We start from the raw sequence: 66,861 nt of genomic DNA on the forward strand, positions 1-66,861 counted from the left end.
ACAAAAAGAAAACAAAAAAAGTGGGCTAGGAGATTCATGGTGATAAAACATGTCTAGTGGGTTTTTATTTTGGGTTGGGTTTTTTCGTTTGTTTGTTTTAGTTATTTGGAGCCGTAGCAAAAGGACACACAAATATGACCAAATCATCCTTAGACACATTAGAGTCTAGAGCTTAAAGGAGAGCTTGCCTCTGCTCAGTTTCTCCAAGGCCACCTGTTTCATGTGTGCCCCGGAATCATTTCCCTTTGTCTGAAATACAAAGGTCAAGTGACCAAGCAGATTAAGTAGGAGACCATCAGATATTTCCCCTTCTATCACTTCATCACTGGGCTGAAATAAGTGATGATTTTTCTAAATCTGGATCAAGATCTAATGTGTTTGAAAAGCAAGCTGGGTATGGTAGCTCACACTTAGAGTCCCAGTACTTGGGAGGCTGAGATAAGAGGATTGCCATGAATTTGAGTCCAGCTGGGTAACATAATGAGACCCTGCCTCAAAAAAAAAAGGTGGGGGTAGGAGCACTGGAGAGATGGCCCAGCAGTTAAGAGCACGTACTGCTCTTGCAGAGGACTGGAGTCAAGTTCTTGGCATCCTCATTGGGGAGCTCCAAGACACCTGTAACTTTAGCTCCAGGGAATCTCATGCCTTTGGCCTGCTCTGCCAGCACTGGCATGTGTGTGTACATACCCACATGCACACACACATACACATGATTTTAAGATAAATAAAATTTCAATGTTGATATACCCTAGTTTAGTGAACAGATGTAATACCCTTTTACAGAGCCTGTCTGCAAAATATTTAGACCAGAAGACATACCTATTTTTCTTGATTTGAAATCATTATTAAGCCAGAACAAGGAAAGTAAAGAAAAGTTGATTCTCCCAAGAAATTATAGAAGCTGGGCATGGTGGTGCATACCTTTAATCCCAGCACTCAGGAGGCAGAGGCAAGTGGATTTCTGTGAGTTCAAGGCCAGCCTGGTGTACTAACCAAGTTCAAGGGCAGCCAGAGCTACACAGAGAAACTGTCTCAAAAACCAACAAAACAAAAGAAAGTCAATTCAAGTGTGTTTATATCAAGTCTTTTAGATTTTGATTTTAGTTTTTAAAACAGAGTTTAAGGGCTGAAGGGTGTAGGTCTGTTGGTAGACTGCTTGAGGGTTAGCATTTGTGAGGCTTGGAGTCACATAAATTGGCCACAATAAGCAGCAAGTGGAAGGTGCCTCGGTGGTTAGAGTGCTTGTGCAAGCTTCATAGCCTGAGTTTGAATCCCTAGAACCCATGTGAAAAGCTGGATGCAGTGGTGTGCATGTCTGCAATCTGCACTCCTATAGGAAGATGGAAGACAGAGACCAAGGAAGCCTGGACATAGGGCAGCTAGCATGAAGCTGGCAGAAGGAGAGAAGCTCTGACTCAAGATACCCAAGGTTGTCTTCTGATTTCCTTCTGAGCCAGCAGATGTAGGCCTGCACACACATGAACGTGCATACACACACAGAAAGAGACTGGCTGTGGTGGCACATGCCTGTAGTCCTGGCACCCTAGTAGATACTGCAAGATCAGGAGTTGAAGGTTTAAGGACAGCCTGAGTTATAGGAGGAAACCTTGCCTCAAATATTTAGGCAATAACCCATAATTCACCAGTAGATGTACCTGCCACAAGTCAGTTCCTGAAGACCCAGAAATACTTTAATTCAAAACCCCTTAGGTTTTTAATTGTCGGTTGAACACATAAAAGAGCCAGGCACTCGTTTCTGAAATTGAAACAAAACACTGAGACAGATGTTACAGAGCTATAAATATTAAACATACAGAACAAACCATAGTTATTTGCTTGCACCTGCTCAAGGCATTGACCGGTTATCCATGAAGTACACAGTAATCATCTTTTGTCGGGAAGTGTCCTTAAGTAAGCCAGAAGTCTTGGGATATTACTTCTGTATTCGGTGAGGGCCACCTTAGTGGATAATGAATCCTTGACCCACAGAAGGGTTTAAAAAAAAAAAAAAAAGTCCCTATGATAAAACAAGACACCTGTGAAGAAATCACTTGGAAATTAAAAAACAAGTATGTGCATAACTCCCAAGTGATTTTTTTTTTGTCAGTTACACTTTTTGTTTTGTTTGTTTGTTTGGTTTTGTTGTTGTTGTTGTTTTTGGAGACAGGGTTTCTCTGTGTAGCTTTGTGCCTTTCCTAGAACTCACTCTGTAGTCCAGGCTGGCCTCGAACTCACAGAGATCCACCTGGCTCTGCCTCCCGAGTGCTGGGATTAAAGGCGTGCGCCACCACCGCCCGGCTGTCAGTTACACTCTTAAGACCTGAACAATAACTTAAAAATACTCCTAGCACAGTGTTCAGTTGAAAATAAAGAACAATGTGTGAACAGTAGCCAATTATTTTTCAAGCTAGGATTTTAAGCTAGGATTTCTGTCGCTGGAGGGAAAAAGTAACTTGGATGTTGGAAGAGAAGAAGTGTGTCAGCCTCAGGGAGGCTCATTCCTGCTCCTGCTCTTGCTCCTGCTCCTCCTGCTCCTCCTCCTCCTCCTGCTCCTCCTCCTCCTGCTCCTGCTCCTCCTCCTCCTCCTGCTCCTGCTCCTCCTGCTCCTGCTCCTCCTCCTGCTCCTCCTCCTGCTCCTGCTCCTGCTCCTGCTCCTCCTGCTCCTGCTCAGTGTGAACTGCATCAGTGGACTCAGCAGGGACCTTCCTAACCCCAGGGGAGACTTGCTGGGAAGCCCTGACCACTGCTAGATTCCTTTGTGCAAACTAGAACCAGCCCCTCTTCCCTGGCTCCATAGGACACAGTGCTGGCAGATAGGTCCTGTCTCCTCCCATCTGCATCCCTGACTACTCATCCTGGGACTGAAGTCCCAGGTAAACCTGGCTAGTGAGGCACCCTGGCTGGCTACACCATTTATATCTTTGCAGACTCCTGTGTGCATCATTTTCTATACTGTATGTAGTAGGCTCCTTGGCAACTTCTAAGAATACCATGATGTAGTGAAATTCTGTGGCAGTAAAGTCACTTCCAAAAAGGAGTAGGATGTTTGGTCATCTCTCAGTTTGAATGGTCTGGAGCTAAAGCACAGTAAGACACCATCACACAAAGATGGCTTTTGCCTTGACTTGTTTGAGTGAGAATAACTTGGCATTTGTTGAGGGGCCCAACTCACAGGCCAGGGACCTCAACACATGTTCCTGCCAAGTAGATTGTAGCTGCAGCTCTGCCGTCAGCTGAGAAGATTGGAGAAAGGGCAAGAGGTACACAGATTGTCCAAGCCCTCTCTACACAGTCTTTCCCAGGGAAAAAAAGCTGGCCATGGTAGTGCACATCTGTATTTGAAGCATGCAGGAAAGTTGAAAGTTTGAGGCCAGCCTAGGCTGACCTTGTTTCCAAAAAAAAATAAAGTGCAGACAGAAGAACTGAAACATTATACCTTATTTCTAGACTTTCAGCTTCCTGAACCTTGTCCCAAAAGACATCAAAAAAGCTTGATGCAGATCCAAGGCTTCACTGCTCCTTGCGTCTTGCTGTGAGCCCCATTCCTCAGACTTCTATCCTGCAGCCAAGCTAATCCTATAAACTGACCCTGAACAGCAGTCCTATTTACATGTAGTCAGTGGTTAAGAAGAGAAAATATACTGGAAAGGAGTTTTTTTGTCTAGCATCTAAGAGCCTGTAGTAAAGATAAAACTCCCATTAATGACATGTCCATTTCAAACATAAGCCAGAGTTGGTAAAAAGTGACATGTCAATTAGAAATTTTTCTCTACTGTTTGAAACTACCTACCAGTATGCACAGTTTTCAACTCTGTTTACCAGAATGCCTACAGGAGAGATTACTGTCCTATTGTGGGACTGATGAGAAGAGGGAGGCTTCAACCTATGCAAGACAGCCTGGCTGAGCCTGCTGGGACCAGGAGAGGGTTTGTCACCCTGTGTATGCTCTTCACTGGCCACCAGGTGGGTGTTAGTTAGTCTTGGTCATGTACTAAGCTCTCTTCCCCAACACCCTGGGAACACCCCCAGCCTGCAGTGGACCAGTGATCTAGCTGACTAGGAACTGCAGAGGCTGAAGCGCAGAGGTTCTCTGGACAACTTAGCTGCTTCAAACAGAATCTGACGCACATGTCAAAGCCATCCTGTAGTGCAAGTCCAAAGAAGCCATCTGCAGCTGGCAGGGGCTGCATTCTTGGCTCCCTCAGGGGAGGAGACTGACTGCCAGACACCTCAGTTCAGCCCCAGCCCTTGAAACTTGGCAGTGTCTGCACAAACAAAGTAAGTCCGCAGCTCTCCTTTGCCTTTGACGTTGATCAGCCCTCGGCACTCACAGGAATAGCCTAGTCCCTGGAGGATGGTGCACGTCTCTTCTGTAACCTGACATGAAAAAGAGCAGGGGGTCTGTTGTCTGTTCCTCACAGTGATGGCCAAAGCCACACAGCCAGGTGAGAGAAGGGCCAGGTCCTAAAAGGATACCTCCTCGGGGCATGTCTTTTCCCCAAGTGGATGCTTCCCAGTGGACTTTACCTGGATTTTCCCAAGCTCCCCAGTGCTCTCCATTCGGCTGGCAACATTGACTGTGTTTCCCCAGATGTCATACTGAGGCTTGCGTGCTCCAATCACTCCAGCAATCACAGGCCCATGGTTTATGCCTTAAGATGGTTTACAGTTAGCCATTTATAGTAACACTGAGGGAGCCCATAGGGGGTTAACAGGGCAATGGGGGTGCAAGTTCCCTTGGAACTGTTCTCCTCGGCAAGTTGTGCCCCTGAGGTGTGAAAGGCCCCAGCTGTCTCTTGTCCGTACTCCTGGACTCATTAGCTCTTCTCTAGTATCTGCTAATTTCCTTTTTAAACCAAAGTAAATAGGCGTTAAGTGCCTACCTGTAAAGCGGACTATAACTGGTTAGTTTAATAAATCTGTTTTCTCTGCATTTTAAGATTATTTATGTGTAGCCATGATTCTGGCCCACATTTATATAGTTATATATTCTTAAATTTTTCAAAGGTATGGGTGGCAAGATGGCTTATCGGGTAAAGGTAAGTCTGGTGATCTGAGTTGAATTCCCAGAACCCACACAATGGAAAGAGAGCCAGCTCCTATTAAGTTGTCCTCTGACCTCCATACATGCACTGTGGTATGTTACACACCAAATAAATGTGACTTTAAATTTACTAATAAAAGGGGTTGAAGAGCTAGCTCAGTTCGTCACACACTCAGTTGGATCCCCAACACCCCGTGTAAAAAGTGTGATGAGACCTGCAGTCCTAGTACGGGGATGTGGGCACAGGCAGACCTCTTGGGCTCACTGACCAGCCAGCCTAACCTCATTAGCAAGCCCCAGGTCCCAGGGAGACAGTCAAGGAATAAGATAGGCAGCTCCCGAGGTTGACCTGGCCTCCATACATACATGCTCCCATAGACACATGCACATTTTCACCCAAAGGTAACTAACTAACTACATGAGCATATGCAAGGGAGGTCAGTGTTCATGATAACATCAGAGGGTCTGCTGAAACCTCGTAGCAGAGGGCCCAGGACACCCTCCAACCAAGAGAGAGTGCACAAGGCTGAGCTGCCCATGTGTGACCTCACCAACTCGGAGGCGGAAGGAATTGAAGGAGTGCCTGTTGATTCCATCCAGCTTGCTCATCAGGGCCATGCTGAACTCCACCAAGACACCAATATGCACATGCTGCCGCTCCAGGTCCTGCAGGACATGCATTGCATACCCACTCTATGCAGCCTTGACTGAGGGCACACACATCCCGCGGGGATAGGGTTCCTGTTCCCACCAGGGGTCTCCAGGCTGCCCCAAAAAAGGCCTCTGCTCCCTGACACGGAACCTTTAATATAAGGGTTAGGACTAGGGATAGCCTGGAGTACCTGGTTCTCGTGTCCTGAGGGGACACTGAGCCCTGCTGCGGCCATGTAGGTGCTGCCGATGGTTTTGATTTTCTCCACGCCACTGAACTTGGGCTTTAGCAGCAGCTGCAAAACAAAAAGAAGTCACTATAGCCTTGAGAAAAGGAAGAGAGGACCCACCCGCCTTCCCCTGATGGACAATGCAGATACATCTCATGCATAGCCTTGTCCATCTGAGCTCACGCCTGCAGATGGGGACTCCTGTCATCTCATCCCTTCCCTTCTATGTACTCGGATCCTTTTTCCTTTATGTTTTGTTTTTTGTTGTTTTTGTTTTCGAGATGGGGTTTCTCTGTGTAGTTTTGGAGCCTGTCCTCGATCTCGCTCTATAGACCAGGCTGGCCTCGAACTCACAGAGATCCGCCTGGCTCTGCCTCCCGAGTGCTGGGATTAAAGGTGTGCGCCACCACTGCCTGTTGCACTCTGATCCTTTTAAGAGCAACCTATCTAGCATTATTTACTTTGAGGTGGGTCAGTGTCTCCCACAACCAGCCCAAACTGACTTCCTGAAATGGTTGACAGCATGGGCTCAACCTGAGTCCAAGTTGTTCTGGAAGGACCTAAATCTGCCTGTTGGCACCTGTCCAATAGAGTTAATAAAAGTTCACTTACTCAATTTAGAGAGAGAGAGAGAGAAAGAGAGAGAGAGAGAGAGAAGAAAAGAAAGGAAGGAAGGAAGGAAGAAAACCTACCTGTGTCTTGGTGTTTAATGTAATACAGTTCCCGCTGGCCTCGTGTTTTGTTTAACTACTGTTTTACAGGACTAAGGATCGAGCCAGAGTCTCACTATACATAACTAAGCTTGCATTCTACCACTGAGCCCGCCCTGCCTTCCCTGCCACCACAGGTGACCGGCTGGCTGTACACCCCTTGCAGACTGGCCAGGCGTACCTCGTCAAAATCAGCGATGATCTCGTTCAGCAGGCGCAGGCACTCCAGCCCTTCTTTGTTGACATCGCACTCGGTGTAGAACACTTTGAAGTCCGGAACGGATGCGAACATGACGCACACACAGTCATAGGACTGATGGTACCAGTCCTGCAGCAGGGCAGGACAGAGGAGAAACGGACCCTAAGACCACTAACCCAGAGCTGCAGGTGCCGGTGGAGTGCCGCTCCAGGCCGGTTAGCTGGGTGAGCGTGACAGCGTGAGTGCAGCGAAGGTGGGAGGAGTCTGGTCAGGAGGGGTTTACCCTGAGCTATCTGTCACTGGGCCTGTTTGCCATGTCAGAACGGGTCTGCTGTATGCACCTTATAGGAGTACAGGAGTCTTCTCAATATAGAACATCCAGATGACAGACACCGCAGCATGTGTCATGATCTGTTTTCAGGGTAGAAGTCAAGGCCAGGGAGGCATCTTGCCCACAGCCCCTGGTAGACAGAGTCCTCTGACTTGACTGCAGGCCTGCCCTTGCGTCTAGCATACTCTGGGGGTACTGTGCTAGCACTGGGCAGCTCTGCCCACAGACTAGTACCCCACCTTCACATACCTCAGCTGCCTTGTCACCAATGAAGTGGGCAGCCACGTGTGCCGGCAACACGTTTTCTAGGAGGAGGCGGTTCACATTCTCCATTGTTTCAAACTCCTCATGCTCCTTCTTGAACTTTTTCTTCCACAGACAGTCCAAGCGGCAGTAGTAGTCAATCTGCAGACCAGGGAGCCAGTGTCATAGCTGTCACACCTGACCCACCAGCCAGGGGTGGGACCTAGGGTGCTGGACCAGCCCACCTACAGTGCTGCCCACCCTGCCCAGCCCTGGGCAGAATAAGACCAGTACCTCCATGGCAGGCCTCTGCCATGATGGTATCTCAACCCCAGCCCTCCGCACCGATGTCTGCTCAGCACAGGCTGGGCAAGGAGCCTACACACCTGTCTAGACAGCAAGATGAGGGTGGCATAGAACAGGACCAGGTAGAAGTTGATCATAGTCTTCAGGTCTCTCTCTAAACATCTGCTGGGGAAGGGGGCAGTCGCCTGGGCCCCCAGAGCAGGGGTGTGGCTGTGCGTGCCTTGTGCAGCAGGCTCTGTGTGGGGAAGTGTCCTAAGGGGTAGGAAGTGAACAGTTGCAGCCGTGCAGGGAAGCAGAGGGACTGAGGTGGCAGCCTCAGTGGAGGGATTTCTGGGTCACTCCAGAAGGCCCGTTTGCTGAGTGAGGAGCCACAACCGTGACTGTAGATTAGCATAAGGAAGGACCTGGCCAGAGGAAGGCAGATAATTTTTTTCTAGGTCCTCAAGCTTCTAACCACATGGACTGGAAGAGATCCAAGTCCTTGAGGGCTGCAGGCCCCTTTTCAACCCACAGGAGTGTGCACCTGCCCAGGAGGCAACAGGCATCTACGCTCCTGACACTCGTGATCCAGGCCACAGGTCAGACTTAGTTGGCTCAAGGCTTCCTTCTCAGGGGGTCTTCACCCCTTGACAGGCTCAGAAAGAGAAGGAGCCTGATTGCTAGGACCTCCCCAAGAACCCATCAGTAAGCCGTACACCCAACTCTCAGGGCTGGAGACCTGGAGCCTGGACCAGTCCCTGTGGCTCTGTAAAGCAGAACTCCATTTGTCCACAATGCCTGGTTCCGTGCGACCAGGGACAGAGATGCACCATGCTCTAGCCAGGCGCTAGGTCAAAACAAACCAGCTTGCAGAGACACCAGCAGGTAGGGCCCCACCTATCTGTACTGTTGGCTTCAGTGCCGTTGCCTGGGACGTGCCAGCATGGGGAGAGGTTGAAGAGCAGCAGGTAAGCCACCAAGGCCACTGTCAGCAGCATGGCTTTGAGTTCCAGACTCATCCGCAGGAAGACAGAGCACGAAATGAAGCCCAGGATGCAGCTGCAGGTGTAGTACTGTGGGGGGGGGGGGGGGGGCGGCCTGTGTCAGTCACCAGGAGGCATGCCTGGGGCAGGCTAGCATTACCAGCCTACTGCCAGCTCCCTCCTGCTGAGGGGCTCCAAGGCCGGGTGTCCGTACCATCCTCGGCCCACTGCCTCCCTTTCCAGCAGAGATCAGCAGGGGAACTGCGTGGCACTGGTGTGAGGGTCAGCCCTAGCCTCTCCACTTCTCATGGCCCCTGTTCTCGACTTGGGCCTCTCCAGGCACAGACCTTGGTTTATATCAGCTGCCCTGGGCCAGCCCTTCATTCCTTAGACCTCAACCTCCCTGAGTACAGAGAATCTGACTGCACAGGGCGAGTGACCCACAGACACCCTCTAGTGCAACGGATGCTGGTCTGCAGGCCCTGCCCACCCCAAGGCTTAGAGCAAGCAGCTGAGACCCAGTGTCCTGTTTCCCTGGCACGGGGGCAGGCAAGGAACGAGCTTGGCTGCCTGGCCCTCCTGGCCTTCTCCACTTAGGCTGGGAGACATCGGACTCATTCTTCCTCTCCAAGGCCTCAAGATTCAGGCCTTCGAACCATGCGTTGTACACTCTGGCCAGAGAGGCCCAGCCGCACCAGAGGACCGGCCAGGGGCTGGGTGGTGCTGAAAGCCAGGATGAGCATACTCACCGGGAGGAGCTCACAGCGGGTCCCAACTCCATTCCTGGAGTGGCTTGTTTCATTGCCTCTGGGCTGCTCTGGGCCTGGGTTAAGCATCAGTGGCTAGGGGAGACAGGTTGCCATTAGAGTGGATCCAGGGATGAAGACCTGCCAGGCCCAAGGCGGGTGACCCAAGACAACGGTGGGCACCAAAGGTGCCCTGAGGCTGGGTGCTAGGCTCTCAGGTGAGCCCAGCAAGTGGCTGTATCCACAGCAACCACCAGGTGTAGAGTACCTGGGGTGGGGAGAGATATAGAACAGAAATGTTGAGACAACAGTAGCCCAGGGCGGGCATGAGAGAAGGCTCGGATCGGCCCTCTCAAGAGCCCCTTTCTCCTGGACCCTGAGAGAAGGGCATGAGAGTACACTCCCAAAACTACAGCCCACAGTGTCGGGGACAGTGTGGAGGAGACCTGTTCTAAAGGAAGGCGTTAGCATAAGGCAGGGTTGGGAGTTCCTACAGGCTGCTCGGCATGTGGCTCGGACCAGAGGGCAAGTCTTATCCCTTACTGAGGAAAATGAGTTCCAAAGAGCATGGGAAGGAGGAACTGGCAGCCAGCATATATCTGTAGAGTTGCTGGGCACCTCAAGCCCTCCTTGAAGGGATGAAGAGCTCTAAGCCTGTGCTGGGGACTCCACAAACCACTGCAGAGCTGTGGAGGGGTCACACCAGATGGCACTGTTCAGGCAACAAGCTGCAATCCTAGGATCTGGCTTCCCCAGGTCTAAGATGGTTCCTTTCCCCGGGGATATACCCTTGGCGCGGCCTGCCGGGCCTTGCCGTCCTGACCCCCTAACTCACCATGTTGATGATGGCAACAGTGAGTAGGCTGCCAACGGTCAGCACAACCAGGGACAGCCTGAGCAGGGGCTGCGTCTCCACACTCTCCGAGATGGCCTGCAGTGTACCTCGGGCTGGAAAGCACCGCTGTGGAGAGGGACAAGTTATGCTAAACAGCAATGGGACGAAGACTAGCCTTCTGCGGAAGGACGGAAGGCACTAACCAGCCTGGGAGGCTGAGGACTTGGGAGCAGTCTGTAGAGACTCAGTTGTCCTGGAGGTAAGATGGGGCCCCCAACCGTTGCCCAGAGCAAGACTACTGGTGAGGGAGAGGCCATAGGGATCAGAAGGGATGCACTGAATTCAAGGATCCACTCACCGAGAACTCAGTAGCAAAGCAGAAACTTAGCGCCAGCACCAGCAGGCAGGCCACCAGTCCAAAGGACACACCCAGAGTGGCCACCCTGGAAAGGAGGGAAAACTTGAGTCCAGGTCCCCCCCCCCACCGCTCCCCATCCTCCAGTTCATGGCCACCTGTCCCTCCCCAGCAGATATTCTGCATCCAGCAAAGGAGACTTTGAAAAACGACTCCCAATGTCCCACAGACAATCATGAAGATCAAGGTTGTCATCAAGTACCCCAGAGGCCAAGTTTATAAGAAGTGAGTCACATCATGAGCTTCTGGAACCATGTCTGGCATGTAAGACACAAAAGCATCCGTACAGGGGCCTGGAAAGATGGCTCAGGTGTTAGGAGCACGTGTTGCTTTTGCAAAAGGATCCCAGTTCGGTTCCCAGCACCCACATGGTGGTTCCCAACCACCTATAACTCCAGTTCCAGGGGATCCGACAGCCTCCTCTAACAGCCTCAGGCACCAAGCACACGTGTGGTACAAATACACATTCGGAAGCAAAACACACAAATACAGTAACCAATTTTAAGCATCCATATATAATTTTGTTTAGTTTGGTTTGGTTGGTTTCAGTCTTGTTGTTTTGGTTTTTCAAGACAGGGTTTCTCTGTGTAGCCCTAGACCTCATTCTGTAGACTAGGCTGGCCTTGAACTCACAGAGATCCACCTGGCTCTGCCTCCCGAGTGCTGTGATTAAAGGCGTGCACCACCACCGTCCGGCTTTAGTTTGGTTTTGATACAGGGTCTTACAGCTCTGATTGACCTGGAACTTACTATGTAGACAAGTCTGCCTCAAACTTGCAGCAATCCTCATGTCTCTGTCACTGAGTGCTGTGGAATCACAGGCCTAGGTCACCATACCTGTTTTTAGCCTGTGTGTGTGTGTGTGTGTGTGTGTGTGTGTGTGTGTGTGTGTGTGTGTGTGTGTGTGTGTGTGTGAATGTAGGCACCTACATGTCATAGCATACATGTGGAGGTTAGAGAATAAGCCTGGAGTCAGTTCTCTCCTTTAACCATGTGGGTGGCAGGGATCGAACCCGAGTTCTCAGGCTTGTTGGCAGGCGCCTTAGCTGCTGAGCCATCTCACCAGCGCTATGTAGTCTATGAAGCACACCCGAGCCACAGTGCCGGCACAGCCAGGCTTTGTTTTAACTGCTTCTGGAAGCTATCTGTTCCTTCTGGCCCCTTGTCCCTGTCCACAGCAGCAGGACCCCAGAGCCTGAAGTAGGGATTGCAAGGCTCTTGGGTCCAGGCTGGGTGCCACTGTCCCTGTGAGTCTCACTGTCCCCATGTGAAAGGAAGAAATGACAGCGCCCACTGTTTCCAGAGGCTAAGACCACACAGATAACAGGACTGGGCAGCAGACAGGGAGCCTGGGACAGTTTCGCACCCAGTCACGAGGGGCCAGTAACTCCAGCTCTGGGGCTGTAACCCCTGCTCCAGTAGTGGGGGATCCAGAGCTGAAGTCACTGGTCCCTTCCAGCTAGCCATGAAGCACCTTGCCAGTTCCTGCTGGGTCCTGCCAAGGTCACCTCCCCTCCGGCTGCACCCCAGTGGGCTTGCCCATCCTCCCCACCACAGGCTGACCTGGGCATCACTAGAAGGTGGACAAACAGGATGCAGACGAAGACAAGGCTGGCACAGGCGAAGTCGTAGCGAGCCCGGGGGATGGGCACCAGGCGGTACTGGGTGGGGGGACATGACCGTGAGAGACAGCTACCCAGCAAGGTCCCTTTAATGCCCACCCCAAGTTCATAATCCTAAAATGAAATGCCTGGCACCACTCCTGGAGTTCGAGGGAGTGCTCCACGCAGTCACTCACCTGCCAACATTATACAGTTCCTCTCTGCATGGGCAACGCTCAGTGCCCAGCAATGTTCTTGTTCTCACTTCTCAGGCCCCGTGACGGGACCCAAGCTTGAGCTCCTGGGGCTGTCAGTGGGCATGATCTCACCCCTTACAAGGAGTATTATCTGGGCCTGGGGCCCTGGACAAACAGGTAGCCAGGACAAAGGCCATCCCTGGGGCTGCCCCTCCACATGGCACCACTCTGTTATCACATCATTATGCTCCGATGGTAGAGGAGCATCCAAGACTCAGGCCATGTGACCCACAGCCAGGGGAAGCCCCGTCCATTCTCTTCCCAGTAACTGCTCGGAGATCCCCAGGGAGAAGGTTCCTCCCCTCAACATTGGACACCAGGCCATGAAGGCCAGTACCCTCCTCAGATGGCCACAGTCTAAAGCTAAGGACAACCAGCTTCAGCACCTGTGGGCTGCTATCTAAACTGGACCTGCCTGGTTGCTCGGGGGAAAGGTAGATTCGATCCTGATACGGACCCAAGACTTGCAGGGAGCCATGGGTTGCTCTAGACCTATACAGTCGTTAGGGCACAGTAAGTGTGTCACAGCAGCCAGGCAGGAGGTCCCACAGTTATGCAACCAGGAGCCTGGATTTGGGGTATCTTCCTCCTGGAAGTCTGCAGCACTCACTCACCCCAAACCTCAGGGACAAATCTTTAGGGTGGTGTCAGGTAAAGGGGTGAGGAGAACAGAAAGAGCCACTGCACAGAACCCTGTCCACCCCAACAGCCAGTTCAGAGAGCCCCAGGGGCCTCCCCACCCTGTGGGATCTGCTGGACCCAGCAGGTCATGCCCCGCCCACCAGGCCTAGACCTGCGCCTCTGCGGTAGCCGCCCCAACCTCACCTCACGCTCGAAGCCCTTCTCCAGGAAGATGGGACCAAAGGTGTGGAAGTCATCAGACTTGGAGCAGCAGGGCCTGGGGAAAAGAGCAGCACCATGTGCCTGCCCACAGAGCAGGAGAGGGCCACACTCTTGGAAGCAGCCCCAGGGGAAGGGAGAGTACAGACTACAGCCAGGACTCAGTATCCAGCAGCAGGGGACCGGCCCTGCTGTGGGGGGAAGAAGTAGGTAGAGATCACAGGTCTCACCTGGTGGAGCTGAGCCCCTCAATGGCTGACAGCATCTCGTCATCACAGTCATCATCCAGGCGCCCCTTGGGGGATGCACTCCTGGAATTAGAGCCCCCAACTACATCACCCTGGGAACCTACTTGGCCGGAGGCTAGGCTATGGATGTTGGATGTACCAGGGGGATTAGTATCAGGTTGGGGGGGGGGGGCCCTGAGTTCATGAAAGGGGATAGGATTAAGTGAAGGGCCAGCAGCCCAGCAAGAAGCAGAGGTGACATCCCTAACCCCCAGACCAAGGCCACCTCAGCTAGGGGCAGGACCAGCACAGGAGCCAGAGAGACACCTTTCCTCAGCACCGACACACGGCAAGCTGCCACCCCAGCCCTAGGGTAGCATGCAGCAGGCATCCCATCCCAGCCATTCAAAGAGCCTGGGACCTGGGAGTCCTGCACCCAGAGAAGACACCCTGAGCCCTGGCAAACCCAGGGAGGCCTGGGCTGGGCCTGAGGGGCTGCCCCAGACAGAGACTGGTCAGAGCACCCGCCTGCAGGAGGAGACTGGCACAGTACCACCAGTGAGCAGTGTGCTGGGAGGCAGGGCACCTACCTACCTGTCAAGGGCACGGTGGCGGCGCAGAGAAGTGGCCTGCAAGGGGTGAGAAGGAGAAAATGACCACCCCCTGCACACTGACCCCCATTCACCATGGGTCTGTCTTTCTTTCCTCAGACTGGAAAAGGACCAGGAGATTCTAGGACATTCCAGACCCTACTGGAGCATTCTCCAAATATTCCAGAAGCGGGGTTTGGCAGAGACTACCCACAATGCAGCTAGAGGAGAAGGGCGGGGCAGAGCCTTTTGCTCCCTGTCCCTTCTCAGAGAGGTCCTGACCCAGATGGGAGGGGAACCTACCTTTGGCCTCCGTCCATTGGGAATGGGGGTCTCACTGCTGCTCACACTCTCCCGGTGGTTGAGGTGTGCAAAGGGCCGCGCTGCCCCCCAGGACTCGAGATAGCGGGTTACACGAACGGAAGCCCGCATCTTCAGGGCGGCATCCCCCTTGGGCTTGGGGAGGTGGTGGCTGGGTGGGGGCGGCTGTTGGCTCTGCAAACACAGACACGACCCATTCCACATGTTCCCCTCTCATGCATGCATGGGAGCGCGCCTGGAGCACCGGCTGCTCTGGTAAAGAGGGAAGTGGTAGGTTTCTGAGCCTCTTCTTGAAGCATGGGGTGCCCTGGGGACTGGCTGAAGCCCTCAGTTACCACCCCTGCCCCAGGTCAGGAAGACACTGGTGGCCACACAGCTCAAGCTCAGGCCCTCTCGAGGAAGGGGTAAGCAGGAGCCCTGCCCACCCACATGTGGCTCACACATGCTCCTTGTGGTGAAAGCAGTGGAAGAAAGATGGGTGCTGGCCTGAACCCAGAGTGCCAGCCCACTCCAGGACAGCCTTTGCAGGCGGGCCACACCCAGCCTCAAGTTCAGCTCCAGGCACCATGCTGGCATCTCAGTGGCTTGGCCAGACCCCGAGTGAGGGTCCAGCTCTGCCCCCTGTCCTAGTGCCACTGAGCCCCAAGTCCCCTTTAGCCTACGCCTGGGTCTTCTCCAGTCAGGGTGGCCAGGTATGGCTGGAAGCAAGAGAGGGAAAGGAGAGAGCCCCTAGGTCATCAGACACAAACATGGCCTACAAGCATGGTCTGCTGAGGCTCTTGTTCCCTCAGCCCCAGCATCTCAGACACTCCCTCCAGAACCACCTCCTCAGACTTGCCAACACCAACAGGCAGCGGCCCACCTACAGCCCCAGACCTGGCCAAAGAACAATGGCAAATTTACTGGAAACTTCCAGTGTCTCTGGGCATAGAAACCTCTTTAAACCCTCACTGCCCACCATCTACTCAGCCTAGGACCAAGATGTGGAGACCCCCGCAAAGTTCCGAGAGTCCATCCAGAGGACAGCCAAGCCACGCAGTGAGCCAGAGCTGCTGGGTCTGGGGGTGTCTGAGACTCCTCTCCTGCTGGTAACCCTGGTCACATGCTGGCCGGAGACGAGAATGAAGAGGAACTCCTACAGGCCCCTCTAAACTGCCAGCGACGTGAATGAACGGAGGAGCAGAGCTGGAGAGAGGGACCAGGCGGAACCACTGTTCCACACTGCCAGTGGCGCACACATGCCGCTGCTTCTCTGGAGCTTGGCTGGAGTCGGGCCAGCATCCTGCAATTCTGCTGGTTCAAGCTGGCAGCCCTGGGGGTGAGCTTTGGAACCATGCCTGCAGAGGCCTTGGAGGCTGGGGCTTCTCCATTTCAAAGCCACTGAGTGCACGCTTAGAGCGGAGCTGGCGATCTGCAGGCTGGAGGGCCAGTGGTCTTTGGCAGCGGGAACGACAATAAACAAGGACAAAGATAAATAAACAGGACCACACGGGGACAGTAAGGCCAGCAGCAGGCATTTTCCTGGATGTGGTGGCTGCCCTGCAGACGTTAGCAAGGTAAGGGGACAGAGTGAAGCCAAGGCATGCAGCGGAGCCTAGGTGGATTCGCAGGCTGCCCCCCGTCAGAGCCAAGGGCCAGGACCGAGGGAGCTGGAAAACGCTCCTGCCAGCGTTCTGGAGCAAACTCCAAGGATGGTTCAGGAGGTTAAGGCCACAGACAGCAGAAAGCAACAGACTGCCAGCCTGGAACAGTCAGCAGACAAACCCAGCTGCCTCTCCTGTTGGGCCACCAGGGCAAGCTGGGCTCCAGGAGAGGAAGCAACTTGAGTCACCTGAGAGCCCCAGACCCACAAGCTCCAGGAGCAGGCTGCCTGGCCGTTCCCTGCGTCCTCACAGGGGTGAAGAGACCTTCCTGCAATTAGCTTCACGGGACTGCACTAACACCACGCTCTGTGCCCGGAGTTGCTGACACAGCCCTTGCTCCCCACCTCACAGAAACACAACAGGTTGCTCCTTGGTGCCTAGAATGTGCCCAGTTCAAGGAAGTGCCCTCCTAGTCTCTGCTACCTCACCACAGTCTGGAGGGTCAGTTGCTAGTAGTTGAGACCCTGCTCCCAGGCTGCCCAGCCCCCACCCACCCCCAAGCCCTCGTACCCGAGGGTCGATCACCAGGTAGGTTCGGATGTTCATCTCTTTCAGATAGGGGTCACGCTGCTGCCCGTTCCCATCCTCCACCTCGTACGCCTTGTCCAGGTGGTTCAGTGTCGCCTCTGTGATGTGCACCCGGCTGGGGAGACCCAAGTCAGACAAAGCAGCATGGCCCAGGCGCCCACTTAGGGGTGCGCAGCAGCTAGGGCTGGCTCCATCCCCTGCCTCCACACCTGCTCCCACCCTGATCACCCTGGCCTCTGCCCCTGCCCTGCTGAAACTCACCCAGGGACTCCAGCTGCCTCCATCCTGTTGGCGAGGGACACATCATGGGACCACACATCATACTGCCATTTGCGGAGCCCGATGACCCCACACAGCACATTCCCAGAGTGGATACCCACACGCATGCTGATGTCTACTCCTGTGGCCTCACGCACCTGCCTGGAGCAAAGCAGTCTGTCACCTACAGCAGCTCAGGGACACACCGGAGGTCTTGGGCATGGCAGGGCTTCCTCTTCAGAGAGGCCAAGAACCCCATCCCTGGGAGTGTGCAAGCTCACACCCAGCTCAAGGGTGTGTAGGAAGAGAAAGGGACTTAGGATGCCATTTATGCTGATGGGCCACATTCTGTCCCTGGTATCTCTTGCCCAGCACCCTGGTTGGCTCTGATAAGGCTTCCAGGGTATTGAGGATGCTAAGCCCTACCTAACACCCAGCGTAGACAAGGACCCTGAGGGCTTCTCTACTCCAACTGCAGAAAGTGAGGGCCCTATTCAGAACAAGGAGCCTCCAGGGTGAGCCTCCCAGGATGTGGCACCCACCCCCATTCCCCAGGCCTGAGCAGAGCTCCACACTCCTCAGGCAAGCTGGTGGTTAGGGGCACAGGAGCCACCAGCACCTGTGTCCACCACTAGAACTGGGGGTGAGCTGGTCACCAAGGCTAGAGCCAGCGGGAGCAGAAGCTGCCGCTACACAATGCAGAATGGGGACCTGCTGGGTCCCATGGCAGGCGTCTTGGGAGTTCTGCACTGTGGACTACCTTCCCACCTGGGGGGAGTTCTGGAGGCACCGCAAAGTGGTACCAGGTGGAGGACCTCCTCTGCTGCCTAGAAAGGCCGCCTCCACCACCACCTCATGATTCTTCCTGCACACCCCTGAGCACCTCGCCAACAGGCATGCTAGCTAGCAGAAGGACCCAGAAGATCCAGGCCTCCCTGTCGCTAGAGAGTAAGTCCTCTGGCACCAGAAGCTTCCCAGAGGAATGGAAAGCTGATGGAGTCCTGGAGCTGGACCTTGCCTCTGGAAGGCCTTCCTGCTATCTGCCCCAAGCTCCTTCTACTATCTCAGTCCTTGGAAAGGTGGAGCCCAGTTGCCCAAGCTCAGGTTTTTAGTTATTTTGTTTTTTTTTTTTTTGAGACAGGGTCTCTCTATACAGTCCTGGAACTCACTCTGTAGACCAGGCTGGCCTTGAACTTGCACAGACCCACCTGCCTCTGCCTCCTCAGTACTGGGATTAAAGGCATGCACCACCATGCCTGGCCTAACAGCTTTTTAGATGCTCCTAGGGCTTGAAGCCACGGGTGGCCCAGAAGAAGGGAGGACAACAGGAGTTTGCATCCTCCACGTGGTGTGCTGAGAATCGGGCAAGCCTCACACCCCCCCACCTCAGCGTGTGGTTCGGCAGGGGACATGCTCCTGTGCCCTGGCCCACCCGCACCTACTTAATGGCCTCACATATGTCCAGCCCCATCTTCACGCAGTTGCGGGCGTGGGTGGGCAGCGACACAGGCAGGCCTGACACACAGTAGTAGCAGTCACCCAGGATCTTGATCCGCATGCACTCGTTGGCCTGCAGGGTAAGCAAGCAAGGGGTGTGCTCAGGGCAGGTCCAGGAACGGCCTTCAGTGCCGGCTCAGCAGCCGCTGCAGAGCCCGGCAAGAGGACCCGAGAGACTCAGCCGGGAATCCGGATGAGAGCAAGGCTTAGTAAGGGCTACGCAGGAGGGACTGTCTTTTTTATTTGTCTGTGTAATGTCTGCACCTACTGTATACCTGGCCAGGTAAAATGACACAGCAGCAAACTATGATATAAATCTCACAGCTGTGGAATGAGCATGCAAGTAGAGGGTTGGGACTAAATCCATATCACCCAGAGATACACCCAGAAGAGGATAAGGCACTGGAGAAAGAGCAAGGGCCCAGGAGACCAGAGCTATCACAGCCCTCGAAGAAGAGCACTCTAGGGGCTGGAGAGATGGCTCAGCGGTTAAGTACACTGGCTGCTCTTCCAGAAGTCCCAGGTTCAATTCCAAGCACCCACATGGCAGCTCACAACTGTCTGTAACTGTAGTTCCAAGGGGTCTGACACCCTCATACAGACAAATGTACACATAACATAAAAATAAGTAAGTAATTAATTTTTTTTTTTGGTTTTTCGAGACAGGGTTTCTCTGTTTAGCTTTGCACGCTTCTTGGAACTCACTCTGTAGCCCAGGCTGGCCTTGAACTCAGAGATTCGCCTGCCTCTGCCTCCTGAGTGCTGGGACTAAGCCTGGCAATAAAATATTTTTTTAAAAAGAAGAAGAGCATTCCAACATGTGCAAAGGCCCTGAGGCCAGGAAGCTACTTGAAATAAAAACTAGAGCAGTCAGTATAGCTGAAGCAGAGGAAGTCAGGCAGGGGTTGTAGCAGGCATCCTGAGCAGAGACCAGCAGCAGTTAAGTCCAGAGACGCTATGCTGCTAGATGGGGCAGGCGGGGGGGGGGGGGGGGGGGGGGGGGGGGGGGGGGCGGGGGCAGGAGGGAGTAAACAAGGGTGAGACTGGGTCCCCACAGGAAATGCTCAGGGAAGGAGGGTCCTGGATGGGAGTCTACAGTCCCACCAGAGACTGTGCTGAGGCCACCTGTAGGGGTCTGGTGTGAACACCAGCCTTTGCTTTGCAGCTTCTCAAACCCTGCTGTCACCCCTACCCCAGGTGCCCCAGCAGGCAGCTGTTCTCTGGCTCTCAAGGGGAGGAGCGCAGGGCTGGAACAAGGACAGCTAAGTGACTGTGCCCAGGCCAGCCCTGCCCTGTGTCCAGCCAGTGCTCAACTGGCTCCTGACGCCCTGTGCCTCTCTTGAATGCCCGTAACTCTTGGGTCATGAGTGCCCGAAGGGCAGCCCCCGTCACACAGTTCCGCACCAAGGCTCAGGAGCCACGGGGAGATTTGGTAAAGGATGAAAATCTGTTCCTGGGGGCTGGAGAGATGGCACAGAGGTTAAGGGCACTAGCTACTCTTCCAGAGGACCCAGGTTCAATTCCCAGCAACCACATGGCAGCTCACAAATGTCTGTAACTCCAGTTCCAGGAGATCCAGCCCCCCCACCCCCCCAACACAGACATACATATAGGCAAAACACCAATGCACATAAAATAAAAATAAATTAATTATTGAGAGAGAGGGGGAGGGAGGGAGGGAGGGAGGGAGGGAGGGAGGGAGGGAGGGAGGAAGGAAGGAAGGAAGGAAGGAAGGGAGAAAGGAAGGAAGGAAGGAAGGAAGGAAGGAAGGAAGGAAGGAAGGAAGGAAGGAAGGAAGGAAGGAAATCCTGTTTGGAACTTGCTAGGCTTCTCAGCGGCAGAAGGACAAATCCCACTCTTTGCCTAGGCCACCATGTCCTTGTCTGTCTCCCTGATACTCTGCTCCACACACACCAAGCTGTCCTCACGTCACATCTTTGTGTCTGCTCCGGGCCCTGCTCCCCTGCCCCACAGGCTTCTCTTCCCTCCCTGGGTCTGGGTCTGAGTCTGTGTCTGCTCCCCCCGCCCCCAACACACACACTGCTGGCCTCAAACTCACAGAGATCAGCCAGCTCTGCCTCCCAAGTGTTGGGTTAAAGGCGTGCGCCATCACACTGGCCATGAGTTTCTTTGGAAGGCTTCTCAAGCTTTCTTATATGCACAGTTCACCTGGGAATTTGTCAAGCTGAGACTCTGAGTGTGGCTGGACATTCTGGGCGCTCCCAGATCCCCAGGTAAGGCAAGGCTGCCAGACTGGAAGCCATGTGCTGGTTGCAAGTTTAAGCCCCCCACCTGAGCTGGACCCATAAACACCCCGGGCATGCACTCATAACTTTGTTCTCCTCCTGCTGAGGTGGGAGCCAGCTCCTGCCCCTTGGAATCCCACTCACATGGAGCACGCAGAAAGCACCTCCTACCCAGACACTAGCACTGAGCCCCAGCCTCCCACCCACTCCCAGCTCATGCAGCACGGGATGCCCTGTGGCGGCGGCAGCCGGCTGACAGCATGCCCAGGCTCACCTTGGCAATCTGGTCAAACTTCCCGAACAGTTCATTGAGCACCACCACCAGCTCCTTGGGGGAGCAGTCACTGGCCAGTCGTGTGAAGCCCACAATGTCTGCGTACAAGATGCTAGTCCAGGGGGACAAAGCTTGGATCAGATCCCTGGGAGGTGGCCCTGCCTCGGCCCCCATCAGCCCCAAAGGCCAGAAGATTGCTCCCAGCCAGCTTGACCCATCTTAGTTCCAAAGGCCTCTCACTACAGCAGGGCAGAGCACACTACCTACACTCAGCCTGTCACTGCTCAGCTCCCAGCACCCTCCCTGTCCCTGCATCTGCACCCAGAGAATCGAGAGACCTGAACTGCCAGAACACAACTTCCCTCCTTCCAGTCCTCCCCAGGCCCTGAAAGAACTGCATGTGAGCAAGCTGAGGTCCCAGGAGGTAGGCGGCGATGCCCTCAGGCCTCGCTGTGTAAGACCCCAGGCCAATAGATGGAGCCCTGACTTGTACTAATAGATGTCTGCTGGTACATAATGCTGGCCCTCGGGCAGACACCAGGTAGAGCTGAGAGTGACCACACTGCACATCACAAGAGATCCTGCACACTGTCACATCACTACGGCCAGGTAAGGCCAGGGGCACCGGGGCACCTCCTTTGGGGAGAATCATCGGAAAAACCCTTTCCCCCGCACCCGAGTGTCTGGCTAGTTCACATGGACTGCTTTGATTATGGAGGGACACTGGGTCTTCTTCCCCTAATACCACCCTAGCCCTTTAAGAGCCTTGACCTGATTCACCCCGTGAAGAAACAGGAGAGGGGTTAGGGATTTAGCAAGCGCAAGGCCCTGGGTTCAGTTCTCAGCTCCAGAAAAGAAGAGAAACTGAGGTCCAAAGAAGGGCCTGGCCGCCAATCCCTGTATGGACAGAGGCTCCCGACATAGCACTATGTGCCCAGGACCAGGGGAGTGGTGGCTGAATTCTCAAAGGATGCCATGCACCACGCATTTCCCGAGCCCTGCCCACCTGACATTCTGGTGCCGCTTGACATAGAGGCTGTGGAAGTTGTTGTCAGGCATGTGGCGGTTGTCGCCACCCTCCTTGAGGCGCTCAATGATGGCCAGCTTCATGCCCATGGATATGTGGGCTGGAAGCACCGAAAGCAGCAGGTTCTCCTGGGTACAGGAGGGCAGACCAATGGGAGGACCGGTGGAGACAGGCAGAGTATCAGCAGGCCCTAGGCTAGCTACCTGGACATCACTCTTCCCACTAATGCTGCCCATGATGCCATTGTTCCCTGCTGAGTTACATGTACACAGCATCACCCTGGTGGAGCACCTCCACCCTGTCACCCAAGCTCCCAGGAGTAAGGCCTGCAAGGGACCAGCCACATGGGCCACATGTGCAGCACTTGGCCCAGGGAAGGGAGGACAAGGTGGGGTACATGGCAGTCGGGGAGAAGGAAGGGGGGGATGCAGGTCCCTACCTGCTGCCGCTTCTCCACACGCAGCTTCCGGCGGATCTGGATGCACTTGACAGTGTAGGTGAAGAGGTCCCGGGAAGCATCCTGCAGTTGGTGCTTGTGAAAGGCCCCCGTGAAGTTCCCACCCAGGAAGATAATGGCGTTGGCCAGAAGCTGAGGGCAGCCAAGGGTAAGCAAGGCTCAGCGTGGGCCAGCCAGCATACTTGCTCAGCATGAACCCCACAGCAAACGTGGTGGCATTTGTCCCCATTGCCTGACCCAAATAACCTTCAAGTTGTTGTTTTCCTGGGTTAGGCAGAAAACTGAGGCTCAGGAGGCAGCTGACTCCCTAATGAGTTGCTATGACCACAGGGCCAGGGCTTGGGCCTTCTTTGCCCTACCAGACACCTGCCCTGTCTGTGAAGGCCAGGGTACCAGAGTCCAGGGATGCCAAGTACTTCCAAGGAGATGGTGGCTACCTCACTGAGCCCCAAACCCAGTCACCGAAGGTGCAGCACCCAGCTGGCTGCCCAGACCTCTGACCTCTCCCCCAGAAGTGGACATCTGGGCCAGACAGAAGGAAGACACATCCCTGCACCCCAGTGATGTGACTTAGGGGCACACTTACTCAACAGAGTTACACACACCAGTACTGGGGTGCTATCAAACTAGGTCAGAGCCCTGGGGAGAGATGCTCAGGGCAGGACTTTACCACAGCAGGGCCCTGAGCACAGTGAGGGCCCGAGTCCACAGAGTATCCTAGACCAGCACCAAGACAGACAGGCAGGGCCCTGCCTGCTACCACAGGTCTGCAAACACAGTTCCCGAGCTCAACCTCCACCAGGCCAGAGCCTGCCCCCACCCAGCCTCTGTCACCCTCACCTGCAGCCCCAGCTGTGCGCCGGACATGGTCATCTTGAAGGCTCCTGTCACGGCTCCGAACACCAGGAGGTGGGAGACAGTGGAGACCATGCCCACTGTGATGGCTGCCCGCGTGCTGAGGGGCAGCAGTGCGTACACCACAAAGACGATGAACAGGAAGAAAGGCACCTGGGGACAGTGGTGGACCAGGACCACGTAGAAGGAGAGGTCCTCAGCCTGTTGTCACCTGGGACATCCCAACCCTGGGACCTCTCGTCTCTCCCCTACATGGTGAGGCACAGGGACAGACACACAGCAGGACAGGAAGACCTAGAGCGCCTTGCTCATCATCTGAATACTGAGTTTCTGTCTGTGTCAGAGCTCTCAGCTCTTGGCCTGGTAACCACTGGAAGGCTGGGATGGGGCCAGATCACTTGTTGCCTCCTACAGGCTGAGGAGCCTCATTCCCCGTCTGCCCTTCAGTCTACGGTTTCATGAGCCCGACCACCCTACCGCAGCCCGAGCCCACCCTCCCGCAGCCCGAGCCCACCCTCCCGCAGCCCGAGCCCACCCTACCGCAGCCCGAGCCCACCCAATCACAGAAAAAGGCACACCAGCTGTGATCGGTGTATGCCACTTCCTGGCAACTGTGACTAACCAGGCCAGGCCGGTGCAATTCAGCCAAGGTCTCCAGCCGTCACCTGGGATGGCTAGTGAGTGAGCAGCCATCACAGGCTCCACCTGGGGACAGGCTGCTGAGGGACAAAGTAACACAGAAGAGACAGAGTCCAGAGTGGCCAGGCTGCTGGAGCGAGGGCCAGCCCTACTCAGTTCTTCCTGGCACTCAAACCCACTGGTGCCTTTTTGCCTCCTTGAGTTGGAATTCTGCCATCTCTAACCAAACAGGTTCTATCCAAAATGCCAGATACCCAAGGAGACACTCCGAGAAGAGAGTCAGCTTGGAGCCATCTTAAATCCAGTGTCATAGCCTGCAGGGAGGCCACAGCACAGGCCTGCGCTGGCCCACTCCCATAAGCCCCGAGGCCACAAGTGGGCAGAAGCTGCCGATTGCATATTCCAACTGCTCGCACCCAAGCCCAGGGCCATCGGTTCCCACCATTACCTGCTCCCACGCACAGGCTTCGTTCTTCCAGGAGTCCCACACCAGCACGGAGCCTAGCATCATGAGGCAGGCCCAGGTGAGGAGAGCCAAGGCACGCAGCCATCGCCGCACCAGACACTCAACATAGACCAGCGCGTAGAGAGCCAAAAACAGCGTCAGCATGAAGAACGCAGTGCCCAGGAGAGCCTGGTGTCTGGGGGGATCCTGGGTAGAGCAAACAGACAGAGTACCCTGACTTCCCTCTGTGGAGTACCCGTTCCTCCAGGAAGTCTACCCAGAATCACTTCTAGCATCTTCCACACAGCAGTGTTGGGCTCCCCATAACCTCAGGCCAGCGGGTTACGCCATCTCTGCTAGCACTGTGCTTCTCGGTCTCTGCAGCAGCCTGAACACCCCTCACCCTGCCCTAAGAGAGCATTACTCCCCTGTGGGGGACGGGGGGACCACTGGAGCCAGAACAGGGCTCTTCTCAGGCAAAGCCTTGCTTAAGTCCTGGAGGAGAGGAATTTGTGAACCGGCTTTGGAGGGACACAAAGAGCAGGCACCCCACACAGAGGTGCCTTGGAGTAGAGGAGCAGGTGGGGAGAAGGGTCCTGAAGACAGATGCACCCAGAAGATCCTGGGTCCCCCACAGACGCTAAGCGTCACGAGGGCTGAAGCACCGGCCACCTCTGGACAATGACAGGAAAGCGGTGCCTGTGTTGTAGCTGCAAGGTCTGGCTGTCCCTTTCCACTCCCTACAGGGCCCTGGCTACCGACACAGCACCCCTGCAGCCTCTGATATGACTTTGGGAACTCCTGATGACATTTACAACAGTCACCAAGAAAATGAAGAAGAACAAAAAGCTCTCGGCCACATGCTGAGTGACTGACAACTGCACATGGCCAGTGGCTGCTGCAAAGCAAGGACACAAGTCAGGAGTGATGCTGGCGATGTCTGCCCTGACAGTGGTAAGGATTCTGCACCAGCACTTAGGCTGTGAATTCAAGGCCAGCCTGAGCTACATAATGAGACCCTGTCTCAAAAAAAAAATAAATAAAAAGAAAAGAAAAGAAAAGAAAAAGGAGGAAGAGGATGACAAGGAGGAGGAAAAGGGGGAAGGAAAGAGGAAAAGGAGAAGGAAAAGTGAGGGAAGGAGAAAGAAGATGAGGAGAAAACAAATCTGAGATCACAACCAGATTCAGAAAGGAATACAGGGATCGATTGGTGATGTCTGCCATGGTCAGACAAGGGAAGGAAGTGATATACAAGCCTTGACTCAGAGCTTTAACAGATTGAATTTCATGGTGAAAAAAAAAAAATTGAGGGTGATTTCATACAATTGATATAATAGCTAAAACCAATCAGACTTGAAGATCAAATTCAAATTGACTTGTTTTCCACCTGCCTAGCAGTTCACAAAGGAAGAAAATGAAGCTTCAGGCAGGCAGGCACCACCGTGCTAAAGCTTTCCCATCAGAGCAGGAAGGCCAAAGTGCCCTAGCCCAGGGTCTTACCTCATGGCTGAAGGCGATGCTGATGAGCGCGATGCAGGTGGCCACAGCCACCAGGAGGAGCAAGAGCAGCAGTGGCCCATGCTGGCTGGTGAGGCGGTACTTCTCATAGAGCGCTGCCTGGTTGGGGCCTTCATCACCCTCATTTAGGAAGTAGCGCCCCTTGGCTGGCATCTTCTTCCCTGGTGGCCCAGTCCAGCAGCCTGCTCAGGAGCCCCACAGCCTGAGATGCATCTATCTGCTGACACTCTTGTATGTTGCCTATGTCTCTGGCTTCTCTGAGGCTAGCAGTCAGGACTGGACAGAGGCACCCAGAGCCTGTGACTCCATGGGCACATGGCACCGGCTCCAGCCACTGGGTCTTGGTCACTGGTGTCTTCAGGGTGTCTAGGATGGGCTGACAGGACCTTCCAGGTCCTCAGATCTGTGGAGACAAAGCAGATCAAAAACATTTGATATCCTCGGGCCAAATTAGGGAAGGGCAGGTGTGAGGAAAGGTGGGGCCAGTTCCATACAGTGTCTGAGCATGTGTGAATTCAAAGTCATTAGAAATGGAATTACGGAAGCTGAGGCAGGAGGATTGTGAGTTTGAGGACACCCTGGACCCCGTCTAAGTAAATTCCCAGCCCCCTCAGTCACACTAGTCACTTTCTAAGGGCCACAGGTGCACATAACTTGTGGGTGCTACAGTGGATGACACAGACCCACAGCACCTTTATTACCATGGAGACTGGCTCAGCACACTGCCACTCAAAGCCTGCCTAAGCCACTTCCTGTTTGGTGACTGACTTCCCAACATCATCTGTACGACGTGAGGCTAGGCCACAAACATTTCTTTTTCTAAGTAGATCCCTAGTGATCTCCACAGAGCTCGTAGCTCAACCTCCCTTTGTTCCCTGAGCTTCAACAGAGCCGCCACCTGCCAGATCAGATGAGCACGGTGTAGGATCTGGTCTGACCTGTGCTCTATTCCCAGGGTCCCCGTGTGAACAACATACTCTCCGGATGCCTGGAGGTCAGTCTGTGTCTTCAGGTCTACAGGGTCCCAAACTGAGATCCTGGCAGCCTGGGATTAAGGCAGTCTCAGGATCCAGGTGGTATGGGGAGGCCGAGGGGCCACAGGCTCAGCTTCCACACTGCTAGCTTTAATCGGGGCAACCCCCTGTACCTGGGCTCTGCTAAGTATCCACGTGAGACCGTGTTTTCTTTATTTTATTTTATTTTATTTTGAGACAGGGTTTTCCTGTGTATCCCTGGCTGTCCTGGAACTTGCTCTGTAGACCAGGCTGGCCTCAAACTCAGAGATCTTCCTGTTTCTGCCTCCTGAGTGCTGGGATTAAAAGCATATACCACCACCACCCAAGTTATTTTTATTTTTAATTATGTGAGTGTGCGTATGCCACATGTATGCAGTTGCCCACAGAGGCCAGAAGGCATGAGATGCCCTGGGGCTGGAGTCACAGGCAGTTGTGAGCCACCCACCGTGGGCAATGGGAACTGGACTCGGATCCTCTGTAAGAGTCCCAAGTACTCTCAACCACTAACCGTCTCTCCAGCCCCGGAGGTGTTTTTCTTGTAGGTTTGTTGTTATTTGTTTGTTTGCTTGTTTGCTTCTGTTTGAGAAAGGGTCTCACTATGTAGCTCTGGCTGGCCTGGAACTAACTTTGAGGACCAGGCTGGCCTCAAACTCAGAGATCCACCTGCCTCTGCCTCTCAAGTGCTAGGATTAAACACCACGCCTGGCTTGAGATGTGTTTTCCTAAAGGGATCCACAGACACACGAGTTTCTTCTGATACCAGGAGTTGAACCTGGAACCTCACATATGCTAGGCAGACACTTTTGTGGAACTGTAGCCCCAGGCCTCTCTTTTCATTTTGAGACAGGGTCTCACTAAGACACCCAAGTTGCCGGGCGGTGGTGGCGCACGCCTTTAATCCCAGCACTCGGGAGGCAGAGCCAGGCGGATCTCTGATCTCTGTGAGTTCGAGGCCAGTCTGGGCTACCTACCAAGTGAGTTCCAGGAAAGGCACAAAGCTACACAGAGAAACCCTGTCTCGAAAAACAAACAAACAAAAAAAAAAAGACACCCAAGTTGGCCTTGAACTCATTCTGTAGCCCAAGCTGGCCTTGAACCTGCCATCCTTCTGCCTCAGCCTCCTATCTAGCTGGGATTATAGGAATGTGCCAGCATGCCTGTCCCACTGACACAGATTTATGAAGTTTGCAAGCCCTACTCACAGGACAGAAAGCAGACAAGACAGCCTTCACCACGAAGCTACGGGTGGACTCCAGGCTGGCCGTGCTCACCACAGGCCCCTCTACACTTGGCGTCATCCACCCATCACCACAACTGTGTACTCCCAAAGGGCTTCTCAGCCACACTTCTGATGTGGCAGCTCAAGATACGTGTGGCTCAGGCTATGATGGTATGCTTGCTTGTCAACTTGACAACATCCGATTCAACTAAACCCCAAGGCCTGGGCACACCTGTGAGGGACTTGTCTTAGTTAAGTCATTTGAAGTGGGAAGACCCTCCTTTAGTCTGGATCTTTTGAGGTGGGAAGATCTACCTTTAATCTGGGCCACACCTTCTGGTGGCAGCCTATGGAAAGGACATGGAGGAAGCAAGCTTTTGCTCTTTGCCTGCTTGCTCTCACTCTCACTAGCAAGGCCCTTCCTTCACTAGCATTAGAGCCCACTTCTTCAGGATCCCAGAGCACACGGAGACCAGCTGAGACATCCAGCCTTGTGGACTGAACAGCTACTGGATTCTTGGACCTTCTGTTGGTAGACAGCCATTGTGTTGGACTACAACCTGTAAGTCATTCTAATAAATCCCACATACATATATATATATATATATATGTCTAATACATTTTATATTTCTATATGTGCTAATAAATCCCATATATATTTTTTTTCAGTCAGTAAGTTCTTTTCCTCTAGAGCGGTTCTCAACCTTCTTAATTCTACAACCCTTTAATATAGTCCCTCAATGTCGTGGTGACCCCCAAGCATAAAATTACTTCCATTGCTACCTCATAACTGTAATTTTACTACTGTTATGAATCGCAATGTAAATATGCATTTACATTGTAAATATGCAGGGTATCTGATACGAAACCCCTGTGAAGGGGTCATTTGACCCTAAGGGGTCACGACCTACAGGTTGAGAACCACCGTTCTAGAGACTCCCGACTAGTACACAGGCTGACCTTCCCAACCTCCAAGAGGAGAAGTACAGACCGAGCGACCACGCACAGACTCCACCTGGAGGCGGCTGCCCTACCGCAACAGAGGCCTCGTATAAAGAGCCGGCTCGCACCAGGAACTGGTGACCCCTTTAGATAGGCCTCGCTTTGGGGTGACAGGGCAGAGGGCACAGGGTGGGCAGACTGCAAGAGGTCACAAAGGGCAAGCAGCCAGCTGCCATTAGAAACGGCAAAGAAAAGTATCCAGGAGGGAACAGAGCCCTCAGCGGCTGGCGCGCAGAGTCCCAGGGAGCCCACTCAGTGCCCACTGCTGAGACATCCCTGGGTACTCCTCCAGCTCTGCCTCCCTCTGCCCTGAGCACAGGCCCAGAAACAGAAGGAAAAGCCTAGGGACTTGGGACCGCACCCAAGCAGCTGTCCACAGTACCTATCTATCCAGGGGTCCTGGGCATGAGCCCAGGCTTCCCAAAGCCTGCAGCAGGAGGCACATTACCAATTGCTATCTAGGAGAAAAGGCCTCCTCCAGGCCGGCAGTCCTGTTAGCACGGGGCTCCCTCGTTTGCCTCCCCTCCATCTAGGCAGGCCATTCTCCAATCCACGGGAGTGCTGACTAAGCACTGGCTATCTGTGCCCAGCCCTAGACTGTGGGCGGCAGAACAGGACCAGGCCTATCCCTGAGCAGTGCCCAGCCAGGGCAGCCTGAAGAAGCTCCTCAGCTCCCGCACACACACACATTCAACCACTTGCTAACAGATGCAGAACTGAGCCCAGAGAGGCTCCCTAGCTCGCCTCAGATCACACAGCGGGAGGTGCTTGCCAGAAGCGCTGGGATTCAAACCACAGGCCTCCACTGCCACTTCAGGGGACAAAACCAAATGCCACAAGCACACAAAGAGCAGTCCTGCCTGACCCTCTGGTTCAACGCCAAACACCAGCGGGCTAGGACTGCTGGGCCGAGAAACCCCAGACACCAATGGTTGAGACAGCTCTCCAGGGACACTCCTCCAGGCAAAGCCAGGCTGTCGGCCACCAGGACACAAGTGTGCGGTGTGAGGGCACACACGTGCACACTCCAACACATGCTCATGCCTCCTCTGGTCCCAGGCACGACCTATCTCCCCAAGCACAAAGCCAGGCTGAGGAACTGCTGCAAGAGCCCCCACCCCACCCCCAAGCCAGTGGGGAACATTTTTACTTGTGGATCTGATTAAGCCACTGCCCGGGCAACAGCGGCTGGGGATGGAAGTGGACAATGGGATGCTGCAGGCTTAAGGCTTCAGCCCACCCAGGGCTCTTGTTCGGCCCCTGGAGCAGCTGAGCAGAGGAATGCAAGGCTGCATCTGGGAACAAAGTTCCTGCAGCTGGACTGAGGAGAAGGTTCAGTGGGTAAGAGCATGCGCTGTGCAAGTTTCAATGTAAAAAGCTGGGCCTGGTCTCGCACGCTCCTGAAAACCCAACGCTGGGGGCTGTGCAGAGACGGTGGATCTCTGGGGCTCTGTGATCACCAGCCCGGTCAAAAAAAAGTGCTCCAGGCCCAGTGAGCGGCCCGTCCTTCAGTCTACACACCTGCCCGTAGGTCTGCTGTCCCTATTCCCTGCACATGGGAAATGAGTAACAGACAGGCTCAATCATTGGCCACACAGCCAACGAGACAGAAGACTGTAATTTGAACTCAGGCCATTAACAGCCCACGCCTCACCCTGCCTCTCACCCTCACAGAAGTAACGACCAGAAAGCCCCTGACACCTCAAAAAGCCGACCCAACCCCTTTCCTGTCCCTATCCCGTAAGGCCAAGACAACATGATAGTGAGAAAGGGTAGGAGCTAAGTGGAGGCCATCAGACACTTCCCTCTGCCCTACAGGGCCAGGGCCAAGCAACAGGGTCCAGGGGGGAGCCTCATCCAGGAAGGCCCTCTGTGCTATTATTCCTTTCCGGTGTCCCAGGCAGGACTGGGACCTCCTCACCTATCCTGACCAGTGGAGTCCATGTTCCTGAGTAAGACAGTGACAGAGGCTGGGACATCACAGACTGGCACATGGTCGGGCCTTCAGGCTGCCTGGGAGACCCACCCCGGGGGAGCCAGCAGCCGCATGTTCTAAACCACCCATGCTCGTACCCACTTCCTTACCCAGACAGAGCCCACAGGAACCCCAGTCCGGCTTCCTCAGCAAGCATGGAGCTGCAGAAGCCTCGGGGGCCTGGTGTCCTCAGAAAAGGGAAGTGAGGCCTTGAGGCATGAGGGCCCCTCTGTAGGCCTGTGAGGAAGAGAGGCCCCACCAGGCCCTGGCCCCACCCCAGCCTGGCCATCTACTGCTCCGGACACACCCACAACAGACCCTGTTCCCGGGCCTCAGTGGGGACCACTGCACAGTGTCACCACGGCCAGCAGGCTCATTTGCTGAGACGGTCTCATGCCTAAGCCATCTCTTTCAGAAGCCCCTGAGCTTCATGCACATTCAACTAGAAGTGTCAGGAGCACCCAGGAAACCCCAGGACCAAGTGATCCCACCCTATGGCCTCTCTCCTTGTGCCTCCCCAGCTTGGTCCTGGCCCCAGAGCCCTGAGGCTTCCATGCTTCCTTCCAGCTCAGTATGTGCTGGTCAGACCCCAGTACCAGCCTCCTCCCAGACAGGATTCCTTTTTCTGTCTGTCCTACGGCTGGTCCCAGCTAGTCTTTGAGAAGTAAGCCTGCAACAACGCAGGGTGGGGATGGGGAGCCTGCAAATGGCCAGGGAAAACAGAGAAAGCAGCCATGGGCCGGAAGGCAAGAACCCAAGGGGCTTCCCTTAGGAGAGCGGAGGAGCCTGCGGCCTGCTGTACTATACGAATCCCGGGTGCTGGCGTTCAGCCAGCTCTGTACTGGCTGGTGGAGGGGCAGTGTTGCTCATGCTCTGTAAGGGCCCTAACTTCCTCTGGATGGACAAGGGGGTCTACAAAGTTACAAGCCTGCTGGGCCGAGCTTGCAAGATCAAAAGGACATGTGAGTCCCAAGGGCCAACCTAGACCAAGGAAGTCCTTCAGGACCAAAACCGAGCAGTGAGGCCCGACATGGAGGGGTAAGGGTGGTAGGACCACCATGGGGAGGTAAGTGTGGCAGGGCCAACATGGAGGGGTGTGGTAGGACCTGGCCCCAATGTGTCTTCCACCTCCCCACATCTCCGGAGGACAGCCTGCCAAGGCCCAGGCAGAGCAATCATTAGACACTCCCAGGAGAGCTAGCTTCAGATTCCTGTTTCCTCCAGGATGGCTTCACCTGGTCCCGGAGCCGCAGCTGTGGTCCAGACTGTCACACCAGTCACCATCTTGAGGCCCTGGCCTGGGTTGGGCCTCAATTTCCCCTTTTTCAAAAAATGCAGTATGCCAGATCTCTGAAGGCTCAGCTCTGACCTGGGCTCTGCTGGGCCTTGGGTGGAAACTTTCTCACTCAGTGAAGAACCTGAAGGCTGAGGACAAACCAAGGCCAGGCTGGTACCACACCTGGGCTGAGGGAGAGCGTGGTCCTGGGCAGTGCGATCCTCCCTTCTCCCACGGCTAAGCAGGAGGCAGCCTCCTCAGCCTCTCCCATTCCCTGGTAGCTTTTCTTCTGTGTATGTGGGATAGGGTTTGGGGTACCTGTGGAGGCCAGAAGAAAGCCTCAGATCTGTTTGCCCCTCGAGTTACAGGTGGTTCTGAAGAACCAGATGCAGGGGTTGGAAACTGAACGTCAGTCCTCTGGAAGAGCAGCAAAGGGCCCTTAACCACTGAGCCATCTCTCCAGCCCCTCATGGTTTGTGACAAGGTCTTACTATGTTGCTCACACTGATTCAAACTCCAGATCCTCCTGCCTCAGGCTCAGAAGTGCTCAGTGCTGAGATCACAGGAGTCGGCCGGCACAGCTTCTCTGTAAGATGCAAATACAAGAGCTGGGCAGCAGTGGTGGCGCACGCCTTTAATCCCAGCACTCGGGAGGCAGAGCCAGGCGGATCTCTGTGAGTTCAAGGCCAGCCTGGTGTACAGAGCGAGATCCAGGACAGGAACCAAAAATACACGGAGAAACCCTGTCTCGGAAAAAACAAAACAAACTAAAAAAGATGCAAATACAAGAGATGTGTCCACCAATCTGGTGAGGGCTGGTGGACCTGCCCCAGAAGAGCTGGTCATTCATTCCTTCCTTCACTCATCCCTGGGCACGCATTCCAAATACAGTAATAACACCTGTGTGCCAGGCACCTGGCCGGGGCCAGCAGAAGCTGCCCAGGACAAGCTCTGAAAGGCAGAGGACTCAGGGCCTCCATACCATGTCTGGGGACTCTGCACACGGTGGAAGCCAGGCCATGTGTTAACTGACACGTGGTCAGCCGCCCAAGGAACATCAGCTTTGTCCTCCCCTCCTCTTTAACTTTAAAAAAGAGATTCACTTATTCATGCGTCGGCGTGCTCTATTTGCATGTATGCCGGCATGACGGAAGAGGGCATCAGATCCTGGGAGAGGTGGTTGTGAGCCACCGTGTGGGTGCTGGGAATTGAACTCAGGACCTCTGGAAGAGCAGCCAGTGCTCTTAACCGCCATCTCTCCGGCCCCTTCTTTAACTTTTTACACTTCTTTACTTTGTGGGTGGGTACACACGTTTGTAGGTCAGAGGACAACTTGGGGGAGCACTACTCTTCTTTCACCCCGTGGACCCTGGGATTAAACCTGAATCATTAGACTTGGTGACAAGTGCCTTCACCAGCTGGGCCGTCTCACTGGCCCTGTCCCCGCCTCGTGCTCCGATTCCACTAATTATGATTCACTCTTTCAAAGGCTGCCCTCTGGCTCTTCCCACCCTTTAGAATGGAAACACTTTCACACCCACGCTGAACAGAGTTCTGATCCCCTTTCCCTTGATAAGGAAGAACAGAAAGGGGAAGTCTAGCCGGCCTGGGGACCTCACTGGTGCCAGGCCCAGCCCACACAGCAGTTCAGGAGGCTGCCTGTTGCTTCGCACTGCACAGGGCCTCACCCAGACACCGAGTCGCTGCGATGGATAGAAGCTAGGCGAAAAGCTGTTTCCCTAGTCATCTAGAGAAAAGTAAAACTGAGCTTGTGAGTCTTTAATGAAGCAGGCCAGAGTCCCAACTGACACACGACGGGTTCTGAAGAGGGCAGGAGACTGAGCAAGCAAAACATGTCAACACTCATGTAGCTAAGGCTTTTTTGTTTGGTTTGTTTTTTGTTTTTTTTCCAAGACAGGGTTATTCTGTGTAGTCCTGGCTGTCCTGGAACTCGCTCTATAGACCAGGCTCAAACTCAGAGAACCACCTGCCTCTGATCCCTCGAGAGTGTTGGGATTAAAGGTGCATACCACCGCCAGGCTGGCTAAGGCCTTCCTAACCCAATTCAAACTCAAGAGCCATAAAGAGAAGACCAACAAACTCAAGCATTTAAAATAACAAAATTTACTACTTGATCTGAAAAAAAAAATCTTACCAAAAGAATAATCAACAGAAGAACTACACATGAAATATATTACAACCCACATCACTGGGAGCTAATCTCCCTCATATGTAAAGAACACCTACACATTAAAAAGACCAAGAGTGAGAGAAGATTATAAACAGAAAGGCCAGAGAAAAGTCAATGCAAACAGTTTTTAAACATTTGGAAACAGGATGATATCACCTATACTAGATAGAGGAAATGCAAAGTAAAACTATCATGAAAAACTATGTTACCTGTCTGATTGGCAAAGATGAGGACGCATCGTGAAGTCTGAGATGTGGGCACTCACGTTCACTCTTGGCAGGAACACGTGTCAGCAACGCACACACACACACACAGACTCCTTTTAACTTAAAGATCTACTACAGTAACTGATTGTGTACATTCTCTTGCATGTGTACAGGGACACATACAAGAGCCCATGTTCCATTGCTGGTGCAGCAGATGACCGAAAGTGTGGTTACCACTCTGGGCTGGCACAACACATCTTTGTGGTAGAACAGGTGCAGCTGTTCATGGCGTGCCCAGCTTCCTGTGAGAACTCCAGAGTCAATGTCATGCCTGGTAGATACACACAAACAGGAACAAGCCGCCCCCCAAATATCCACCCTGGTCCTAATGGCTGAGTCTCAGTTCTCATTCTTACTGTCTAGTCCTGTTGCCGTACTACCTGTGCAGTTATAAAAAGTCTTAATAGACTCCATCAGACACAGCTGCATGACGGCTCTATGCCTCAGTTTCCTCTTTTGGAAATGGAGAAGAGCAGTCTGACCACAAGGTTTAGAGAGGGAGGGCTCCACGGGGTCATTCAGGCAAGGTGCTGAGCCAGCATCAGGCTCAGAGTGAGGACATCACGTGGCTCTATTACCATGGCAGCAGAAAGCATCAGGCGTGTGCAAAGGAGTGAGCTGGGAAGAACCACCCCCCATCCTGTCTGAAACCCACAGCTCCTCAAGCTGCCTTTTGGGGTCCCAGGCAACAGCAGAGCTGATCCCTTGGGTCAGCTGGTCCAACTGGTCCTTGCGGAAGTAGCCATACAGTGACTGTGGAAGGGGCTGAGGGTGCCGGTATGGGCAGGGGGAGCTGGCAGGTGACATCCCAGAAAGTGCTGGACCCTGCCCTAAGCCTCCCATTGCTGACAGACCGGAAGTGCTCTGCAGCCTCTGGACATGGCCATGAAAGAAGTGGTCTGCTTTCCTCAGAGCTTCCAGCTCTCCAGGAGTCACTGTTAGCCTTGGCATGCACCTCTGGGATCCTAGCCTACAATCCAAAGCTCACCTCCTGGGATGGCTGAGATTCGAACTCAGGCCTGCCTCATTCCAAGGTCTAGGCTCATTCTCTCTCTCTCTAAAATTCAATTTACTATTTTTTAAAATGATTTATTTTGGGGCTGAAGAGATGGCTCAGAGGTTAAGAGCACTGGCTCTTCTTCCAGAGGTCCTGAGTTGAATTCCCAACAACCACATGGTGGCTCACAACCACCTGTAATGAGATCTGGCGCCCTCTTCTGGACTGCAGGCACACATGCAGGCAGACGTTGTATACATAATAAATAAAAAAATCTTTACAAAAATAATAATTTATTTTGACTTTGATATGTATGGGTGTTTTGCCTTCATGTTGTATATGTACCCTAAGTATGCCTGATTTGAGGAGATCAGAAAAGGGCACCTGATCTCCTGGAATTGGAGTTACAGATGGTTGTGAGCCACCATGTGGGTGCTGGGGATTGAATCTGGGTCCTCTGGAAGAGCAGCCAGTGCCCTTAACCTCGGAGCCAACATGCCAGCCCTAAATTCAATGTATTAATTTTATTTTATGTGTGAATGTTTTGCCTGAATGTATATATGTGCACCACATGCATATGGTAGCTTCAGGTCAAGTGTCAGACCTAGGACTGGAGTTATAGATGGTTGTGAACCACCGTGTGAGCGCTGGAAATCAAATGCAAGTTCTCTGTAAAAACAACAAGTGCTCTTAACTGCTGAGCCATCTCTCCAGCTCCCAGGCCCATTCTTAACTTTTTACCTGATTTCCTTGACATACACTGTGCCAAGCAAGATGGCCACAGAAAGCTATACACACATCCGCAGTGCTCCATCACAGGCAGTACTGGGTTCAGCTCTTCCTCGTCCCTTTAAAACTATATATGTGAGCAAGTCAGTGTCCTACAGGGAAGTGGCTGGTTGAGGGGCCTCTCTCTGCCCTTCTCTAACTAACTGTCTTTAGGAAACGCTAGCTTTGAAGTCTCCCAGACCCAACTTGGAGCTCCTCCTCCAGAAAGTCTCCCTAGGCCATGTGGGCAGCTCCCTTTCGGGCAGTGAGGAGCTCCTCAAGGCTAGGGTCCCCACTTCTACCTGTTCTACCTGAGCCTGGGTCAGACAAGGTGGGGAGACCTTCCAGGGACCAACCTGACTTTGCCCTCCTGGGTGGAGGAAAGGGAGAGAAGAGGTCAAGGACATAGGCCTGGGCTCTGTGGTTCTCATGGGTTCAGCAGTTGCTCCCAGGAAGTTTCCAGGAAGGAACACCTTCTTCCCTGGGGAAAGGCTCCCAGTGCCCATGTGCCTCAGTTTCCAGGCCAGACTGGGCCCATGTGCCTCAGTTTCCAGGCCAGACTGGGCCCATGTGCCTCAGTTTCCAGGCCAGACTGGGCCCATGTGCCTCAGTTTCCAGGCCAGACTGGACCCATGTGCCTCAGTTTCCAGGCCAGACTGGACCCATGTACCTCAGTTTCCAGGCCAGATTGGGCAGAAAACAAAACACACACACACACACACACACACACACACACACACACACACACACACACACACACACACAAAAAAAAAAAAAAAAAAAAAGTTCATCTCCACATTCTCCTACCCAGCTCCATGACCCAGTCCATTCTTAATTAACCCTTCCAGGTCTGGTCACTTCAGGGTTCCTGAGCCTCTGTCTTGCTGTTCCAGCGGAGGGTTCATAGGTAAGAGTGAGCAGCCTGCCCCACCAGAACCTAGCAGGCCACGTAGGGAGTCCAGCAAGGCCTCTGTCCCAACAGCAGCCTGAGGCCACCACCTGTCTAGCAAGCACCAGCTGTGGAAAGGCTTCCCTAGCCCCAGGTCCTGAAAGCCTCACTTCCTAGGCTTCCTGAGAACCCTATCAAAGCCAAAAGGACCTGTCCATAATGGGGGAGGGGCAAGCTTGAGAGCCGGAAGAGCTAGTCTCCAGGGAAAGCAACCCCGGTATCCCCTAAACCACAGCCTGACTTCCGGAGCCACACCTACCCACGGGCTCAGAGGCCCTTCCCTTAGCTATCTTGAAGCCTGGGCACCCTTCTCTGGTCCCTCAATCCTTCGCCAAACTCCAGTCTTCCAGAGCTAGGCTGTAGGCTGCAGGCTAAAGATTCATGTGGAGGCTCTGTCTCAGCAGGCCCTGCTCCCCAAACCCGGGCCTCCCCTGAGAACAATCCTACAGGGTCCCTGGTCAGAACACAAAGAATACCAAGCCCGTCCCCCTTGCTTACCCCAGCCCCAAACTCAGCAACTTCTTGGGCCTTCGTGGCAGCTGTGGGGTTTGACTGATTTTGCTTCCCCAAATAAGCCCCACCCTTTCAGTGTTGGGTCTGGGTGGCCTGAAAACGCTGCCCATCACCCACCTCCCAGCACATCCACCTGGCCAACTCCTGCCCTGCTGAACCAGCTCCTCTAGGAAGACCACCCAGGCCTTCCCACATGGCTTCAATGCCCATGTTGGCTTCCCGGGTGCTGCCCCGCCCATAAGTGCCTCCTCCACGGCTCTCCACTGCTCAGCATCTTGCGGAGCCGGCGTGCAGACCCTACTCCACACTGCATCAGAGGCAGCACCCGAGGGGCAGTGGAGGCAGCCCCGAGCATGAGGTCCCACTTGACCTCCAGAAAGCCACCTTATCAGTCTACACATGGTGAAAGAGGGAAGGGGTCCACCCTGCCGTCCAGGCCCCCAGCCCCGTCCACTACTCTCTGGACTCCTGCCCTACACCAGGCCCAGGGAAAGGTGCCGAAACCACAAGAAGCCAAATAGCACAGGGTTCCTGTGCAGCAACACCGTGGGGAGAGGGAAGCCATGTGATGAACTTACTAAACGGGGAGAGGAAATGGGAGGGTGGACAAGGTGCAGCTTGTGCCCACAGTGGAAAACAACAGAGCCCAGAGGTGGAGAGTGCAAGTTCTGAGCTCCAAGTCAGGGCGTGGATCCCACTCCACCCAGAGGGTGCTGTGTGGCCCTAGACGTGTTTACTAACCCCTCTGGGCTCCAGTCTCCTGAGACGATGGACTGGTGGTAATGGTACCTAACCATTAGTAGCTTCATATAAAGCGAGGACACAGCCAGCACCATGACCTCGCAGGGTCACGCCAGCCTACTCGAAACACGAGGTTGACAGCCTAAGAAACCTTGATGTAGAAGGACCAGGAATATCTTCCCAGGGGTGTCCATCGGGCTGCCTGACAGTCCCTGCCCTCCCCCAAGCAGCTCTTCTCCCTAATTCCCCTGACGTACTGGTTCTGCTCCCGAGCATCACCATGCATCTCCCCAAGGGCTGAGTGAAGGTTCCAAGGAGTCTGGGTATTTCAGAAGAGGCTGCTTCCCATCAGTCAGGGCCCCGTTAGAGCAGCGCCTCCAGCCCACTTCATTGACACCCCCTTCCCAGCCAGATGGGGTCCTGAAGACAGGTGTGGGAAGCAGGGCCAGGCTGCCTGTCCCAGAAATGGATGGACTGAGGCCCAGAGGAGGAGGTGACCATGCCTAGAGAATGGAGACAAGAACAGACACACCCACCAGATGGGCCCCAAGTCCATATTCTTCTGAGCAAGAGACTGGGAGACAGGTCCATGGACAGAGCTGCACCCTCCACAGTGCTCACCAAGGAAATTCACACTAGCCTGGCGCTGCAGAGCCCGGTGGCCCTCGGCTGTCCCACATGTGCTCCAGAACCCTGTGCTTCTCCCTTACTCTGCCAGTGCGAAGCACTGATGGAAGTCACCTGAGCCTGTGACATGAGACTGAGCCACTTCCAAGGTGGACAGCTGGGCTGCGGCTCTGGAAGACGGGGGCCTCAAATAGGGCCCTGTGGACCGGGTGACCATCCAGGGTCAGGGCTCTAGAAGCATCATTGGCACCCCTTCCCTCCCTCAAGGAGTATTGTGCTCCCCAGATCCCAGCCTGCCAGGATGCAAAAGGGGCATGAGCGCCTTCCAGAAGCCAGGCCTCTGTCCCAGGGCCACGGCCACTCTGGTAGGGCCAGCTGGGTGCTGATGCCCAGGGAGGGAGCAAAGACCGTGGCCCTGGAGGTCCAGAAGGCACTGTCAAGAAACGGGGTACAGTAGCAGAGATTTCAAAGAGGCCTCAATTGCAGGGAATTCCTTCTAGTGGCCAGCCATGGTGGGGATGAGGGACAGGGACAGGCACAGGGGCATAAGGAGGACATAAAAAGGAAGATGTCCAGTGACCACAGGAGCCTGCAACAGAAAAGGGGTTGGCCAGAGCCAGGGGGAGGAGGCAGTTGCCACAGGGATGGACTTAGGGCAAACACACTGATGCCTCCTTGGTGGACCCAGAACCCCTGAAAGGGGTCCTCGCAAAGGGACACCAGCCAAGTAGACGCAAGCATGCAGTGTGGAGGCTGTGCTGGTGGACAGGGGGACTGCACACAACACAGGAGAGCGCCAGTGTTGTGAGCAAGTCAGGGGGCGGGCCGAGAGTGGCCAAGGGATCAGGGATGGTGCCGAACCGAGAGAACGGGATAGATATGATTTATTTTTATTTTGTGTGCATTGGTGTTTTCCCTGCATATATGTCTGTATCTGTGTGAGGGTGTTGGATCCTGGAGTTACAGACAGTTGTGAGCTGTCATGTGGGTGCTGGGAATTGAACACGGGTCCTCTGGAAGAGCAGTCAGTGCTCTTAACCACTGAGCCACCTCTCCAGCCCCTAGAGAAGAGGCTTTAATGGGAGGCCTGGGAGGCTGACAGAGCTCACAACTGACCTCTGCAGAGAAGACACTGGCCTTACGCTATTAGAGGTCGCAATACTGTGGACTTTCTACTGGGTCCAGGCTGGCCACCCCTCATCCTGTGCTGACCACTGGGTTCCCTCAGTTCTACCGAACCAGCACCCAGACCACACGACATACAGCCTGCAAGGACAGCAGACGGTAGCAGCAAAGACCTGTTCTAGGTGTCCCTGGAGACCTGTTCTAGGTGTCCCTGGAGAAGGCCAGCTAGGGAAATGGAGCTCAGGGCCAGGCTGCTTCCCATTCCGCCCACCACCTAGCAGAAGAATCGAGGAACAACAGGCCTTTCAGCCAGGATGGGTCTGAACCAAGATTGGCAAAACCCAGCCATGATGCAATACTGAAACCCCCGTGTAGCAGCAGGTCAAGCCGGATGCCTGCGGCTAGCTGGAGGTGCTGTGCCGTCCGCCAGAGCGCAGAAGGCCAATGGACAAGAGAAGAGGCCATGACCATCCCCCCCCCCCAGCGGCCGAGGAAGCTCCGCAAGCCGCCATTGGTGCGTGCATCTGACCCTCCCATGTACCTGCCTGGCACCCCCGACCCCACCTTACAAACGAGAAAACAAGAACACAGAGGAAATGTGACTACCACAAGGGACACCTGTCCTAGAGCTGCCCCCTGGCCCTGTCTGCCCTCACTGCCTACCACCCAAGGCGGGGGAGAGCAAGCGATTTCACAGCAGAAACAGGCTCCACTCCTTGCGGGTCCCATACAGTAGGGTTCTGCTGGAATGGGGGTGTGGAGCCTGATGACCCCTTCCTCTGGCCACTGATCAGATGGGGCTGACTTGCAAATCAGACTCACTCCCCCGTCTAGTTCTGCACAGGCATGTCCAGTTCAGTGAGCGCTTCCCCCTTGAGGCCTGAAAGGCTTGAGCAGGGATGGCTGGCTGTGACATGGGCCTGCTCAGGGACCCCTTTGCCTGGCTCCCAGGCAAACCAAGACCATTCTCCAGCTGGGCTAAGCATCACCTTGTGCCCAACAAAGGGGCAGGGGGGCGGGTTATCTGCTTAGTATGAAGGACCCCACAGTATTGTCTTCCAGGGCAGAGGGAATGAGAGGCCGCAACAAGGGACAGACCACCTTGTCACTCAGCAAGACGCCACCAAGCAATAGTAGAGTGGCAAGGATGTACTATCCGAGTACACCTCTCCGCTGAAGCTGGACACGACTACATGTCCCAGAAGGCTCAGCCCAGCTAAGGCCTCAGGTGGTCAGGCATACAGAAAGTCCATGACATCCGGCCCTCTCACTGCTCCAAAGACAGCAGTCACACTGCACAGGAACCTCTCTTTGAGAAAGCTGACTCTCCAGCTGGCAGGGAGGCCACCACCATTAGTGCCCCCCCCCCACACTAGTCCACAGCCGAGCCCCTGTTCTCTGCTTTGACCCTGGACCTCACCAGAAAGGAATCGGTGTCCTGACCCCCATTCTCACACACCAACATGGTGGCCACTACCCTTGTAGTGCCCAGGTGAGGACTGGGGGAGGGAAGACCTGACCCAGGACAACAGACCATGGCCTCCGATAGTTTTTGTAAACTGGGTAGTGAATGACTTCGACCATCCAGGGTCAAAGTAACAGTCCCAGACTGTAAGGGTGCTCACATGTCCTTCAGACAGTGTCATGGACCTCTGTCCTCCTTCTAAGAGGTAACTCCTGCTTTGTCCCTTACCATGTCCACCTCCATCCCCGAGAGCCCCAGGGCCAAGTCCTAGCTAGCATGGAGGCCTTTCAAAGCCACTTCCGAGCCTGGAAGTGAGTCGCTACAACACAAGCACTTCTTCCACACAGTGGGGCCTTTCCTCCTGCCACGGCAGCTTTCCTGCCGCCCCTCCCCCGCAGACACCTGGAACAGGGAGCCCCAGAACGCTAGGTGCTCTAGCTCTACAGAAACGGAGAGCCCTCAAGCCTGAACTTCCTGCAGCAGCGTGTCTTGCTTCAGACTTCCTATGAAGGCCAACCCTTGTCGCTGCGGTCTCTCCACCCTCCGAGACAATAACGCATTCCATGCCAGACCCAGTATCTTTCTACATGGTGTTTTGTTTTGTTTTAACACAACTCACTCAAACATTCAATACTTAAATTTTAAATGTGTTCACTCACACACAGGCTGAGACCTGAGCAACAACAAATGATCCATGCCGTGGGACCCCTGGGTCTAGCCCGCCCCTCACATCACAGCCGAGAGCTGGTGACCACTCAGTTATACAGAGCCTTCTAGGCAGAGCCAGCCCATATTGTGGCCTCCAGTCCAAGCCTTTGAAATCTGTCTTGGCCCTACATCCAGACACCATGCCACCCTCTCCCAGTAGCTGGCCAGGGAGAATGATCCCTGTGCCTGCCCCTGCACAGGGAAGAGACACCTGTTCCAACTGGTGCCATGAGCATGGGACCCCCTCCAAATGGCCCACCTTAATCCTGGGGCCTTGAAACAGAGGGAAAGAGGGAAAGAAATTGTTCCCTTTTCCTTAGACATTTGTGGTTTTCTGTCTCTTAAGTGTATCACTTTCAGAATATTGTTTTATTTATTTTTTTCTCTTTTATTATTGGTGCTGTGGATGCAACCCAGTACCTCAGGCATGCTAAGCAAGTGCTCTACCACTGAGCTACACCCCAGCCCCCACATTCAGAATTACTTTTTGTTGCTTTGTTTAGTAACTTTCTTTGATAATTTTTATTTTCTGTGAGAAAAAATGAGATGTACTTGTGAATGTAAAATCACAATCTTGAAAAAAAGATGGACATTTAAGAGTATGCAGTTCCCAGAATTCCAGGTAACAGGGCCAAGTGAACAGCATCACTGCCTAAGACCCGGCAGCACTGGTTTGCCAGACTGGGAAAAGCCCGGCCCAAACTGTCTGGGTTTCCCAGTGAGGAGCCGCCCTCCAGGCTGTCTGCCCAGGAGACTGAGGAGCCCCCACTCCCCACCAGCCTGCCCAGGCCACCAGCAGCCAGGGCTGGGCTCACCTCCCTCCCACAGGCCTGGGACCCAAGGCCTGTCTGTCCTGCTGTCCCTTAGGCCCCAAGCCAAAGAACAGACGCCAAGCCATCCCATGCCCAAATCACACTTTACCTGGCGCTTCCGAGGCACTGAAGCCGCCCAGCCAAGCTCTGTGCCTGCAGGGAGGTGGCAGGGCCCTCAATAGCCTGCTCCAAAGGCGTCCAGCCTCACACATGGGAAGGCTCCCTCCACCGGCTACCTAATGAGAGTGAGTCACATCTGGGACCCACCACTTCCTGCTCGGCAGTGGTAACGGCAAAGGGCTAACTAAGGCTGGGCCTTCAGCTCAGTTCAGCTCCTGCTGTGGTGGGGGTGTGAGGAGGGCCCCTCTCACAGCCTGTGAGCCTGCCACAGGAGTGGGGGAGCTGCCAGGCCAGGCTCCCAGCTCCAATGACTTCATGGAAATTTGAAGCTTGAAGCTGGAACATTTTTTTTTTTAAATTATAAAACAAGAAGTGAAAATCTCCATTAGCAGCCCCAAGACGACTGCTCCAACCAGAGAGCAGACGCATCTTTACTGAGCAATTAAGCTGACAGCCTGACCTGAGCCTCCAGCTCAGCCACTCCCAGACAGGCTCCCCCCCCCCCCCCCCCCCCCCCCCCCGCCGCTGCCGCCACCCCCCTCCCCGGACTCATTCCACTGTAGTGATATGGCGGCCTGGGGTGCCCACCTGAGAGGTCACAAATCTTTCTGCCCTCCACATCTGTCCCCAGTTGGGGCTAGGGCAGGAGTAAGGTTTAGGCTCAGCCTTAGGATTCTGATTCCAAACCAGCAGAGGCCCTGATCATCATGAGCCCAGGACTCAAAGCTGGCTTCCCTTCTACCGTGCCTCACTTTCCCCCTGGGGTCATGGGGAGCCCAGCAGTAACACAGCACACCGCAAAGGGCTGGGAGGCAATGAGCTGGACCCTCCTGATACAAAGAGAGAGCACCACCTGGTCCTCGGGCAGCCTTCCCTGCATGGAACCCAGAGCACTGAACTTTTTTTTCTACCTTTTCTCTAGATCCCCCAACTCCATGTGAGCTCCTCAAAGTGAGGCATGTCTCCCCCTCCCACAGTGTGGGACATTCCTGGTGTAGCCCCCAGCCTCTACCCTTCTCCCTTGGGGCTGTCTTCCCACAGGCTACATCCTTGCGGAGAGCTACATCCTTTTTTACCCAGCATCCAGAACACACTGGCCAAGTACCAGAACACAGTTGGAATTTCAGAGCCAGTCCCTGTGCTGGGGGGGGGGGGGGGGGGGGGGCGGGGTACGAGGTGGCCTACAGGAGGGCAGAGGGGACCTCACAGAGAAGCCAGACAGTGGTATACCCGTCACGGAGCAACTCTCTCCCAAGCCTGGGTGTGCTGAAGCAAAGAGGAAACAGGTTGTCACCGAGGAGGAGAAAAGGGCAAGACCTCTGCTAGGCGCACAGTTGGAATGACTCCTGAAGAATACACAGGGATCACCCAGAGAGCCAGCAAGATGGCTCAGTGGGCAAAGGAGTCACCCAGCCTGGCAGCCTGAGTCAAGCCTGGCAACCCACCTGGTAGAAAGAGAACCACCTCCTACAGGTTGTCCTCCGACCTCCACATGCACATGGTGGCATATGCATGTGAACACACACACACACTAAATAAAAATGCAATAAAACATTTAAAAATTAGATTACCTACAAATCAGCAACAAAAAGACAACTGACGTAGTGAGACACGCCTTTAATCCCAGCACTTGAGAGGCAGTGGCAGGAGGATCTTTGTGAGTTCAAAGCCAGCCTAGTCTACAGAATGAGCTCTAACCCAGTCAGTACTATATAGTGAGACCCTGTCACAAAAAATAATAATAATAATAATAATAATAATAATAGTAACAAAGACATTGGTCCAATTAAAAGACAGGCACCAGCCAAGCATGATGGGACACACTTTTAGTCATAGCTACTCAGGGGGCTGAAGCAGGAGGATTGTTTTAGTTCAGAAGTTTCAAGTCTGCCTGAGCAACATAGTGAGACCCTGTCACATGCAAACAATAATAATTTAAAAAATAGACAAAAGATTAAACAGGTGTTTCAACAAAGGTGCTCCTTAAACAATCAATAAGTACCTAAAAAGGTACTTAGCACCACAAACCAGCAGAATATTAAAGCCACTCAGATTCTGCTGTACCACAAGGTCAGTTAAAGGAAAATATCGTGTTGACAAGAATGTGGGGTAACGTCAGTTCTCGATCCTGCAGACAGGACCGGGAACACTGGAAAGCTGCTGGGTGTGCAGACTCAAGGTAACCAGACGCTTCCCCATCCAGGTGTTCCACATTAAAGGTGCAGCGTTAACCACGATCGGCAGACTGAAAACAGCGTGCCTGCCCTGCGACCGTGGCACAAGCCTTCTTGGACCTGCACAGCACAAGCTTCTCCCCGGTAAGAAGGTGGACCGCTGGCGGAGGTAACCACACAATGAACGGGGGGGGGGGGGGGGGGGGGGGGTAGACAGAGTGAGACCCTTAGTGCTCCCTGGGCAGTGCCCCTAGGGAACCTGCTGATTAGAGGACACTGGGACCTCCTGGGATCAAAGGGGCTCTACCTCTCCCTCGGGTGTTAGCCACCTTGGTGTGCAGAAGTAACTCTTCCCCGCCCCCTTCACACCAGTGTCCTTGACTGAATTACACATCTTTCTCTCATGGTCACTGATTAATCCCTGGGCGTCCATTTATTCAGGAGGCTTGGTGCTGGGCACTATCAGACTCACAGGTCTGCCTGACACCAGAGGACAAGGCTCGAGGAGGGGGGGCAGCAGGAGAAGGATGCTGCCTGGAGGAGAGGTGGACCCCGACTCTGACTGGAGGTTATGGGGGGTTGGAGCTTCTAGCAGGGACGGCTCACGGGCCTGGGAGTTCTCAGGCTAATGGAGGAGGAGCCCTCTGCCCCGTTGCTAACTCTGAAAGGTGACCCAGAAGCACTGGTCATTGGAGAGGATGCTGGCTGTGGGAGGGAGGAGAGACACCAGGCTGGACCACCCAGAGACGGCAGGAGATAAGTGATAAGAAACCCAGCAATGGCCCCTGCTCTCCCCTGGCCTCCCGCCTACCTGTCCTTGGAAAACGTGGCACCCCCAGGCACGCCCGACCCCTCTCACCCCACACCTCACCCTCCTCTGAGGCCCTCTCAGCACTGAGGTTGGTGGCCCCTGTGGTCACATCTGATACTTTGCTGTGTTCTGGGCAGCATGCTGACTTCACAGGCACAGCTCATTAATTCCGCCGCTGTCCAACCCCACTGCCCTCCTCAGAGGAGGATGTAGGTTAAGAGGATGCGGCACCTGCCAGTATACACAGCTTTGAGAAGCTGTACCTCAGCTACTCCCTGGGAGTAAGACAGGGCCTGCCTAGGACAGATGGGTCCTCAGGACCTCCAAACCCTAACCCACAGGACTCCCAAGCCTTCTTCGAGGATCCTCCATCTTTCCCCAGCTCCCCTATCTCCTGCGACTCCCCCAGAACCTGATGTCCTCAGGCCTGGGAAGCAGAAGACAGGCAGACTGGTTCCTGCAGGTTCCACCGCTAAGCTTCTCTGTCAGGACTCCACCCAGTCTCCTCTCCAGGGTTAAAGACACAAACTGATTTTGAGTGCCCAGGCCAGGAAGAGGCGGGACGGAGAAGACTACCACACTAGAGCACACAGACCTGAAAAGCTCCGCTCTGAGATCCAGGGTCCCAAACTCAGGAAAATAATCTCACCCATGCCGGCAAATGTTTGCTCCCTACAGAAAGGGGTCCCAAGGTGAGGCTGGTGCCACATGCTGGGTAGGCAGGGACAAACAGGCACAATTTGTCAGTCAGCCAGCCAACAAATAATACTGAGTGCTGAGCAAACAGCGTGACCCAGTTGACAAGCCCAGTTGTGGCGTCCCGCCCCCACGAAGGAACTCCAAAGCACCCCAGTGCCTTTCAAACTCTGGGCCGTTTCTGCAGGGGCAGCAAAGATGTGAGGCGAGAATCTGCCCTGACTCTGTCTGTTAGCCTCACAGCCCCGCTCTTCCTCCTCTGCCTCAGGGCTCAGGACCCTCATTGGGCTGACCGCAGTCTGAGCAATCGGCTGGACACTCACGCCAGCTCACTTCTTGACCTGGGGCGATGAAGTTCCACAGACAGAGCTTCCGTGTGTGACCTCACCCAAGCCACAGCATTCCAGCGAGCGGCGGTAAAGTCTAGGCAATGCTGCACTAGGGGCTGAGCATCTGTGAGGGCTTAGGTTCGGAGTCAGTTAAAGAGACAGGCAGGGTGCTGGCTGGGCTTCTCCTCACAGTTCCAATCCCGAGAGTCTGGCTCTGCTTCCGGCCTACTCTCCTCACAGACTTTACATGACTAACCTTGTGCCTCAGAACGAGTCTCCTCTCTCAGCCCGTCAGACCCCAACACTCAGGCCCATTCCTTTTTCCACCCTGTCTCCCTGATGCTACCACCCAACGGCCTCACTCTTCCAGGCCCCTGCTCAGACCCTTTTACTTCCGGGTCATGTCAAAATACTATGGATCCTGTCAAGTCAGGTGCAGCAAGCCTTCCTCTGAGCCCCAGGCTCACGGCCACAAGTCCCTCCACAGAGAACAGGCCGTGCTAACCTGTGCAGCTCCCCAGGCTTGAGGTTAAGCAGCCCCAGGCGTGCTTGTGACCAGTGAGAGCCAAAGAAGGGTCAGGCCTGGGACTTCCAGGTGGACCACTGTGACCTATATGGGAGCAGGGCTCTGCTGTCGCAAGGCTGTTGGCACGTGAGCCTCCAGGGACCCTGCTTCCTGGGATTCATACCTGACATAGCCTGGACTCCCTCCCTGTGCGACCAATGGGGGGGGGGGGAATTACTGAAATCACGTGACCTCTGAAGTCAGGAAAGACCCTGGGACTTCTCTCTTGGATTAGCCCCTCTAGGGGAAGCCATCTTGGGAGCAGATCCCCAATCTTTATCAGGCTTCCAGCTGACTTGGAGTCAGCTCCACGGGCAGTCTGGCTACAACCTCAGCTGACCCCAAGTCAGAGCCACCAGGCTTGAGGATCAGACCACTGCCACTGAGGGAAAGCTGGAGTAATCAATCATTTCACGGCAATAGACAAGGGAACAAGTGAGGACTGTGCCTGAGCAGTGTCTCAAAATAAAAGAACTGGAGAGCTAGACAGAGCAATCTTCGTGGCCATTGGAGCCCTGGGTCCAGCCACAAGCGGCTTGTACCAGAGTTCCCCCGGCTTTGAGTCCAAGCTTTCTTTCCTTCCTTTCCTTGGGTTGGAGCAGAGTGTCTAGCACACATCCCAAAACTGCTCTTTCCCCTCTTAGGTGGCAGCCCTGCCTGTTCAGAAGGGCCCAAAGCACCTCCTGTCTCTTGCCTCAGAGCCCCTAAGGAAGGTTTTCCTGCAACAGCAGGGATTTCAGGAGCTCGTGGTGTTCCTGCCAGACTGAACTATAGCACATCCCTCCCTAGACAGCGCAGCACAGGCGCACAGAACCCACCCTGCCGCCAGCAGCAGGAGCAGTGTGGAGGCTCACCTCCTCTAGAGGCAGAGCAGGCTGGTTCAGGTCCCCCCAACCCTCTGCAGCTCTTCCAAACTCTGGGCAGTCAGGGGTGCCTTGTCAGCCTTGTGGTCCTGTCACTCAGCCTCCCTAGAGATGGATTTTCCCTGAGGTCCGGGGAGCATTCCAATGCTTAGACTCAGCTCCTCCCAGCCTGGGCTCAGGGACACATAGGGATCTCTTCCTGTCCAGGCTGGGCACACAGACAACGTCCTGGTCACACCTTCATTCCATAGGCAGACTGCAGGGTTTCCAGAAAAAGGGACTTATGAGGGCCATGCAAGCCATGACAAACGAAGGGAAAGCTAGGGCCTCATGGAGTCACTGTGACCATTAAGCTGCTCCATATGCCCATCTCACTGAGCAACACACCTTCCCCCATCCAGCCCCCACTGCCCCTGCCTGTGCAGAAACGCCAACATGCTGCTTGGCCTAGTCTCATGAGACGTAAGAAGAGTCCCGGACCGTGAGTACTGCAGCCTGCCCAGAGGCAGGAGCTGGCTCTGTGGTTGCCAGATGTTGGCCAGGCCTGGGAGACGGGGCTTTTGCAGAAGGGAGAGGCCAGTCCAGGTCACAGTATGTTGAGTAACAGCAGAGAATCCTGAGAGAACAGATGTGAAAGCAATGGTCCTGCCAGCCAAACGCTTGATTTCCTTTGAAAGACTTGGCAGTAGGGCCGCACCAAGTGCCTGTCTTTTCCTGTCTCCAGCCTGGAATGACCTTGGGAGGGCAGGGAGGAAGACCATCCCTTCCAGCAGAGCCTGGGGAACAGCTCAAGCAAGGAACATAGCGTGGTGTGCACCCAGCCCTGGCTTCACACCCAGAATCACATAGGAAAACAACAATCAGGAAGAAGGTATTCCAGGCCTTAAAAGTTACTATCGTATGACAGCATTTAGCCTTTTCATTCTGTCTTTTAAGAAAGGGTCTCTAGCCCAGACTGAACACGCCATACTGCCAAGTGTGGCCTGTGGCACTCCCCACCACACCCTGTTTACGCTGTGATGGAGGTAGAATCCAGGACCTCGGGGATACCAGGCAAGCACTCTACCAACTGAGCTGCACCCTAGCACATTTTCGGTACCTTTTTATTTATGTCTCCGGTTTTAGCTAACAAGAGAAGGCTAGGGCTTGGTAGCAAAGCCCCTGCCTCGGTGTTCTGGAAGGAAGAAAGGAAATAAGGAGGGAGGGAAAGAGGGAAGGAAGGAAAAATCAGGAGGAAAAGCTGCGTGGGTAAACTGTGAAGGAAAGAGGGAAACTAGAGAGATGCACTGATGGCAGATGCTCCCAGCCCCCGCCACACACAGCAGCTGGAACCGGGTTAAAAACGGAGGTCTGTCATCCAAGGAAGCCCTGGAGTGAGCACTCCACCAGGAGGGCCCAGCAGGTATCTCCCAGAGGCTGCACAGCCAACTTCTCCACACAGAAGATGGAGCACAGTCAAGCTGGACTGGATAAGCCATGGGTACAACCAACTGACAAGATTCAGGGGACCAGGAACACAGTGGGAGACTAGTGTCCATGGGGATGGGCAAGAAATGAGTATCAACCACACATATGCAACAAATGAAAAGTATAACAGGAACCTCCCAAGACCCATTTGGATCTGGATTTTTGTTTTATTTTTTGAGATAAGGTCTCACTATGTAGCTCTAGCTGTATTGGAACTCACTTTGTAGACCAGGCTGACCTCGAACTCACAGAGATCTGCCTGCCTCTGCCTTCCGAATGCTGGGATTAAAGACATGAGCCACCATCACCCAGCTGGATCTGTATTTTTTAAATAATGAAAATTAGCTATTTTGTTTTTTGAGACAGGTAGTCCAAGCTGGACCTCCTGATTCTGCCTTGGCTTCCTGAGTGCTGGTGCATGTACACCACAATCCGCTCAATATTTGTTGTACCAATCAAGTTGGTAGAGAACTTGAAAATCCCCATAAGTTGGACATATGCATTATGAACAATAGTCACCATACTGGGCCACTGCGCTCCTGGTACAGTGCTCCATCTAATTAGAGCTTGTCCCTTTGGCTTGCCTCTTCCCCCACCCCCCACTTCTGCATTTGATTACCTTATATATCTCACACAGACATGAGAGCAAGCAGGATTTGTGCTTTCTTTTTTCCCCGTTCATCTGCATTGTTGTAATAGAATGTCCTCATTTTAGAGGCTCCATAGCACTTCACTGTGTAACTTGCCACATTTTCCCCACCATGCATCTGCTGTTGGGACCCAAGGATGCCTCTCTACATTGCTATGGTGGATGGAGCTGCCAACAGCATGGGAGTGTTGGCAATGTCTCTCCAGCAAACCAACGTGGAGAGTTCTGGCTGTATACTAGTGCCGGAGCATGTGTTAGCCCCATTCCTAGTTTCTTGAGAAGCCTCCTCTCCGTTTTCAGTAATGGCTGCGCCGACCTCATTCCCAACAGCACTGTGCCAGGGTTCCGCATCTCCACATGCCGCCAACAGTCATCTCTCATCGTTCTGCTAATAGCCATTCTGACGGGTGTGACGTAGGCTCGCCTTGCGGTTTTGCATGTGCTTCCCTGACGACTAGCAAGCATGTATGCCCGTTGCTCACTTGTAGGACTCATGTCCATGCTTGCCCTGTGCCCATTTCAAACAAGGCTCTTTAGACTCCTGCTATAATTTTACTCTCTCACATGTTTGGGATATTAATCCCTTATCAGATGTTCACCTTGCAAATATTTCCCCTAGTTCACACACCCCCTATTTCCACACTGCCTCCTTCCCCATGAAGAAACTTTAGTCTGATGTGATCCCATAACCTGAGATTTTAGAATAAAATCCAGATTATTTTCCAGAGCAGTATCACAGGGATCTTTCTCTGTCTCTCTCTCTTCAAGAAGTTTTATAGTATCAGATTACATGCCTTTAGTCCTCTTGTTTGGGGTGTACATGTGTGTAAAATCTGCAAGATAGGAGCTTAATTTCATGCTCTTGTAGGTGGATCCCTTTTCACTATCCCTTTCCCTTTGTGTATTTTTGGTATCTGGTTGGAAATCAGTCATCAATGCACAGGTAAGCTGGGCTCTCCCTACCCTGTTCCATTTTTATGCCAGTACCATACTGTTTTAATTCCATAAGCTTTGTAGCATAGTTTGGGACCAAGATGTGTAGTATCTTCAGCCGGGGTCTTTTCGCTTGAGGTAGCTTTGGCTATTTGGAGTCACTTGTGGTTCTGCATGAATTTTACAGTTATGTTTCTTCTATTTCGGTGAAAATTGTCATTGGAATTTTTATAGAAGTTACACTCAATCTATAGATCAACTGGGTAATTTGGACATTTCAACAATACTAATTCTTCAAAACCATGAATATGGGATGTATTTCCATTTATTTTTGTTCAGTTTCTTTCATCAGTACTTGATAAATTTCAGTCTGCAGTTTTTCATCTCCTTTGGTCAAATGTATTGCTAAGGTCTCTTCTGGGCTGTAATGCCCAGAAGAGATGGGATTTATTTCTTCTCTGGCTACTTCCCTGCAAGTGTATAGAAACATGGCTGATTGCCCTGTATATGGATTCTGTCCACGAACTTCACTACATTCCATTATCAGTTCTAACAGATTTTAGTGTTGCGTGTGTGCTCCAGAACTATTATCTGTTCGTGAAACAGAACAGACTCCAACTTCTACGGATGAAGTGATCTGTTGTCTGGAGGGGGAAGTGCGTGGGCAGCAATGACTCGAAGCTAGCCAGGATGTGGAGGCTGAGGGTGAGTCTATGGTGTAACCATACTATTCTGCACACGTTCATTTTTCCACAATGAAATGCTAAAGCACATCCCCACCGGAGCCCTGACACCTGTTGTCACATCCCAGTGACTTTTAGCCCCTTCTACAGTGAGGTCCTCAGAGGGAAGGGTGGCTCCCCAGGGCCACAGCCAGTGTGCCTTCCTCCCAGCTGGAGGAAAGACAGGCTGACGTAGCCTCCCCTAGTCCACAAGAGCCTCTTGCTGGAAGTTCAGCAGGCTACAGGGCCTCTGCCTCCCCAGCACCTGTCAGCCAGAGTACACTAGCCACCTTCCCCATGTATCTGCACCTCACCCACTGGACTCAGACTCCATCTCATGCCTGTCCTGGCAGAGCCCTCTCTGGAGAGCTCCTCCCTGACTCATCCCCGACCACAGAGGAGCTTACGGGGTAGCCGAAATCACTCAGAGCCTACAATGTCCATACCCCAGACACAGCTTAGCACAAACCTGTGTCCGTCTGCGGCCACCACTGTGTCAAGAAATGGACCCACGTTAGCTTAGCCTAAAATGGTCTTCCCACTGCATGCAAGGATATGGCTGCTGCTGGTTGTTTGAGCGGAGACATGACTACAAAAATCCTGAAAAGGGGTCTGGAGAGATGGCTTAGCATTTAAGAGTGCAGGCTGCTCTTGCAGAGGACCTACGTTTGGTTCTCGGCACACACGACAGCCGCTCACAACCGCCTGTAACTCCAGCTCCAAGGATCAGATGCCTCTTGCTTCTGCAGGCACCTGCAGTCACATGCTCAATGGGTCCTCCTCCCCATCACCACCACATATACATAAACATAATTAAAAATCATTTTTAAAAAAGTAAATATTGAAAAACACTGAGAACACGCTTAATGTCCGGGTACAGGGGTTAGGGAAAACCCGGAAACTCCCCTAGTTGAATGCTGCTCTGTCTGAAAGGCCTTAGTCTCCAGTCCCCAGCTCCACAAAGAGCAGGGTCACATGACAGTCTTCTTTGAGAGCAGTTAAGAAAGCTCTGATTCTCTTTTCCCTTGTCTGTACTAGAGACTGAACCCAGGGGCTCGAGAGTGCTAGGCAAGCGCTCTGCCACTTAACTACATTCCCAACCCTGGTTTAGATTATTTTGTTTGATTTGTATGTGTTTACACGTGTTCACGTGGGGAGTGCACATGTGCTAGCTGAGTTTAAATTAATGTTATTTCATGCACGCACATGTGTCCAACTATGTGAGGCTGAAGGTTGACACTGAGATGTCTTCCACAACCACTTTTCCCACCTTATTTTTCTGAGACAGGGTCTCTCACTGAACATGGAGCCCACTATGTGGCTGGACTGGCTGGCCAGCACCCCTGAGATCCTCTGTCTCCACCATCTCCCAAGTGCTGGCATCACAAGTGTGTACACTGGCCTGGCTTTTTATGTGGGTCGAGAGATCAAGTCCCATCCTCATGTTCGCACAGCCAGCACGTGACTGACCTTTATCTCTAGGCTCGCTTCCGATTTTGATTTGAGTGAGACAGGGTTGCACTAAGTTACGCAGACTGCCCTGGAACCCACTGCGTAGCCCAGGCTGCCCTTGAACTTGTGGTCCTCCTGCCTCAATCTTCTGGGCAGCCAGGACAGGATTTGCGTGTGTGTGTGTATGTGTGTGTGTGTGTGTGTGTGTGTGTATGTACAAATGCCAAAAAAAATGGTCTGAAAAAACATACCCCAGTATCCAACATTATAAAGAGTAAAGATCCAATCAAGGGGTTGGGGATTTAGCTCAGTGGCAGAGCGCTAAGGCCCTGGGTTCAATCCTCAACTTCCCAAAAAAAAAGACCCAATCAAGGTGTGGTGGCACACACCTGTAATCCCAGTGCTTGGGAAGACTGAGGCAGGAGGAACAAGAGTTCAAGGCTAACCTGGGATACATATTAAGACCCTGTCTCAAAAAATTATCCCCAGGGCTGGAGAGATGGCTCAGAGGTTAAGAGCACTGACTCCTCTTCAGAGGTCCTGAGTTTGGTTCCCAGCAACCACATGGTGGCTCACAACCATTTATAATGAGATCTAGTGCCCTCTTCTGGCTTGCAGGCAGAACACTGTATAAATAATAAATAAATAAATAAATAAATAAATAAATAAATAAATAAATAAATAAATAAATAAAATCTTAAAAAAAAAAAAACCACCCCCAAAAGGAGGAGAGCGGAAGGCGGCTGTAAGGTCTTGTTCCCACATTATCACTGTAGTTTCTGATTCTGGGTTCAATAACAAATTGGGGTGTTTCTTGAATTTAGTAATGAAAGCCAGCCTAAGAGAAGGACCATGATCCACTCACCACTGTGGCCTCCAAGGGTCATATCACCCATGAAACCTCAGTTTCCCTATCTGTCACACCCCACACCCACCAAGTTAAAGACCCTGTCATCTTCACAGAACCTGGTCCCTCCTCTATGAGGTAGAAACTGTAATGCACACCCATAGGGTCACATATACCATGCCTGAGGCCACTACCCCTCCCATAAGCCCCTTTCCTGCCTAATGGCCCTGTTTCCAGGCTGTTAGGACCAGCTGTGCCCAGAGCCATTCTGTCCTCATTGGCAGAATGGTCCTTGATGGAGGCACCAGATGTATGTGTCCGCATTTTACAGAGAATAACCCAGAAGCTCGGAAAAGAGATGGCTACTTCCTTTGTAAGCAAAGGTAGGGCAAAAACCCCAGCCTGGACCCTCTGTGAGCTCCAATCCCACCCGCACCCATGGTGAGGGACCAGGGACCAGCAACCTTGCATGCTTCCTATGGAGACAAGTATACAGTTCAGGGCTGTGGGCAGGGCAGGAGAACTGGGAACACACTGCAACAGGAGCCCCACCTGCCCTGCAGTCCCCAGCACCCATCCCAGTCACAGCAGGTGAAGGATGACAGCCCCTGGACTACCCCCAGGCCAGCAAGCCTAGAGTCCCTAGAGGCCACCATACACTGACCAGTAAGACAGGCCGGCCAGGAGGGGACTCTGGCAAGCTAAAGCCTGGTTGTAAAGGACTGCCACTGAACTACAATGACTGCCATGTCCCAACGCGGCCAGTGACACTGACCTTCTGGGTTGGCGAAAGAAACTAGAGATCGGTGGTTTTGTGTAAATTGTGCAGCAGTCATCCAAAGGAAAATCTGAGCACTCCCGTGCTCGTGCTGGGGATGTCCTGCTGTGTGGATCTGAGCGAACCGTATGACCTCTCTTTAACAGTTGTGGTCTGCAACACAGAACTGAGACCTGTCCCTCCGTAATTTTGACAATGAGACAAGACACACTTAGCCGAGACTAGTGATAACAAAACAACACTACCAGCTAGTGTTTCCTGAGTTCAAATGAAGGTTATTTCACTCAGACCACAGTCTCGGACGACAGGCAATACTTTAAAGTGTATACTGAAATGCTGGTGCACGTCTGTAATCCCAGCATTCAGCCGGTGAAGCAAAAGATCATGAATTCAACAACAAACCTTGGTGTTTTAAAATTAAGGGAGGAGGGCTGGAGAGATGGCTTGGAGGTTAAAAGCATGGGCTGCTCTTCCAGAGGTCCTAAGTTCAATCCCCAGCAACCACATGGTGGCTCACAACCATCTATAATAAGGTCTGGTGCCCTCTTCTGGCCTGCGAGCATACATGCAGGCAGAACACTGTATACATAATAAATAAATTTATAAAAAAAAAAAATTAAGGGAGGAAATAAAAAAAAAACAAAAAACCTTTGGAAAAGTCTTAAAACAAGGAATTCTATATTCTCTGGATTTGTGTAGTCGCCCTGTTTTGCTCCGTCTTCTTTATTGTCTGTCTGTATAGATCTCTTCTACTTGTCGTGTGTGTGTGTGTGTGTGTGTGTGTGTGTGTGTGTGTGTGTGTGTGTGTGTGTGTTTGCCGTGCTGGGATGGAACCCAGGGCCTGGCACAGGCTAGACCATGCTCCATCACAGTGCTCTTATCATAGAACACCCGTATCTTGCTTCCAGCGACACTGCTCCCAGAACATTCCCAGCTTTCTCAGTCCTGGACTCCCACCTGCAGCTCAGCTCTCAGGTCTCCTGCGGATCCTTCAACCCGGGGCTGGTCCTGGGCCTTTAGTTCTTACTGTCTTCACTTTAGAGATGAGAAACAAGGCTCAGAGAGGCTGAAATGCTTGCCCGGTGTCACCCTCCAGGGACAGGTGAATGGGGGTGGGGTTTAGGCTCAAGAAGGGTCCCCTCCAGGCTGTGCACTGGCTCCAGGCCTCAATGCCAACAGCAGTCTCACTGGCAGCAGGTGGGGGCCGGGCTCCCTCTGCAGCAGGTGGAGGCTTCGCATAGATACCTCGTTCAGCCGGTGATTAGCAAGCACCTTTCTGTGCATACTACCCGGGGTCCTGCTCAGCTCCCACACGGGGCTATGGCCCTGGCAGTGTGCCACCCCCTCATTCTGTGGCCCCAGTTAGCCACTGGAAGATGAACAGTGGGCTTGGGCAGAGAATACTCCCCGCCTCTGTGTAAATGGGGGACAAAGGGGACTGGGGATGGATGGGGCCAGAGGTATCTGCCTTTTCTTGTTTGTGTGTGTGTGTGTACGTACATACGTGCACATGTAAGGGCCAGAAGTCAACCTTGTGTGTCCATTTCTCAGATCCACCTTGTTGTTTTAAACAGATTTCCCACTGGCCTGGAACTCAGAAGTAAGGCTACACCGAATGGCCAGCAAACCTCAGGGACCTGCCTGTCTCTGCCTCCCTTGTGCTGACACACCACTCACACTTTTTGTCTGTCTGTTTTGTTTTGTTGTTTTTTTGAGACAGGGTCTCCCAGCTGAGCGGTGGTGGCACACGCCTTTAGTCCTAGCACTCTGGAGGCAGAGGCAGGTGGATCTCTGAGTTCAAGGCCAGCCTGCTCTACAGAGCATGTTCCAGCAGAGAAATCCTGTCTTGAAAAACTGAGTGTGGGGGGCTTCTCAGCACAGCCCTGGCTGTCCTGGAACTCCTATGTAGACCGGGCTAGCCCAGAACACACAGAGATCCACCACCTCTGCCACCCAAGTGTGCCAGCATACCTGGTCCACCCAACTTTTTTTTAAGTGAGTCCTGGGGATTAAACTCAGGCCATCATGCTCAGGCGCATTCCTGCCTGGGCTCTCTCCCCAGTCCCGGCCTTTTCTCTTCTTAGAACAGCAGGCTAGGCCACTATGTTCAAAAGGCAAAAGAGGCAGCCTAAAGCCCCAAGAGCCCCAGGGCATTTCCCTGACCCACAGACTAACCAGGCTGAAGGGAATGCTGAGGCCAGCGCTGTAGCCGGGGTCTGAAGACTCTCCAAAGTAGACCCCAGCTGCCCAGCGGGAGAGGAAGAAGTACCACAGCAAAGGCTGGGAGGCGGGCACGATGATACTGCAGACGGCATGGGAGGTTCAGCCTGCAGTATCTGGGAAGAAAGAGGGAATCTGGGGGCTGAGCCCACACATTCAGCCTCCTCAGAGAGGGACTGTGGGCCACTGCTGTCCCAGGACAGAAAAGTCATCCTGGAACTTCAGCCAGACCCCCCACCCACCATTTTGAGGACCAGGAAACACGGGCGTCCAAATGAAAGCTGTCACTGACCTTGTCACCTCCATCTTTGGCCTACTGTCCCCATACCCCCAACCCCCTCTGTCCAGCCTCCTCCCAGCAGGGAACACAGCACACATCTCAGATTCAGCAGGAGACCCTCCGGGGATACCTTCTGCCTGTGTTCCAGGCCTCTCTGCTGGGACAGAACACCTCATGACCTGAGACCTCACCATGGGAGGTCATGGAGATGTAGCAGATACTGCAGCGTCATGCAAAGCTAGTGTCATGTCCCCAGGACGGCTGTTGAAAACTCACCAGAATGAACATAGAAGGAAAAAGATCGGCCTCTCCTCCCCACTGACATTTTGAAAACACCACGTAAACAAGTACATGACATCAACAAACTCCTCCAAAGATTCCTCCACAAAGACCACCCTCCACAGATGAAGCCACTCTGCAGGACGAGCACTTGGGGGCAAGGACAAGACACACTGTTTTCCTGTCATCCAGGGGCCTCGAGGGCAGGGCCACTGGAGACTGACTTAACCCACCGGTCTGCCCTGGCCGGACACTGTCAGGTCCTCCGAAAGGTTCCCCCACTGGCTCGTCAGCGGCCAACACAGGCCACAGCTGCTGAAGAGAGATGGCGTGCATGGGAGACAGGAAGAAGGGAGAGGTGGGCAGGCACTGGGCAAGCAAGGCGGCCTTTCTCTCCACAGGTGATCTGAGGCCCACTGGAGACTCTGCCTTGGGCATAGGAGCTCGGTTCACAGGCAGGTCTGACACATCAGAACCACGTCAGAACTGGATGAGAAGGCCAGAAGATTAGGCCTAACTCCTAGCCCCTGGCCTAACTTACCTTGAATGACCTCAGCTTTCCCAACTGTCAGTGAGGCTGCTGATTCTTACCTTGCCTAACTCGTGGTAAACTGGTACAGGGCATGTTCCGGACCCTTTGGAATTGGAGAACCCAACCTCCCTCCGACCTTCTCTGTAGAAGGCCCCAGAAGAGCATCCACCCCCAGAACCCCAAGGCCGCGGAACACCAAGATAACCTGGTGCCTGAGGTGCCGAATTCAGCACCACAGGAAGTGGTCCACACAGATAATGACCCCCAACTCATCTAGGGGAGGCTGCTTGCCAGTCTGCATAGGCCCAGCATCCACTCCCAAGCAGGCCTGTCTCCTCACAGATCTGAGGACTGACCTTTCTTGTCAACCAAACCCCAAGTCACCAGTGTACAAGCTGCCCTGCCCTACCCTGTGAGGCCCCTGCCACTTGTCAAAGCAGCCCCTGCTCCAACGGTTCCCTCCCTCGTCTGAGGGCCTAGGACTGGCTGCGCAGCCAGTCCCCTGGGCCACACAGCAGGCCAGGCAGCCCCACTGGTTGGATCCTCCGTCCAGCATCAGCACGCTGCTCCCACTCTCCTCCCCAGCTTCGGCTCGGGGCTGGGCCCCTTGACTCTAGGAGAGCAGCTACCCTGAGAGGAAGGCATCCAGGCAGCTAGCCAGGTCCTCAGCACCCTGCCGCTTCCTTCCTTCCTGTGGAAGGCATGTGGGGGCCTGTGGGGGTCCCCGCTCGGCTCATTCCAAACCCCAGCCCCTTAGCGGGGTCCAGCTGCACGGTGGCTCTTTCGTGAGCTCTGTCCCTCAGTCCCTTCAAGCAGACCACCTAGCCCCCTGGCTAGCCCCCAGGCACAGGGCAGACCCTCCCCGTCACCAAGAGCCCAGAGCTCTCCAAGGGAGGGATGCGCGGGAAGCAGGGCGGTGGTCCAGAGCCTCGTGCCTCCCACGTCTCCCCCAGGCCGGGAAGGAAGCTTCGGAGGGGAAACGCGGGGCGGAGGCGGCCGGCCGGAGAAGGGCGGGCCGAGGCGCCCGCGGCCACCTCGTGCCTTCTGTCCCGCGGGAACCGGGGCGAGGACCCCACCGCCACGCCCGGCGCCCGAGCCCCAGGACGTCCCGGCCCGCGTTCGCGCTCACCTGCCGCCGCCGCCGCTGCCGCCGCCGCCGCCGCCGCCGCCGCCGCGGGCCCGGGCGCACTGGATTCCCGCCCGCGGCTCTGAGAGCCCGGGCGCCCCCAGCTGGCCGTCCCGAGCGTGCGGGGCGCGGACCCGGGACCTCGGGGCGCAGGCCGGGAGCGTCCCCACCCGGTCCCCGCCGAGCCGCCTCCGGCTCCGTCCCCAGCAGCGCTCGGTCCACTCCCGTGTCCCTGAGTCTGCAGGAGGGAGCCACGCCCGCAGCCTTAGGTCACCAGACAGACCGCAGCTCCGGGGTTCCCAAAGTACCTCTCTCCCACGTGGTCCCCGGCGCCCGGCTCATTCCCACCTCCGAGGAGACCCGGCTGTGTCGTCTCAGCCGCCTCCCTCCAGATCTCGGCTGCCCTCCGGCCACGCCCCTGTTTCTGGAAGCCTCCAGGCTGCAACTAATGCTCTCCTGCCAAATGTGGATGTCCCAATCCTTTGTCACCTAGACCTTGACAAATTAGGACAGTCTGAGGTGAGAGCTACCCAACCATCTGTCTTACAGGCATAAAACCCTCTTCTGGAGGACAAAACCAGCCTAAGAAAGTAAGTGTGTAACCTCGTGGTAACCCCTATAATCTGGGGTGGGGCACCAGAGTTGGAAAAAAAAAGACCCAAAAACCAAAAAAAAAAACTACCCTTTAATTAAAGCACACCTTTAATCCCAGCACTCAGGAGGCAGAGGCAGGCAGATCTCTAAATTCAAGGCCAGCCTGGTCTACAGAGTGAGTTGCAGGACAGCCGCGGCTACATAGAGAAACCCTGTCTCAACAAGCCCGGCCCCCAAATCTACTCTGTTTCTGAGGCTGGGCAAGCAAGAAGGTGCTACCCTGAGTCACCATGAAGCCCACCCAGCAGGGCATTCAGCTAGGACCTCCCCAGGCCTTCTGTCCTCGCATCCTGTATCTCTGAATGATTTTCCACATTGCTGGAAGTGTCGGGGGATCTGCTGTGCACATTTTTTCTGGGCCAACTCAAAGCCTTGGTGGGATGTGCTCAGGGGTGGCCTGAGCATCTGGTTTCAGGCACACAGGTGATCCTGGGACAAGCAAAGGGTCTGGTCTAGTGGGATCCTGGGACCAGCTACCCTTCTTCCAGGAGAGAGAGGAGACTCCAATGAGTCATGACTCTCCTCCCCACAGAGGCCCTGGGTCCCAACCCAGGGATCATCCTGTTACAATCATCTGGAAGGTAGTGACTGACTTCCTCTCCAGTGGCTAGTCAGGGCATATACCACCCTCTTCAGCCAGACTGCCCAGCCTTCCTGAGATTGGCCAGGCACCACTTCTGGCACGCCACCGTGATGGCCAAGGTGACACTTGCTGTCTAGACTGAAGCCCATTGGCTTCCCGCTCTAAGAGCCTTGGCCTCAGTTTCCAAGAGATGAGCCCCCTGGCAGTGGTCAGGTGGTAGCCCTCATCAGAACCCCAGCATCCCCACTCCATCAACAGAAGCCAGGACACAGGTAGGCAGCCTGTCTAATTGGAACTCCAAAATGGGGGGTGGAGGGCGGGGAGAGGGGCGGAGAAGTGACTTGGTGCAGAGGTAGCATATCCTCTGGCCTTGCCAAAAGAAAAAGAAAACTGCAAGGAGCCCTCACTCTTTTGGTGTGGGTAGGATGGGAACGATACAATGACTGTGGTCTCTGTCGTTTTTATGTCATCTGCACAAGGCCTATGACCAGTCTACCAGCAGACAGGAAAACAGAGCTGAAGAAAGGGAGCGGGACAGTCTGCTTGCCTCAGCACAAGCTGCCAACCCACAAGACACCTTTACAACCCTCGTCTCTGCTGTGGACACCCCTGCCGCAGCCTGGTGGGACACTGATGTTCAAGCTGTGGCCAGCACTAGGATCTCCCCCAAAGACGCAGTGGAAGCACTCACTGGGTGGGGTGGGCCTGTACCCAGCACAGTGGGGCAGGGTAATTACTCAGCTTTCTAACTTTTGGGGGTTTTTTAAAAAGATTTTTTGTTTGGTTTTGGTTTTCAAGACAGGGTTTCTCTGTGTAACAGCCCTAGCTGTCCTGGAACTCGCTCTGTAGACCAGGCTGACTTCAAACTCACAGAGATCTGTCTGCCTCTGCCTCCCGAGTGCTGGGATTAAAGCAAAGCACCACCACCACCCTGCAGTTTTTTAAAGATTGTTATTTTAGGTGTGTGTTACCTTCATGTATGTCTGTACACCACGCATGCTCAGTTCTTGAAGAGGCTAGAAGAGGGTGTCAGACCCCCTGGAGCTGGAGTTACAGACTGTTGTGAGCAGCTGTGTGGATGCTGGGAACTGAACCCAGGTCCTCTGAAAGAGTAAAAAGCTCTCCAGCCCCTATGTGTGGATGTTTTGCCTGTATGTACTTATGTGCCTGCAGAGGCCAGAGGAAGGTATCAGATCTCCTGGAACTGGAGTTACAGTTGTGAGTTGCCATGTGGGTTCTGGAAACAAAACTCAGGTCCTCTGTAAGAGCAGTAAGTGCTTTTGAGTCCTAAACCATCAATCTAGACCCTCTACCTTATTTTTATTTTATTTTATTTTATTTTATTTTATTTTATTTTATTTTATTTTATTTTATTTTATTTTATTTTATTTTATTTTATTTTATTTTGAGAAAGGGTCTCTCAGCCAAGTGGTGGTGGCACATGCCTTTAATCCCAGAATTTGGGAGGCCGAGGCAGGCGGATCTCTGAGTTCAAATCCAGCCTGGTCTACAAAGTGAGTTTCAGGACAGTCAGGGCTTCATAGAGAAACCCTGTCCAAAAAAAAGGAGGAGGAGGAGGAGGAGGAGGAGGAGGAGGAGGAGGAGGAGGAGGAGGAGGAGGAGGAGGAGGAGGAGGAGGAAGAGGAGGAGGAGGAGAAGAAGAAGAAGAAGAAGAAGAAGAAGAAGAAGAAGAAGAAGAAGAAGAAGAAGAAGAAAAGGAAAGAAAGAAAAGAGAAGGGTCTCTCCCTGAATCTGGAGTTGTTTGTCTAGATTAGCTGGCCAGTGAGCAACAGGGACTCATCTGTATCCATCCCCTTCACCTCCAGTGCTGAACTTCCAGGGGTGCACAGACCCAGCCATTCCACAGCCTGGCTGTGTGTGGTCTGGGAAGTGCTGTTAGGAGGTGGAAGGCTTACTGAGTTGGAGAACTCCTTCTATGCAGTTTTTAGATTATCCCCTGTGCAGCTGTTGTTTGGGGAGTGGGTCACCCACACTCTTATAAGTAATCCTGTGGTTCACCAAGCTGTGCCAGATGGAATTGTTCCTTTGGTCTGTTGTTGGCAAACCTGTCTGGGACAAGCAGAATTCGTTCATCTCTGGAGCTGGAGTGATGACTCAGTGATAAGAGAACTGACTGCTCTTGCTAAGGACCCAGGTTCAGTTCCCAGCACCTACATGGAGGCTCACAAACCATCTGAAATTCCAGTTCCAGGGGATCTGACACCCTCTTCTGACCTCTGCAGGCACCAGGCACTCATATGGTGCACATACATACATGCAGGCAAAAAAAAAAAAAAAAAAAAAATTAAATAATTTGTTCACATCTTCCCAGGAAAAGTTAACCCATTAATTCCACAGCTGATGTTTGGGGCACTGTTTTCAGAGTCTGTGGAGCATTTAGGAGGCAAGGCCTCCTGCCTGGCAGAAGTGAGGTCCTGGAGATGGGCCTTTGATGGTTCTAGCCTCTTCTGGTTCTAGCCTGGCCTGAGTATTTTGCTTCCTGGCCCAGCAGGACCTGGGCGAGCTGCCATGTCGTTTCTGTCCCCAGCTCCCACCACAGACTGAGCCGTTCCCTCTGCCTTGCCTTCTTCACGGTGACAAACTGAAACTCTGAGCCGAAATCCTCTCCCATGAAGTAGCTTCTGTTTGGTCAAAGCACTGAGAAAACTGCCTCGTCCAGGAAGTCGGGACTGAGGCAGACTGAGAGGCGGGGCTGTTGGTGTTATAATCTGACCATGGGTTTCATCAGCCTTCAGGATTGCTTCATAGAAGAGATGGGAGCTGAAGGATGAAGCTGTAGGCAGAGCTTAATGGTCCTTCTGGTGGGAGCACAGAAGACCAGCATGCCAAGAGAAATGTGGGCATGGGAGAACATACCCAAACCCTCTAAGACAGACGGTCAACCCTAAACCCCGTGTGAGCTCCAGCTGCCTTAGGATCCCTGGATCTGCAGGCCTGCCTCCTCGGGCACCCATGGGCCGTCTCTAAGACCGCCCTACCAACTGCCCACAACTTTCCTCAGCGGACATCCCATCTTCCCGGTGTCGACATTTCCATGGCAACTTTGGCTTTCCCTTCATGGCTATATGCATGCGCAGATGTACACACTTGGGCATGGAGGTCAGAAGACAACTTTCAGGAGTCGGTTCTCTCTCCCCGCTCTGAGGTCTGGAGATCAAGCTCAGGTTGTCAGGTTTGCAGGTGAGTGCTGTTACCTCCCAAGCCGCCACCTCGCCGCTCAGGCCCCGTTTTTTCCTGGCTGTCTTCCCATTCCCTTTTGGAATCAAAATCTTTACCTGGTGACACTGAATAGTAGAGGTTTGTAACTTGGCCGGGCGTGGTGGCGCACGCCTTAATCTCAACACTCTAGAGGCTGAGGCAGGCAGATCTCTGTGAGTTCAAGGCCAGCCTGGTCTACAGAGGGAGATCCAGGACAGCCAGGGCACCGTAGTGAGACCCTGTCTCAACCCCCTGCTCACCCCAAGAAAAGGAAGTTTGTAACTTTCTGATTATTATAAGGGCTCACACTGAGTTCTCCCTGAATCTCGGAAGATACTTTGGACTTTTGAAGAGTGTTGGGATTCAAAACTGTGGGGACTTTTGATATTGTACTGAATTTTATTTACATTATGAGATGTCCGTGAGCATACAGGGAATCAGGAGCAGAATGTATAATCTGAAATGTTACCACAGGCTCATGTCTCCAGCTGGTGGCACTGTTTTGGAAAGCTATGGAACTCTTAAGGGATGGAGGGGTGGGGTAGCAGGAGCAGGGAACTGGGGGCCTTGGAAGGAAGGGGGTACTCACTTCTGCTCCCTGATTCTCAGCTCAGAGAAGTGAGTACTTCCACTGCTGGGTGTTCCCACAAGATGGGCTGAAACCGGGAGTGATACAAACCTTCCGTCCTAAAGTGTTTGTCACAGTGATGAGAAAGATGATATACCATGAAACAATACGGGCTCCTTTGATATTTGAGATAGGGCCTTCCTGTGTAGTCCTGGTTTTTCTGGAACTCGCTCTGTAGACCAGGCTGCCCTTGCACTCAGAGATCCTCCTGCCTCTGCCTCCTGGGTACTGGTGGATACTTTTTCTTTTCTTTTTTAATTAAGTTATTTATTTTCCAATCCAACTGCTATTTCCCCTCCTTCCTCTCCTCCCAGCCCTCTGCCATTCCCCATCCACTCCTCCTTTGTTTCTGTTCAGAGCAGGCCTCCCATGGATATCTACCAGACATGGTGTATTAAGTTGAAGTCTGGACGAGGCAACCCAGTATGAAGATAAGGGTCCCAAAAGCCAAGGAAAGAGTCAGAGACAGCCCCTGCTCCCACTGGTAGGAGTCCCACAAGAAGACCAAGCTACATAATTGTAACATATATGCAGAGGGCCCGGGTCAGTCCCATGCAGGCTCCCTGGTTGTTGGTTCAGTCTCTATGAACCCAGGTTAGTTTATTCTGTGGGTTTTCTTGTGACCCCTCTGACTCCTACAATCCTCTGACAACCCTCTTCAGCAGGACTCCCCAAGCCCAGCCTAATGTTTGGCTGAGGGTCTCTGCATCTGCTTCCACCAGTTGCTGGATTGTGCCTCTCTGATGACAACTGGGCCAGACAATGAACTATGAGTGTAGCAGAATATCATTAGGAATCACTTCATTGATTTTTTTAAAATTTTTTATTTTTTACCAGTTGTGTTTGGTTCTTGTTAGAATTCCGCCCTCACTTCAGCTACATGACTGCACATGCGCAGTTTGGGGGTCTTGCCTCTTACGCCATCAGGGGGCACTGGCGACTACTTACGCAAGGCGTGGTCACAAAATCTGCTCATTAAAAGCTGAATGCAGACCCCACGGTCTCTCAGCTCTGCTCCCCTCTCCCCGCCATCTTTCTCTCTCTCCAGGCCTGGCTCTCCTCTCTCCCCCCCTCCCCTTTTCCTCCTAATAAAGCTCTGAAAACTAACTCTGGGTTCTGTTGTGACCGTGACCTTTCCACACAGTAACCAGCACCGCCACCAGTTCCGCTTATCTTTTCAGTTCTATCCTAGATCTCCAATAAATTTTTTCTTTTTTTTAAAAGGTTTATTTATTTATATATATGAGTGTTCTATCTGCATGTACACCTTTATGCCAGAAGAAGACATCAGATCCTACTATAGATGGTTGGGAGCCACCATGTGGTTGCTGGGACTTGAACCCAGGACCTCTGGAAGAGCAGGCAGTGCTCTTAACTGCTGAGCCATCT

General features: G+C 53.5%; 1 protein-coding gene across 5 annotated transcripts; it reads right to left on the reverse strand.

Annotated features, from left to right (window-relative positions):
• Positions 1-1,665: 1,665 nt before the first annotated feature.
• Positions 1,666-60,718, reverse strand: Adcy7 (adenylate cyclase 7). 5 transcript variants are annotated; one of them, XM_052727307.1, is made up of 26 exons: positions 60,697-60,718; positions 25,878-26,298; positions 24,381-24,584; positions 23,279-23,446; positions 22,421-22,570; positions 21,961-22,109; positions 20,955-21,066; positions 18,380-18,507; positions 16,941-17,099; positions 16,662-16,794; positions 14,491-14,682; positions 14,192-14,226; positions 13,601-13,681; positions 13,356-13,428; positions 12,236-12,333; positions 10,616-10,700; positions 10,258-10,383; positions 9,426-9,518; positions 8,591-8,766; positions 7,795-7,966; positions 7,415-7,570; positions 6,817-6,963; positions 5,887-5,991; positions 5,596-5,710; positions 4,528-4,652; positions 1,666-4,377 (listed from the first exon to the last, which is right to left on the reverse strand). In XM_052727307.1, the coding sequence occupies exons 2-26, from the start codon at positions 26,046-26,048 to the stop codon at positions 4,231-4,233; spliced, it is 3,300 nt and encodes a 1,099-aa protein (XP_052583267.1). In that variant the 5' UTR covers positions 26,049-26,298; positions 60,697-60,718; the 3' UTR covers positions 1,666-4,230. The 5 variants fall into 5 exon arrangements, with proteins under 5 accessions (XP_052583267.1, XP_052583264.1, XP_052583268.1 ...); XM_052727304.1 differs by lacking the exon at positions 60,697-60,718 and adding an exon at positions 60,392-60,658; XM_052727308.1 differs by lacking the exon at positions 60,697-60,718 and adding an exon at positions 47,246-47,266.
• Positions 60,719-66,861: the final 6,143 nt, after the last annotated feature.

The sequence above is a fragment of the Peromyscus californicus genome, unplaced genomic scaffold (assembly GCF_007827085.1).
Source record: "Peromyscus californicus insignis strain IS unplaced genomic scaffold, ASM782708v3 Scaffold_8__1_contigs__length_139910024, whole genome shotgun sequence".
Taxonomy (NCBI): domain Eukaryota; kingdom Metazoa; phylum Chordata; class Mammalia; order Rodentia; family Cricetidae; genus Peromyscus; species Peromyscus californicus.

Bases quoted from the DNA above. Each gene is read 5' to 3' on its own strand.
- Adcy7 (XM_052727307.1), bottom strand. From the start codon at position 26,048: ATGCCAGCCAAGGGGCGCTACTTCCTAAATGAGGGTGATGAAGGCCCC. The intron at 21,067-21,960 runs GTGGGCAGGGCT...CCCCTGGACTAG, and splicing joins AAGCGGCACCAGAATGTCAG to CATCTTGTACGCAGACATTG. The intron at 17,100-18,379 runs GTAGGTGCGGGT...GCTTTGCTCCAG, and splicing joins GACATATGTGAGGCCATTAA to GCAGGTGCGTGAGGCCACAG.